Below are 72089 nucleotides of genomic sequence, written 5' to 3'. Positions count from 1 at the left end.
TGATGGATGATTAAACTAAATTAAATTATCCAGATACAAAATGATCCTTAATGCAATTATAATCTGTAACATTCCAAAAATTAGGGGTTAGTATAATCGGGTTTGTGAATCGAGAGAGAGTGGTCGTGCCTTAATTTTTTAAATTTATCAATGCATTTTAAAAAATAAATGAGGTATTGGTTTGTTGGTTAAGTGTTAGTGTAAAGTTTCTTGAAACCCAAGTTCAAATCCCTTCTCTCGCATCATTTTTATTATTTTGCAAATTTTACCTTAAACCCTAGTATGTGACATGTCTTGTTTTTAAAAATAAATATTTCAAATTATATCAAGAATGAGTTATTGGTTTGATGGTTAAACATTAGTGAATTTATCCTTGAGGTCCTAACTTCAATTCCTTTCCCATACAAATAATTTAATTTTTCACTAATAATCAGTCCTTAATCCTCCTCCTCATTGCCATAGCCGTTCCTTTCCTCCTCTCCTTCTCTTTGATTTTATTTTATTTTCCTTTCCTCCATTGTTTCCATCGCTTACACCTAATTTTACCAGCTCTTTCTTTTTCTTTTTCATTTTATTTTTTCCACAATATTTGTTAGCATATTTTCCACCATATTTCTGTAACTTTTCCTCATTAAAATCAGTGGCAAATCTGAAATCTTAAACTCCAAGATCGATCCTGAACATTGCCAAGAAAGTGTCATTACCGTTTCTCTCGACTAGCTTGGGTAAAGTCTCTTATCTCTTCAATTTTTTAATTAATATTGTCCATTAAAAACATAAATTTCCAGATCTATAATTTGGGGGATTTTAAATTATTTCAAAGGTATTTTTCTAGAATTTAATGAGATCTCAAACCTTTTTAAAATTCAGCCCCAATTTTGGCCACCATAGCTGGTGGTGCGTGCGCCTATGTGCAAGAAAAGGGGCTGTTTTGTTTCTTGGTTCTTGCCTATATTTTTTCCAAAATTAATTTGAGTTCTTGAACCCTACTAATCAGCTTTTAAACCTATTTCAATTAGGGAAAAACGTTCTTGATCGATTGGCCATTCGGATCCCACAAATTGCAAAGCGTAAGTTCAATTAAGGGTAGCTAGTTTTTTATTTTGACATAGTTGTTGGGTAAAGTTTATGAATTGATTAAATGAAAGAATTTAACCATTAATTAGATACTTATTTTCTAGTATATTATTGAACTAGGTGCTGACCAAATGCCCCAAATCATCAGTAAAGGCAAAGATTGATTGTACGTAAGGTTTGCATCGATACAGTGTAAGGAATCTAACTAGTTTGGATTCATAAAGTAGTTATAATTTCAAAGATTGGTTTGAAATCATAAGTGGGTGTTTGGGGGCTGGTTTAATTTTAAATTTATTGAATTTATACTAAATTTTGGTTTTGGTTCGTTTAAGGAATTATTAAGGAAAATTGGAAGATATGCTAGTGTGTTGTGTGGTAGTGAAAAATAAGGTGGGGGTCCTAAACTCATAAAATTGTTTCAAAATGTTAAATATAATGTTCTATTTAATAAATTAGCTTGCTGAATGGATTGGCTTAATAGCCAAATTATTGATTTTGTGAATGGCCGAACCATGTATGTTTCGAGCCTTAAAAGATTGACATGTTTTCAAAATTGCTAGTTTGATGGTATGGATGTTTGATTGAGTTTGTAATTGCATATTTGAGTTATGAGATATGAGAATGTTTGACTAAATGATATAATGTGTTGAGATATTAAGCTTATGTATGATTTAAATGCATGAGATATTTGTTATATTGTGTACTGAAAAGGGTGCTATTTATGCACAATGACAATCCGTAAAGTATGTGAAATTGAACGATATTGATTGATACCAACACAATGGTAATTTGAAATATTGGAACACTGTTACCATTTACTGAAAGTATGTGATTATTGAGGACATGTTGAGCTTGTCAAATGAATGTGAAAAGTACTAAGATATGATTATGTATGAGATTGTATGACATATTGCATATGCATTGGGTTTGGATTTTGTGGTTGACGGAGGAGTTCCGTGGAGTACCAATGGCATATTAAGTCCGCATTATTCGTAGTCAGTGCACTGTACCTCGAGTACTGAAGGGATTGGTGATTTTATCGCATATTATATTTTATTGGCGATTGTATCGTACTATTTGATATCTGACAGATTTTTTGCATTATTGATTATTCGGTGGTTTTACTACATCGAGCTATGCTCATAATGTTTTGAAGTTTGACAGACGGGTTCTGGGGAACTCGTGGTGTGTAGCAGATGGTATGGGTAGGAACCTTTTTGCATTACATCATGTGCACGACATATTCAAATGTAATTGATTTATGCTACACATTGTATTTTGTTGAATTGAATGATATTAAAATTAAATATTGTTCCTCGAATGAATGATGACTTATGCTCATACACCGTTTGATATCAATTTGATAATGGCTATGTAATGACATGAAATTCCTATGATCCTATGATGGTTCTGTTTTCTTCTGTTGATGCTAATATGTTTCACTATATTTGATGTTTTTGCCCGTTTAAATAATTATTTGACTCACACTGAGCTTTCCATAAGCTCACCCCCCAATAGTGTTTAACTTTTCAGGTAAACCTCAAAATTAGGACCGGACTCAGCATTAGAGAATCAACTTGGACCTCGGATTATTATTATTTAATTAAGTATTATTAAGTCTTTATTGGTTTTGGCTTATAATTTTAAATTATTTTTGGTCTGTGGCTTGGTAAGTTTTTCTTTTGGGGATTTTTGCATGCATGGATTACTCAAGCATAATAACCGAATAATCCATGATATCGGGCTTAACTAAAATTTGATATTGTTCCCTAGTTTCCACAACATTGCAAAGGAACTATTTTTGAAAAACAAATCGATAAGACAACTAATTTTCCAAAATGACTTGAAAAATGGTTTTTTCGTTGAATTAGTTTAACTTCGAGTTTTTTTTTAAAGAAAGGTGACAAGAAAACGGTCTTTCTAAAACAACACTGTCAACAATAAAATGAATCCTAAGCATACATGACCTAATGAATGAATACTTTTAAGCTAACTCAAAGTACAACTCGATTTTCTCTAAAATGAGTTTATTTAAAGTCTTAAAAAGTAACGTAAGTTAGCTTAGCCATTTCGGTGGCTAATGTAGCCTTCTCAATCTAGTAATAACGTCTAGGCCGGGTTTGGGAGGTTACATAATCTAAGTAGCAACAACACAAACTTCAAAAATCAATAACATGAATAGGCTAGAATAATTATATCATTCGACTTAATTCATTTTTCTCATGTTTAACAGTGTTCAAAAAATATTTCATGGCAACTTGATCTTTCATGAGTTTGAAACCAAAGTAAGTCCTTTTCGAATATTTTACTTAGTAAAAAACACATTTTATTGATCATATTAAACTAAGGGTTTCTTAGAATTCAGGTGAAGTAACAGGGATGAGTTAGGTTTGAAACAATTTAATCACATGAACCTCAAAACTGTGCAAGATAATAGAGCTTGTTAAAGTTATTATAAACCTTTAATTTAGTCGGGTTAGGATCTAAATTAAGCATGCATTTTTCAACTATTGTGTTCAGCCGCCATCTGGTTAGGACCACTCAACTAATTCCAATGCATCCAATCACATATGAATGGAATACATGCTTGAGTATAATTGAAAACATGAATGACTGAGGCACAAACACTATAAACATGATTTAAACAAACTTCACTGAATTTATGCAATCATCCTAGCTAAATAGATTTAAACTACCATTGCTGATGACTAGATAACAAAGCACATTGCAAACATGATTAAAATCAAAGTAACAAGTAAAGGAAGAATAAACTCTGTTCAATTCAGCAACCTTGCGAACTCCAATTGAAAAAGTTTCCTTCCGTCCTCGTATTGCTCCTTTGCTAAAGGCTCCTCAAGGTGGTTGGTGAAGAGATGTTCTTATCAAGGTTTTGCCGGCTAAGAACGAAACGGAATATGGGATGCTATGCGTGGCACTAAAGAGAGGGAATAATAGAATGGAAGAGAAATGTTAAATAAAGAATGAATGAGGGATGATTGAAATGTGAGATGGAGTGGGTATTTATACTTGAAGTTTGTGGAGGGTTTTACTAAATATGGCATCAAAGATCCCTTAGATTTCTCCGACATTTGGCCAACCATTATATGTGGAAAGGAGGGTGAGTTCATTACTTGATTCAAGCATAAAATCATGCTTGAATCAAGCAAGGGGTGGATGGTTTCTTGAACAAACATAGTGTGCTGATTTTCAATGATTTTCCAAGTGTAGGGGCCTCCAAATAATTATCCTAAAAGCTAATTTTTGGCTGCCCAAATATCCTTGCCGAATTGGGCTTCTCTTCTCCTTGTTTGGACGATTTTATGACACATTTAATAGTCAGACTTGTCCACCATGTAGCACCATTTTTTACTGGGTCAAAGTAACATCTTCATGACCCAATTTGCATGTTTTTGCCCTCCATGTAGGGTAGAATTGCTCATGTCCATGCAAAAATTGTAAATAAGCTCTTTATTAAATAAACTTCATGGTCCCAGTAAATAATTAAATATAGCACATTAATAAATAACATGAAACAATTAATTTATGCAAAACAAAGTAACACAATAAAGGAAAAATTTGCATATTTTATAAATTCATGTCCATTGTCAGGATATAAGCAAAATTCACTTAATTAATTAACAAATACTCGAGATTAGTATTATTTTTAAGTAAAAAGGTGGTAAAAACTACTAGAAAAAACCTATATAATTTAGAGTTTACACTTTCACTAGCATTCCAGTTAATGACAAAGGATAGAAAAGCTTCACAACCTTGATTAGGAGCTTATGAGCTCGAACTCCTGAAATAATACGAGTTGAACCACACGTTCGGAAACCATTCACCTCAATCAAGTTATTGTCAGTACTTTGGACTACAAACTTCTTTTTACGACAGTCCAAAACCACCCCATGTTCAGTGACTCAATCCATACCCAAAATCAAATCAAAATTGTCGAATGGCCTAATCAACAAATCAAAAAGAAAAGATATGTTCTGAATTTCTAACAAACACCGCCTATATAATTCATCAACCAACACTGACAGCCCAAAAGGACATGATGCAACCATGGATACTTTAGATGTCCCAGATTTTAAACTTTCTGATTTAACCAATTCAACATTTATGTAAGAGTGTGACGATCCAGGGTCTATCAAAGCATAAACAGGCACAGAGAATAATAAAAAAATACCAACTACAACATCGGTAGCATCACCCTCTTCAGGAGTCTGTACGATGTATGCACGAGCCGACGCTTTAGCCTCTGACTGATAACAACAGCTTCACTCCCATTTTCGCACCACCTTTAGAAACAAAACCACCATGACTCATTCCATGATCCCTAGCCGCAAGAGCAGACCTTTGAGTAGAGACATGAGTAGAATTATCAAATCTCGGGCACTCTCATGTGAAATGCTCCAAAGATGCAAAATGAAAATAGGCTCGCGACAATTTCCAGTATTCACCTCGATGCTTCTTTCCACAATGCTCGCAATTGGGTATCTCAACATTTAGGGCTGGACCTCGCACAATACCCATTGAAATAATTGGTTGTCGATCTCAATCTCTATCAGATCTATCTCACTTAATGGTCAATCTCCAATTACAACGAGAATCCCTAGTTCACTTTAGTTGCGAATGCGAACTAACAATTCCTAACCATTTCCCAGCAGCTTGTGTAGTCTCAGTCTTCTTGTCGAGATCCAAAGATTGCTCAACCATTTTCACTCTCTTGACTAAATCAACAAACTCTAAATTTCGATGCGATACAAGCTGTACTTTAAGTTCATCGTGTAAGCCACAAAGGAAATGTTTGCAACTTTCAGCTCCGGATGACACAAACTCTGAAGCATATTTACTGAGTCATAGAAACTCGTGTTCATAATCAGCCATTGACATTTTGTTCTGTTTCAATAGAAAAAATTCTTATTTCTGATCCTCAATATACAATTTTCTGACATACTTTTTCTATAACTCATTTTGAAAGAACTCCCAATCGGCTCACTCAGTAGGTACATGACGTGTTACTGTCTGCCACCACGTATACAATTCTCCTTTCAGTAGAGAAATGACACAAATCACACATTTATGCGGGGTACATTTGAGTTGTTGCAAAATATGTTTAGTTGATTCTAACCAAACTTCAGCAACTGACGGATCAACCTCTTTCAAACCCAAAAACTTAGTAACACTATATCTCCGTAATTCTTTAACCGAAGCCCGTCGAGCAACAGGCACAAGCACCATAGCAGGAGTAGCTCCCGCCACTCACTGGAGAGAATCAATAATAGCTCGAAGAAGCGTCGAATCACCTTGCCCCTAATTTCTATCTCTATCGACCCCAGATGGTTGAGCACAAACTAAATCCCTGCTTACTGCCACTGATTCAATCCTAATCTCATTTTCTATGAAGTGACTTCTACTATGAATAAACTGATTTACTTCATTTCTAGATTCTCTCAACATCATTCAACTATAAAACAAGAACAATATAATCAGCATCCAAATCCTGACTCAGACTCAAGTAAACTTCATCATGTATCTCTAGACTCGATTCTAAGATTAATTTAGTCTGAGAATCGGCTAAACCTATAACTCTGATTCCAATAAATTTAATACCCTTACTTGATCTAGTTGTCAAACCCGAGTAATAGGATGCTACAACCATTTTCAAAAATTATAAACAATTTATATAGATTCCATTCACATTTTATGCAACGTAATAATTTAAAAAACTACAATGACTTAATTGCGAAATTCAGGCATGAAATAGGATTGAATTCTAAATCTCCAAAATTTTAAATCTTAAATTTGGTATCGATATTTAATTGTTGGGTATCAATCTTGTATTAAATATCAATATCAATTCATGATTTTGTTTGTTATGAAAAAATAAGCGTATCGGTATTTATTATAAGGTATCGATATTTTATAAAATATTATCGATAATCAAATAAATATCGATACCATTTTGACATTCTATTTGTTTAAAACTGTTAATATGGTCAAGTATCGATACCAAATGCCAAAATATCGATACTTGAGTTCAGAAATTGTAAAATTCTATTTTCAAATTGTCTATTTCATGCCAAAATCACCTAAACTTCAAATGGTACCTGTTAAACACAATTATAACATAAAAATAAAAAATAAGGACTTCTCTATTCATTTCCAACATATCAAAAATTCACTTTAACAATCAACCTAATAATATAACCAATATGCCACAATAGGCACCTCAACAATTTCAACTATTTGACCGCCTCCAGATGTACTAACATCCAGACTGTGAATACTGCTACAAAATATATGGAATTGAGGCGACTTCTACAAGTATACGGGTTAGGTTGTAATATAGTTTGTTTACAATGAAACACCTTGTAAGTATTTCGAGGATCGTACCTAAAAAATTAAAGTTTGGGGAAAACTATTATCAAGCCAATTACGGGAAATAATCACTAATCTACTTGAATCATGAATTAGTAGTGTTAATCAAGAAGCAAGTTGATTGTAATAATAAGAAACTAAATAAACTTAACTAAACCTAAATCTACTCCTAGGTTCTTGTATCGGCTTTTCCTATTCCTTGTTTTGACTACGCGAGTTCCTTTTAGCCTAGATCCAATTATTTTACCTAATTAATTATTGATGTAGGGTTCTAATCAATCGACTAATCGATACCCTAGCATAATCTTCTGATCTTCCACTAAAAGAACGAGTCAACAAGGACTACTTATCTTCTGATCTCACAGTCCAAACCAGTTCGGGGTTAAGGTGTTCACTGATAGGTCAAACCAATATTGGGTTAATTCCCACCTAAATGACTTCCTAAGGTTGTCAAGCCTAGGGTTTAAGTGCTTTCTCTCCCAAACAACTGATCTACTAAGAAACTCTATCATCCAATCAATTAATTAAGTTAAAGCAATTGAAACATGCAAAATATGTAGAAGGCATAAATTGATTCTAATTTTTACACAAACATTCATCTAACAATGTTAAAGAAAGAAATATAAATAAGAGAATAAAGAAAAGATATGCTCATGGATTTATCGATGCAAGCATGGATTCAGAACAATCTCCCCTTGCGAAAGTCTCATTTCAGAATAGGATCTTCCGATTACAAGAACATAAAATAACTTAAGTGAAAACTAGAAAGGAAAGAAAAACCTAAGAATCAAACCCTTAAAATTGTGTGTTTAAACTGATTACAATAGTCTTTATATAAGCTAAACTCGAACTATTAAAGTGCCTAAATTATCCTTGAAGTCTTTAGAGTTCGACAGGGACAAATACACTTAATTTCCCTACAAAACAAAATTAAAACATGCAAGAGTTTTTGGGCTACGTAGAGGGTTCATTACAACACAGGCCTGTAATGTTGCAACATCAAAGTCTTATGTCACGACATCGAAGGTAGTTTTGCTCTAGAACTTGTTTTTAGCTTCTATCTTCGATGTTTAGACATCAGTATCTTGGTGTCGCAACATAGGCATCAGTTTTAGCCCAAATAAGCATCTTTAGCTCCCGAGTTGACTTAGAAGACCATGTAACCTTATTTAGATGCATAAAACATAATAAAAACTACTAGAAAGTATAAATTACTACTTTAAGTATCAGAACCTAAATATATACTAAAATGCTTTGATTTACTATTAAACAAGCTATAATTATGTGTAAAAAGGGATGTAAATAATAGTATGATTTATGGCAAATCAAACTCCCCCACACTTGACTTATTTCTTGTCCTTAGCGACCAAAACACATATATTGGAAAAAGAAAATAAAAAAAATTAATCTGAAAATGACTTAAGTTCTTTCTTTAAACAAATCTAGACACATAACATGCAATAATAAAAGCGTCCATTGGATTTTATTATTACTAAGAACATGATTGTCAAATATTAAAGGTATAAAAATTCTTATCGCACATATAACTTAATCTTGATAGTTCGATGCTTAGGATTTGTTTACAAAGTTACATTACTAAAAAATTAGAAATAATTCCCATGACCAAATGTTTAACAATATCACCATTAACATAAATCAAACAAATATGTAGGAGACGCAATCATGTGAATCAAAAACATTCGTTAAATAAAATTGTTAGCAATTCCGGAAGATTATGCACAGAGAATGCTTAAGTCACATTGGTCTTCTAGGCTTGTAACATTCTGAGGTTTAAGGCGGTATGAGTACAAAGAAAAATATGGCTCAAAATGGTTCAAACACTAGAAATAGTTAGGCACATGAAATTGTTCCATCTCTTCCCCCTTAATGTCCCATCCAAGCTCATTGCCTTTTGTCTCCCTCTCTCACCTACCTTATCTCTCCATGTAGGAAGATACAATATAATACTAGCAACTATGGTCAGCTTAACGAGTTTTGGTGCACTGATGATGAGTTTTCTTACTTTTGTGACTCATTGTTTTGTCACTTTGACTTTTTACCCTCTTCTCAATCACAGTGCTTTTATTTTTGTTCTGTACTTTTTCTTCTCGTTTTTACTTTTGACTTTTTCTCAATTTTTCTTTGTCACACATTTTTGCCTAACCTATAATCATTGTATCACATTGTTTCTTCCTTTTTCACTTGTTTTTTAAACCACCATAATGTATCTAATTAAACCCTCAATATCTATGGCCTGGCGTCTACTTTGTAATATATTAAAGGACCAAGGATAGGGAAAAGTTCAAGTTTTCAATTTATGTGTGGTCTTTGGGTTTCAATTTTTTTAGGTTCATCAAAAAGGAGTTATCAGGCTTAAAAGAGGAGACTAGGGGTTCATAGTAACTAGGTATAGTCATTTAAGAACTAGTTATTCAAACAATGCCTTAGGTCATCCTTAAGCATCCCACCATACACAATTTCTTTCATGCATCGAATTAAATAGAATGAATAATAATCAATTCAAGCATTCATGTCTCTACAACTATCTAAAAGACTTATATCTCATATGACATCATCAAACATTCTTACTTAGGTACTTCTAATCTATTAAGCAATTTAACTAAGTAACCTAATCAATTTTCCTAAAAATAATCAAATTATTTTATATCGATTAAAACTTTCATGCTTGACAAAAATCTTTACATGCTTCATTATTTTCAACCACTATTCATAGTATTAATATAATACAAGCACCATGCAACAATAATATATATTTTTTCAATAAATAATCAAAGTAAACACATAAACAAAATCATACACAAACTAATCCTAAGTATTTCCCCCCACACTTTAAAACATACATTTCCCTTAGTGTGAAATAATTAAAGTGAAAAAACAAGAAAACTTCCCTGAATCGGTCGAATCCTTGTTGTTATGATAATCTCGGGTTGTGTGTGCTCCAAGTGGACAAAAAGTACCTAAAAAATACTTATGAAAAAAAATATGAAACATAATGTAATAAAAAGAATAAGAGGAAAAATAATAAGTGTCGATAATAGATGATAGAACGGCTCAGATGAACTTGGCCCTTCAATGTTGCGAGGTTGTGTTCTGTCTAGTTTTTCACGACATTAGGGTGCGATGTCGTAACATTGAGCCCAATTTCTAGCTTCTACGATTTTTTTTGAATCTGTCATTCTATGGTATCTACACCTACTGTGGAAAAAAAACTAAACACAACTAAGATTAATAAAATAAAATAAATGAATAAAAAATAAAAATGAAACAAAATTTAAAACAGGGAATAGAAGTTCTTTAAACACCAGGACGATCCGTTTCGCCACCATAAAAGAACTTCTAGCTGGTTATTGACACTTTGATCCGTCGTTTGTTCCTCTGTCAATGTATATGAACCAACCCCTTTTGTCACTTCCAATGATGTTGCCTTATTTTCGACCGATGCGACATCAACATTACGAGCCGCTTAGTACCAAATCTGAGCCAACCCCAAATCATTTTCTGGGGTATTATTGTCTCAAGCTTCCTTCTCTCCATGTCACGTAAAGTTTTGGTCACTCGAGATTTATTGCCCTTGTTAGATGAGAATAAGTCAGACTTATCGATCTCTTTGGCTGATACCTTTTCTATTATGGCAAGAAGGTGTATTAGCTCTTCTACACCTCCATTTAGAATCGATTTAAGCTCCATGTTAATGGTTACTTCTACTTTTATGTCAGCAGCTACATCTACTGTTATGTCTGATTCAATGTCAATTAGATCGAAAACCGCTTCGAGTATGTGTAGTTCATCAACACAATCCCTAATTCCAAACTATTGTTTATTTCCATCATCTAAGTCCGGACGATTGTTAGTAATACAGTGGTCATCGTGGTCAAAGTTGAGAACATCATGTATGACATTTTCCTGTGGAGGTAATGCCTATGATATCTCTTGGGCCATTGCCATCATTTGTGTCATCTTATCTGACATTCTTGATAAAATATTGGATGTTTCGTTGTCACCTTGGTAGATATGATCACACTCGGATGGATGTTATTTGGCTCACATACGGGTTCCTTTGGATACTTGCTTTATCTTTGTGGTCATAACTCCCATATGCATCGTAAGGTACCTCATCTAGATGTTCGAGCATATTGTATTCATTGTTATCACTTCACCGGTTTGTCAAAGCTCCATTTAACAAAATTTGTCCTTCATTATTGTGCCATTTCTCATACCAAAAGGACGACTTATCTGACTTAGACCCATTATCGTCATCATCAAATTTATCCATGTGTGCGTCTATGCTCTGGGCTAAAGGTTTGTCGAGCTTAATTGTTCCACATGACCATAGCTCTGGTGGATTAGAAAGAAACTCTCTTGGGTATTCAGGCATATCAATTTTTTTATCTTCTAACTCATACATAGGTTTATATGAATACCCTTATTTTCCATATTTTCTATACAAACTCCATTGATCCATCAAATCTCCATCTAACCAACTTGATTCCTTATCATCATATAAATTATCCCACGTCTTGCCTTTATACAAACTTTAATCATCATTAATTGCACTCATGATTAAATTTGCTTAATCAACAAGGGAAATAATAAAATGATAACATTTATGAAAAAAATAAAATTAAGCTACAATAATAAATTAATAAAATTAGCAACTACCTAACTCATTCGTCTTTTAACTAATATTATTTACAAGTAATTGATTCAATCACAATTATCACTTTCATAATCTCCGGCAACGGGGCCTATAACTTAACCGCCTCTGGACGTACTAACGTCCATAGTGTGAATACTGCTACAAAATATATGGAATTGAGGAGGTGTCCACAAGTATAGGGATCAGGTTGTAATATAATTTGTTTACAATGAAACACTTGGTAAGTATTCTAAGGATCGTACCAAAAGAATTGCAGTTTGGGGAAAACTGTTATCAAGCCAATTACGAAAAATAATTACTAATATACTCGAATTACGAATTAGTAGTGTTAATAAAGAAGCAATGTGACAATAATTATAAGAAACTAAATAAATTTAACTAAACCTAAATCTACTCCTAGGTTCCTGTATCTATTTTTCCTATTCCTTGTTTTGACTACGCGAGTTCTTTTTAGCCTAGATCTAATTATTTTACCTAATTAATTATTGATGCAGGGCTCTAATCAATCAACTAGTCGATACCTTAGCAGGATCTTCTAATCTTGCACTAAAATAACGAGTCAGCAATGACTACTTATCTTCCAACCTCACAGTCCAGACTGGTTTGGGGTTAAGGTGTTCATGGATAAGCCATACTAATTTTGGGTTAATTCCCACCTAAATGACTTCTTAGGGTTGTCAAGTCTAGGGTTTAAGCTCTTCCTCTCCTAAATAGCTAATCTGCTAAGAAACTTTATCATTCAATCAATTAATTAAGTTAAAGCAATTGAAACATGCAAAATATGTAGAAAGAAAGAATGTTATCATGGATTTATCGATGAAAGCGTGGCTTCAGAACAATCTCCCCTTGCAGAAGTCTCACTTTGGAATAGGATCTTCTGATTACAAGAACATAAAATAACCTAAGTGAAAACTAGGAAGGAAAGAAAAACCTAAGAATCAAACCCTCAAAGTTGTCTGTTTAAACTGATTGCAATGGCATTTATATAGGCTAAATTCAGAATATTAAAGTTCCTAAATTATCCTTGAAGTCCTTAGAGTTCGACTGGGACAAATGCACCTAATTTTCCTAAAAAACGTAATTAAAACATGCAAGAGTTTTTGGGTTGTGTAAGGGGTTGGTTGCAACAAAAACCTGTAGTGTTGCAACATTAGAGTCCAATGTTGCGACATTGAAGGTAGTTTTGCTCCAAAACTTGTTTTTAGCTTTTGCCTTCAATGTTGAGACATCAGAATCTTGGTGTTGCGACATAGGCATCAGTTTTGGCCCAAATAAGCATCTTTAGCTCCCGACTTGACCTACAAGACCATGTAACTTTATTTAGATATATAAAATGTAATAAAACCTACTAGAAAGCATAAATTGCTACTTTAAGTATGCAATCTAAATATATACTAAAGTGCTTTGATTTACTATTAAACAAGCTATAATTATGTGTAAAAAGGGATGTAAATAATAGTATGATTTATGGCAGATCACTCTTTTGAAATCAATTGAAAGAGTACACACACATATATATCCAATTCAATAAACATTTAATGACACTTCCACAATCATCTAAATCAAACATAAAATGACCATTCAATCTATTTCATGTTTAGACACCAAACTTACTAAATCATTTCAAGCATACTTAATCTTACCAATCATCATTCCATAATCACAAATTAATCAAAGCATATCACATAACATATCATTTTCTCCATCATTAAACATTAAACATATTATCGAAGCTACTTAACAAGATAATAACAACACGACTATTTCCATCACATGCATATACACTTATATAAATAACTTCCAAAATGCCAATTAAAATACTTGATGTTCATTATAATCAATGAACACCCTAGGTACATGCCAAGACCAAAATGAATACATCACCAACACTTGAGTCCGGGATTGCCGCTGGATGCTGAGTATAACCCAATGGTATTTCTATAATTTGAATAATTAAGAAAAATAAATATCATTAAGATACAAAATTTAAATCAAATAATGACATACAATATAACCATTCACAAATGCCAATTTACCTACTCTTTTATCACAACCAATTCAGCATTCTAATATCAATACTTAGAAATTATATTTTATAATATATATGATAACTCAATTCATAAATAGGCATATTCCATTTAACCTTTCAATTTCATATCCATACATTTGATCATCACCACCTTTTAGTCACATTTCGTCCACCATTTGTGGTTTCATTTCACATTTCAATTCATCTCATATCATTTTCCATTTCAATAACATTATCTCAATTTTTACCATTTATTTTCCTATTAACATGACTTGGACTCTGATAGATACGCAAATCCAACCGACACACCAATTTGGCACTCAATGCCTCATTGGATAAATCTGAAGCAAATAATTGTGCCTAACGCTATAAATAAGTTAACACCCAGTGTCCCATCGATTAAATCGAAGTAAATTTGCTCCCAGTGCCCCATCAACTCATAGTCGAAGTAACCCTGAACTCTTTCTATCCTGTGGCATGCCAATTATATCTGAATTTACCCAAACTATAACACCTCAGACTCGGCCTAGAAGTTTGAGCCGAATCTGGCATGTCACATTGAAGTGTTTTTCAAAAACCATGTTTTCATTAAAAACCCTTCTTGCATTTAAAAATTTGTATAAAACCTCAGTTTGCATTTGTTTATTTTTAATCGAGGTTTATTAAAAAGTTATCACCTTCAAAACCTTATTGTTGCGGAAGCTTAATTTAAAGCAAATGATTTACTAAAACGTGATATTTAAAAATTGAGGTGCGGAAATGTAGTGTTAGAAAATAGTTATTGTTTTGGAAAACCGTGTTCTACTTCTGGCATATATAAATCACAATCACATCAAATCACAATTTTAAAATCCAAAAATTATAGAGGCCTTATTACAACCCGAATCAAAATCAAATTGCTTAAGTAAATGAGCAAAACAGAATAAAACAAGTGTCGTTGTGTGGCCCTCTCCGAGTCCTTCGCAGCTCCAAACCGTCTAACGCTGGGGATTACCTGAAAGGTTAAAAACGGGGTGAGTTTACAAAAACTCAGTGTGTAATTCCCCATTGTTAAAGAAACATAATCAGTCTAGGCCTGAGCCCTTCAACAATAACAGTACAGTGTGGCCTTAGCCCAATACAGTAACGGTGGCAATTGGGCCTTAGCCCCTATTAGCCTCGGTAGGACCCGAGCCTATAAAAAATGGCACATATCACATATATCTGGGCCTAAGCCCATCTCAATATTAGAATCAGTATATGCAATGCATAAATACCCATACCAACCCTGCACTCCATCTCCTGTCCAACCCTACAGTCCTGTGGGGATTAAATCGACCCACCATCCCTACACTCCTTAAGTAGCACCGGTTGCGGCACTAACCAATATTGCAGCAGAGCTGCCAATCACATAATCGGCTTAAAGCCATCGGTGGGTCCACAGTCATCTTATGCGACCCTCACATATCAATCACTTCCTCCAATACAAGATCCCAACCCCATGCAGTATGTCGTGTATGCAGTATGCCATGCTCAGAATCAGTCATATCGTTCACAGTTAAGTCAATCAAACTATAACACAAATCAGTTATTTACCCTCGATGGGCAAAATAATCATTTACCTTCCAAGCAAATTACGATCATTTAACAACCTTCCAAGCAAAATAATCATCTACAGTCACCTCGAGCGTCACAAATAACCTAAATGGTCATAACGGTGCAAATAGGCCCAAGGCCCATATTTGGCCCAATTGGGCCCACACAATCGTGTAGCCTATTTAGCCCAAATTCAGTCATGGCTACGCGAACTACATAGCCCAGTCCAGAATTTGCCACTTAACTTGGATTTTATCCGTGTGGGGCCCACGAGCCCTTTGGCCCCACACGACCCACTTCAGCCCTACATGGCCCATAACGGCCTAAGAGCATGAGAACGCTCGTGGTGGTCTCTCCAGTCTAACCCATGTTTCGTGGGCTCGGTTCACCACATGAGCATTCGCACGCCCATGTGGCCTCAATCGTCGTATTCCCAGCTTTTCGGCATTTGACGTGTTACAGTCAAATCAGGGTGTGTACACACCTGTTTGCGAACACTTGCCAAAAACTCTTGAGCACCAACCTACATTCATTCCAACCTTCAGTTAGTTAACTGACGAATCAAGTTAGCCACTTCTTAACATTTAGCCCAAAAATACCACCTTACCTTAATTGAATGATGGTGGCTTAATCCTCTAAGATCGTTAACCCAAAATTGATCACACGCCTTGTCAAGAATCTGAATTATAAACAGATCTTGTTAGCCAAGGTCGATTGAAAATGTGGCTTAAATCCACGAATACCATCTTCTCAACCAAAAGAATATTTGGCTTTTAGAAAAGTTTAACAAAACCATATTTTAATGGAAAGAGGGAATACAACCACTTATCACCTTATCAGAAATACTTGCGGAACCGAAACAGAGAGGGGACAATGTTGAGTTTCGGCTAGAGTAAGAACCACTCGAATAAGAGAAGAATCTGAATCAAAAAGGGAGGGGAGAACTTTCAGTCACAAGCCGAAAAAGAGGAAGAGTCCCAAGGGCTAGGGTGATAGATTTGGCTGAAAGAATCAATAGGCAAGAAGGGATGAAACAAGTAATTCGCCGAACTTGTAAAGAATAGAGAAGAAGAAGAGGTTTCGAAAAATGTTGGTGCAAAAGAGGGGGAGAGGAATGGACTTGAAAACAAAATAGTTTAATTTACCAGAATGGTAGGAGTCGAATACCCAAAATGAACAAATGGGCAGTTGCAAATTCGGCACAAGAGAGCAGAGAAAGAAAAGAGCCTTCACAATTTTAAAAATCAATGACAAACTGAGAGAAAACCCTTCAGCTGAAATTCGTAAGGCCTTAGAGTCCCATTCAGCCACTACTCTCCTCCCTCTTCAAACTCCTTGAAAATCTCCACAAATCCCTTTCCTTATCCCTCCTTGATATTCTCCATAACAACTCCAAGACCAATTCAAACATCACCTTGCAGAGTTTCAGTCTAACTCCACTTCTCATGCTACAGGGAAATAAAATAAATACTCTTTGCATGCCAAGGGATTCAAACCCAAGCTCTTGCATCAACTAATTCACGCCACCACCACTAGGCCATAAGCTCATTTGTGCCACATTTTATCTTCAATTAATTAAAAGGTCTAAAGGCCAAAGTCCAGGTTCCTTTAAAAGAAAAACCAAAATAAATTACAAGAGCCAAGACTTGAACCCAGACTCCCTTGCAACCTTAATGACGCCACAACCACTAGACCACATGTTTCCTTATGTCATTTTTTTAACACAATAATTTAAAAGGCCTACATCCAATCATCTAGGGTTTTATCCACTTAAAACCAAAATTTTTGCTAAATCCCAGGTTTGAACCCAGGACTTTTCCAACTCCTCTCAGGACCATTAAACACTAAAGCAGAGATACTTTTGTGCATAATTTCCTAATCATTCCCTTGCTCAAGGCCCAATACTTCTAGGCCCAATTTCTGGGGCGTTACACGAACAATTAATAGAATTCTCATTTCTTGTTTCATTAACAACAAATATCTCATTTCTCATTTATTTTCATAATACACATAAAAATTTTACATATGGCAACATTCATCATCTCAACAAATGCTCAATTTTCACATTTATATAAATACACACATTTTTCAATTAAACTCAATTTAATCCTCAAAATCATAAATCAATTCATTTCAATCCATTATAGCTTTTCATATTAAAACATCTCACCTTAATTTCTTACCATGCAACACAATTGAAAATGAAGCAATTTACAACTAGTTCAGATTATAAAAACATAAATTGTAAACTCTGAGTTATTCGTCGATGACATTGTCTTTTCTTTTCTTTTTTAGGAATCTGGCTCGACATTAGATATGGATTAAAAACATATAAAATCATCAACAAACAACAATTTTCACATTTAATTGTTATTTTATACAACTTTTGCATTTTATTCAATTTAGACCCAAAACCAGGACTAACATAACTTTCAAATTTAACCCCAAATTTTTTTACCAATTTCACTCTAAGGCTAATTTAACTTCTTATTTCACAGTTTTACCACTAAATTAAAAACGTGTGCATATTAGTCCCTATTGCACAAAATAATTAATTGGCCTTACAATTTAATCATTTTTCAACACTAAACTTAAAATCTATCAAACTAATCCCTAGAACTTCAACTATTCATCCATGAAAACTTTCTTAATCTTTAACAATATCGAAAAATACGATATGGTTGAGCTAGCCCAAGCTACCGAAATTTTGAAAACATAAAAATTACAAGAAAATGACTAAATTACAGTAACCAATTGAAGCATGAAACTTAAAAGAACCCTAGCCGTGTGTTGAGTTCTTCTTCTCCCCCCTTTGGTTAAAATTTTTCATGAAGAAAGATGAATAAAAATTGTTTCTTTCTCCACCAACTTGTTTAATCATATTTTATTTTCATTTTTTTGTTTATAACATAAAACATGCATGTTTTAATTCCTTAACCAACCACTATATACATATTAAGGGTATATTAACTTTATAAGTCTATTACATGAGTTCTAATTAAAGATTCCTTAAGAAATTACACTTTTGACCCTTTTACGTTTTAGTCCTTGTACACTAATTAATCCTTCAACAAATTACTCGACAAAATTTTGATTCAGTTCTACACTAACTCTATAAATATTTAATAAAAATATTTATATTTTTTGTTCACGAAAGCGAGATTCCAAAACCACACTTTCTGTAACAGCCCGTTTTTTAGTGGTGTAGAAAACAGTGGTTCCGGGGCCACAAATTGATAAGTGAGTTTGTAAATATTGTTATTTAATATTTAAAAGTCAAATATAGTATTTTAATAAATTTTAATATTGGAAATTTATGTTATTTGAATGAATAATTAGGTTCAAGTGGTTTGACCTTGAAGTCAAGTGGTTTTAGAAAATGAGTTATCGGGACCTCATTTTTACAAAACGATCCATAAATATTTTATTAAATATTTACGGAGTGTTATTAAGGTTTTATTAAAGTTTCGTTGAGAAATTTTAATGTTTAAATAGTTAATTAATTAAAAATGACTAAATTGTAAAAGATGCAAAAGTTCAATTCTATTAATTAAAGGTGTCTAATAGCTATTAAAAGGTGAATTGTTGGACTTAGTTGGTAATTATACCAATTGAATTATTGGTGGATGGTTTTGGGTAATTAAATGCTTGAATCTTGGTTGATTTTTAAAAGGATAAATTTGTAATTTAAAAATTAAATGAAATTAAAAGAAACAAATGGCTTAAATGCTATCATCTTTTTGGTTTTTCTCAAATAAAATTGAAACCTCCATGGATAGTTGAGGGAAGCTTTCGGCCAAATTGGTTTTGGGTGCATGGTAAGCATTTTTATCCTATTTTTAATGATTTTTATGTTTTTGTTATCGTACTAGCTTAATCTACCTAACCCGAGGACCAATTTGTTAAATTGCTAAATGTTTAGAATTTTACCATGGATGAAATTGAAGTATACCTGAAATTTTATGAGAGATTATTAAGCTTTATTGTTAAATATAAGTATTTTGTTAAGTAATTTTTAATGATTTTAGTGTTTAAGAACTAAAATATGAAATTAGTAAAACTGCAAGGATTTGTTGTGGAATAAAAAAATATATGGGTTATAGTAAGGTTCCAAACAATTCGACTAATCATGAAATTGAATAAAAATGGTTAATTTGCATGTTTTGGGTTTAGGGACTAAATTGCATAAAAGTAAAACATTCCAAAAGGAGTTAATTGCATAAAATGAATTGGTTTTTCTGTTTGAATTAATGAATTGAATGGAATTATTAAATTAGATCAAGAACGAGTGAAAAATCGAGAAGAAAGAGAAAACAGCCCTTGTATTTAGTCATTGCTACAATTTAGCCAGGTAAGTTCGTATGAGCTGTAATCATTTAAATGTTGTTTATATTGAATATTTATTATGTTGTTTGATGTAAATGAATTAAAATATACATGTATCAACGCTACGACGAATTAACGGATATTGAATCCCGGTTGAACCGGAATTCTTAGGATACAAATGACATGTCATTAGGATTTCATGTTTCGGGTGTGGGTCTTGAATGTCCTACCGATCGCTAAGGTCATGCATTTATTGCAGATTCTCCACAATTCGTGTGAGCAGCATCGTGCAGCTTACATTCTGGCCCATAGCTCATGTAAGCAAGCCCATTTCACAGCTCATGTGAGCAATGATGTAAAGGAAAGTCTACGGTTATATGTTTAAGCACACTTTGTGTGAGCTTTCCTGAGCATTCAATGTAATTCTAGAGGGTTCAACGGGTAAGAAAAGGGAATGAAACGGTAAGTTCATGATTGGGATGTAATATGATGTTATAAAAGGATTGATGAGTTAAATGATGTACTTATATATGAGAAATTTACTTATGTGAATTCACTTATATCATGGAGAAATACACTAACTCGTGAATTGATGATGTTGATTAGGCTTATGCTAAGCATTTGGAATGGAATGGTAAGTAAGTAATGGAATGGTTCATAATCTTATGAAAAGGTTGATAATTATGTAATATGTCTTATAAAATCCTAATATGCTATGAATGAAATTATATGTGATTTTAATGAACTTACTCATTTGTGAGTTGAATGGTGTTCAATAGGCTTATACCAAGTTTAAAGTAATGGTGTTGAATCATGCTTAATCTATGTATTATAATATTGAAGTGGTAAGTTATATTTAAAGTTTATACGAGCTTATTAAGCATTCATTGCTTACGTAGTTATTTTCCTTTGCTTTACAGATTATCGGAGGCTCGATTAGTTGGTAGTTCATCGGAGATCTATCACACTATCTAGTAGTCAAATCGGTAGTTTTTGAGTATTATGGTAAAGGTTTATAATGGCATGTATAGGGTGATTTGCAATGGTATTTTGGTGTATGTGTTAATGGAGTTTTGAGACGTATAATCTTTGGAAAGCTATATTGGTTTAGTACACTTTAATGTTTTACCAAGATAGGTTGTTTGGTTGCTTTAAAGTGCTTGTTTATAGGGTTTTCTTGGCATGTTGATGATGGTATGAAATTGGTTACTTGTAACATGTTTTAGTTCATATTTGAACTAGGTTATTATGGATGGAAATGGCATTATTAACATGTATAGGGAACTTATAATGATGTTTAGTTGAATGTTTAATGGCTGATTTGGTATGTATAAGTTGTGCAAGTTGTCTTGGTTGGTACCATTTAATACATTGTTGGTTTGCGTCATTGTGCTATCTCATGTTGCATGTTTTGGAATGACTTATGTGGTATGTTTTGAGGTAGCTTGAATATGGTAAAGTTATGGTATGTTTTGGAAAGGCATGGATCTAGTATTTGAAGAATGAAAAATGGTAAATATGCATGCTTAGGTAAGTGTTGTTGTACATGTTTAAGGTGCCTTTGAATGACATATTGGTTAGTTGAGTTAGGACTTTTGGAATGGCAAATATATGCATGTTTAGGTATGGTTTGATGCCTTGTAGGTGTGCACAAATTGCTCAAATGTTTACGCATGAAATGGAATAGGAAATGGCTTATTTTTAGGAAAATTTATGTCCACACGGCCTAAGACACAGACATGTGACTCAGCCGTGTGTAACAAACGGCCTGGCGACACGGCCGTGTGTCTCCTGAAGGTTTTTTCTCATGTAAGTCAGTGAGTTACATAGCCTGGCACACGGGCATGTAACACGGCCGTGTGTCCCTAGTTCGAAGGTTACACGACCTGAGACACTAGCGTGTGTCTCAGCCGTGTGAGGCACACGGCTTGGCCACACAACCGTGTGACCCTTATGTCTAAAATTTTGTGAACTTTTCTTAAACTTTCCAAATGTTTCCTATTTAGTCCCGAATCGTTTCTAAGATATTTTTTTTAGGGCGTCGAGGGCTCGATTTAGGGATGATATGTATGTGAATGATTGTTTTATAATGTGTTTATGTTAATGTATGAAATGTATGTTTAAATGTTCCATTTGGTCGATAATGCTCCATAACCCTAATCCGGGGACGGATACAGGTTAGGGGTGTTACACCTTCCTACACCACTGACTTTTAGGTCATTACACGAATTATCTTCAATTTTGTCCAATTTCTGATCTATTCAGTAATTGAATTCAATTTCTCAATTCCAAACATCTTATATAATCCTATTATAAGTATATATGAATTTAATTTTATTATCTGAATGCCCTAAACTTTTTCATTTTATTCATTTAGTCTCTTATACCAAAACACACATAACTTACAAAATTCAAACTCCAAATTTTAAATTAATTTCTAATACATGATTTTAAAGCTATCCATTATAAAAAATTATAGAAATTTCAACTCACTTTTATCAATTTTACATTTTAATCCTTATGGACAAAACTAGCTTTCAATCTTTACAATTTAATCCATTTATCAATTCTAAGCTTGTAAGCTATTATTTGAATAACAAAAATTCCACAATTCAACAATGGCAACATCTCTAAAATTTAACAATTTTAAAAACGAAAATAGGGTTTAATTAAACTGAATTTCAAAAATCTCAAAAACATAAAAATTATGAAAAACAGACTTAAGAAATCACACCATGCAAGATCAAATAGTTTGACATCCAACAATGTTTTTTTAACTTTCTTTTGCATGTTCGGTGTGGAAGATGGTTAAAAATGACTGAAAATTCTTTTCATTTTCCTTTTATACCTTAATTAATAATTAATTAACCTTACTTTATTACTTTAAGCATATTTTAATCAATCTTAATAAACTATTAATCAAACCAAGTGGATTCCACCATGAAATCCCACTGACCACTATTAAAACTTAATGTAATTGCTCATTTGTTCCATTGGTTAAGTAAAAATTAATAATGATAAATTTTTACCACTTTTACAATTTAGTCTTTGTATCTTAATTAACCACTAATTCAACAAAATTACCTATCCAAAATTTAATTCACCTATACAATACCTCAAAAAACATTTAATAAAAATATTTTTAGGCTCGTTTCAAGAAAATGAGGTTTTGATACCTCATTTTCCAAAAACCACTGGCTTTTGGTATGAACCACTTGTACCTTGACTAACTGACCAAATGATAAAATCTATAAAATTGAAATTTACAATAACATAATATTTAACTAGTAAAATATTAAATAATAACATTTACGGACTCACTCGTCGAAGTTGTGATCTCGCAACCACTGTTTCTGACACCATTGAAAAACAAGTTGTTACATAATATATATAATATTGGGCTCATATATGATAAAAAATAAGCCTAAAAATCAAGCTCAATATGATTTAAACTCAAATTAAAGCCCAAAACGCGTAACTTCCTGTAATAATCCCGTCTAAAAATTATGTTCACATAGTCTTCAATAAAACGTTCATAACTTGAGCTCCCAAAATCAAAATAGAGTGATTCAAAGTGTGTTTCGAAGCTAAGAGATAGCTCTTCAAACATTATGCAAACATCTTGGTCCAAAACTATTTGGATCATATCCAAATATTTATCCCAAGTTGACTAATCTTTTGAGCTTGAAAATTGGCAGCTTGGTTGAACTGACTTTAATAAATTTCACCCCATCCGTGTATTTATCAACCTTATTCAGGGATTGGTTGGAAGTCGTGTTACACACAGACATATACACTGGAGATTCAATATTTTGTGTACCTACTATTGTGCTTATTGTGTACCTAAAAAGCATTATTTTGTTCGAGAATGGTTGGATATTCGTGTATCCAATTATGAGTCTGATCTCGGTTAATGGGGCTTTAATAATATGTTATTAAGTGACATTGATGCAAATGATTATGATTATTATTTTTTATTCGGATTATGTATATGAAGTTTCAGATATTTTAATACATTTGTCATTTTGAAGCATTATTGTAAATAATGGTGTTTATGTGTAGTGATGTGATCAGTTAAATGTTAATTGGTGTATGTTGACTATAACTGATGTTGATTATTAATCTAATGAAGGATTATATGTTTATTGATGTTTATTTTAACATACAACATATTTGGAAATGTTATGCACCACTAAGCTTTGTGGCTCAACATGTGGTTTGTTACTATGCGCAGGAATGTAAAGTTTTGAATGGTTGCTTTGGGGTCAAGCTACGTTGCTCGAGCTGCTCATTTGTTTAAAATCTGTTATTGTAATGAGTTTTCCTCTTTTTTTAGTTGTTTTGAGTAGGTAATAGGACCTTATGGTGTTGATTGGTTCGATATTGGTATATGGTTGGTTTTGGTATTGTACTTAAGAGTATTTTGGAAACTATGATATGTTGGACATGTGTTTTGGTTGTTAGCTGAACTTGGGTTCTAAATTTCATGTTGAATAGTTGTTGTTAAAAGATAATTTTTACTTAGGGGGTCAAATTTTGATTTAATGTGTCTGGAAGCATGTTACATAGTGTTTGACTTGATTTAGTATGTTAAATGTGTTGAATATGCTTTGGTAAATGTTTGGTAATGATTAGATGTGCTTAGGGGCGTTGGATAGTTTAAAGTAATTTTTCTACAAAATTCTTGGATTTGGTGATGAGGTATCAAAACTTGGTAAGAGGTATCAGTACTTTGCTATGAGATATTGGTACATGGGTGTTTGTGTATCGTAACATGTGGTCTTGTAACTATTTGTTTGAAATTCTAGTATGGGTATCGACACCCAAGGGCTAAGTATCGACATTTGACCCTGTTTTCAATTTTTTGAGTCTCGGATGTTATTTTTAACTTGGTTCTAGCTTTTATTTTGTTTAGTTACAATAAAATATATTTGAATAGTCATAATTCATTTCAGCATAGTTAATAATCATGTCTTTTAATTGTTCCAAATTCCTTGAGGTTGCTTCAGTAGCTTATGTGACATCGTGCATTTTATCGTCTTTTAGGTCAAGTGTAGGGTGTTACACATCTCTACAATTTATGTTAAAACTAGAGACCAACTAGGGGATATCTTTACAAGACCTTTCAGTGGAGCTTGAGTTGATTATATTTGTAACACATTTCTACATGTTATGTTAAAAATGGAGACCAACTAGGGGATATCTTTACAAGACCTTTCAACTATGGGATATTTCTACTCCAACTTGAGGGAGAGTACCACACCTTAAATTTTCAAATTTGCATTTTGGATCGTTGGCCAAGTGAGTGCAATAAGTGAATTGTGAGTGAGCTAGTTTAATTCGCAAGATTAGACTAGTTGTATTATTGGCGCATCTTTTGTAGATTGTTTCGTTGTGTTCCGTCATATTGCAGACTCTTATCCGCACTTAGCGAGCTCTTGAATTTTGGAAAAATCTTGTATTTGACGAGTGCTTCTGTTAGCAGGCTTGCCAATTGTGAGTTCAATTGTTGCAAAATTGTTAGTTCGTTTAAGATGTTCGTTTAAGAACCCACGATAAGTGTCTCAAAGGTGCATGTCAATCTTAGGAAGGGAAACGTGTTATTTTGCATGACACCTAAAGTGTCTCGAAGGTGGTGATTAATTAGTGGAATCGTGTGTGCATGAATAGGGATTAGGGATCCTGCTTAAAGTGGGATCTAGGTTAAATTCTATATAAATAGATCAGAAGTTTAAAAGATGAGAGATTTTATTTCCTTCTTTTTCTCGTTTCATCTTTTTATCTCTGAAGAAATATAAAGGTGTTCTTCATTATTGAAAGAGGAACCAGATAACATAGCTTGTGTAGAAACTACCCTTCTCAAGCCAATTGCTGGTAATTTCTTGAGTCATTTAATTCAATACCAGGAAATGAAAGGGTGGTTGGAATCGTTTATATAGGTTTTCTCAGGAAGTTTTAGAATGAAAGAAACTTCCTTTTGAATCATTGTTGCATGTTGTTGATTCTTATTCTTATGTTAAAGATTCGATTGTTTCTGTATTTAATAGAAATGTTTGATTGTATTTAGCTAAAGAAGCGAGAGAAGGCCCTAGTGTGAAAAGGGAAAGAACCCGTAGAGTAGATAAAGCTTTCCCTGAAGGTTTATGGTGAGTTCCTTTTTACTTTTGTACATAATAAATAAATGAACAAGCTCAACTAGTGTTATCTGTTCAGGTAAAGAAGTTAAACTTCTAAGTGTAGTTAACCCTAAATATTATTTATTTCCAATAGTAGATCAGTCTTGTTGAATGAATGCTATATTGCATGTTAAAAGACTGGTGTGTGATGTTGCATGTGTAATCCCGCGATAGCAAACTAAAGATATGAAACTTAAATGAATGTGCATGTATGATTGAAGTGGATACTCTTTCCTTGGTGCACAAGCTTCGTATTCAGAATGGTGGAAGCGGGAAATGGAGGTAAATCGTTGATGTGTGAATGTGATGGGAGAAGTATACAAAAAATATGAAATGATATGTGATTTGCCTTCGACAGGGCATGTAAATGCAAACCGAAATTGGTGAATGACCCTGAACTTGCGAGAGAGCACGTAAGTGTTTGAATTAACAAGGAGGATTTGCAGAAGTTTGGTTGGATAAATAGAATACTGGCACTATGGAGCAATACTGTGAAATTGGAATTGAAGCTCTTTGAAGCATTGGAATAATCAAAAGCTAGCACAAGGGTCCATGAACTGTCCATGCAAAGTTTGCATGTATTACGTAAAGTTTTGCCTATGACATATAACCACTTGTGATAAGTATCTGCATGTGAACTATCTTTGGTTATGATTTGAAATTTCCTATGAATTGTAATTGGATATAACTAATATTCGCATGTAAATTGAAGTTAATGGTAACCTGGTTTCACGAATGACTTGTACTTAGAAGCGAACAATACCCGCCATTGAACAGTAATTGATTTGCGATATGTATATTCCAATAGATTGTACGCAATTGTAATGTTACATCCACGTGAAAGTTGTTTGATAACATTAAATGTTTTATTGTTTCAGTTTGATTTCGTTCCCTTGAACCCTTGTTCGAATGGCTATCGATTATTTTTTGGAAATCACTAAATTCTTTTTTAACTTACCTAGTTTCCTTATACCTATTGGTAAATGTGCCCATATTGAAGTCAACATGAAATTTTTTTCTATATATTTGAAAAATGAATAAATAAATTTCATATTTTACTGTTATGTCTTTTGTATTTCTATCTTTCATATTTTGTATGGATAGAAAAATTATGACAAGGAAATATTAGCTCATTGATTGTCTAAGTTCAAACTGATGATAAGTGGCACTGTAAGAACGTTCACATTACGAGAAAGACAACTTACTTCAGTAGATAATCTAAATGAGTTTGTAATCTCGTAAAAGAATCAAAGTGAGCATTTGATTCAAATACTGAGAATGATTATTATGTCGTCTACAATTCCAATTAAGGAGATGGCTAGTCTTGGCTATCGGAGTAGTTGGCTCCATGGGTAGAGACATAGATGTATTTATTGATAGAATGATATATTGGAATAAATCCAAGATGAATTAATTCTAAATTTGTTTTTGAATTAACTCATTTGTGATATTCATTGTGTAATTTACCTAAATCTTGAGTTAGTCACTGACCATGCGTACGTAACTCATGTGCTTTGATATAAGTGAAGGCTTATGCTCTAAAGATGATCGAGGTGATAGCCGATATGTTGGGTACATGACTTGTGTGTGACATGACTTTATTAGCAACAGTGGAATTCATAGCTCAATTAAAAAGTTAATGATATTCTCTCATTAGCATTGTGTAGATTGATAAATATGGAACGTGACCATGTGTTTCTTGTTCTCCAACAAGAAATTTATCACAGTCATTTGTTGATAGTGATCATATTAATCATTAAGAAGACACAATGGTGACAATGAGATAAATGTATTGAGTGAACGAATTTAACTCAAAGGAATCAAGGATATCATATAAGGGTAACACACACATGACGAGGTCATTGGACAAAGCAGTTAGATGAATTACTTTCATAAAGAGTATACAATAAGGAGTTTCAATCATGGTACTTCTTGTGGACTAACTCCATGATTAAGTAATTAAGAATTATCGGAACAATGCTTCTGGGCATAATGCAATTACTAGAGCCTAATTGTATATGTCTAATTAATCCCTCCGCTAGCTCAACAAAAGCTCGACTGAACTGCTTTTGAATTAGAAGAAAATTTGACAACTTCAAAAATAATTTAATTGAGTCAATTTTGTAACTCCCCAAAGCTGGCCTAGACGTTATGGTTGAATCTCGGAAGTCACATTAAAACCGTTGAAAACATTTACTTATTGAAAATAACTAGGTTTCAATTGTTTTTACGAAAACTGTAAAATTTAAATACCAAGTAATTTTGTTTGAAATATACTTATTAAAACAAGAATATTGAAAAGCATCATTATTGCATTGAAATCTTATCTTAAATCATTAAACAAAGCATTTGCAACATTTTAATTATTTCTAAAAAATGATTTTGGTAAAAATCTTCCGCATCAGACTTTTGAAAATACTTAGAAAACTCACAAAGTTTTAAGTTTGTTTAAAAATCAAGTAAAAATCATAAATAATTTAAATAAACTCAAAAATTCAAAATACTTGTAAATCCCAAGCATGCATGCATGACACTCTAGAGTTATGAAGTAAAGGAACAACCCAATAAAAAGTTCAATGTCTAAAGTGCAAAATAACATCCCAAGTAGTTAATAAACATTTATTAAAATCCATCCGAGGGACTCCTCCGTATGCCGAATCCAATTCCTAAGTCCATAAATCACCTGAAAGGTTACGGAACTAAAGGGGTGATCTTTTAAAGCATAGTGTGAGTCTTATAACAAGTTTGATTAAATGCTAAAATTACATGTTTTATGTAATTAAATTAGTTAAATTATGAGAATGCACCACTAACTTTGCCATATTTATTGAATTTTTGTGCAGGAATGCAATTTGGGCTAAATAGAAGAAAAATGAAACAATTGGGCCAAATTAAAGAAAGAAGCAAAGAAGGAGGGCCAAAGTAGAATTTTTCCTATTTTAATTAGCTGAAAATTTTGTTGATTTAGTGGGGGAGATTATTTTGGGATATTTTTGGTCATGGAATATTTTATTTTTCCTTGATTTTCTAGACTAGTTGGCTCCAAAATTAGTAAATCCTCCAAAGATAAATAGAGCATGTATTGTTCATCATTTAATCAATCAATCAATCAAAAATATTTTAGCTTTTGTCTCTCAATTCTCTCTTTCTCGTAGCCTTGGTTGATTCTCTAGTTTGTTTTCCTTCAATTTATTAGTTCCAGAGCCAACAATCTACCTTTACTTTCAACTTTTCACAAGTTTATTTATTGTCTTTAGTTTCTTTAACTTTTAATTTCTAAAACTTCCACTTTTACTACTTTCCATTTACAACACCTATTTCAAATTCCTTTTCAACCACCCCACACTTAATCACATCACCTATCTTTTCACCTTCTCTACCTTATTTAATTTATCAAATACCAACATGTCCCAAACCTTAGCCAACTAAACCCATTTTCACTTTAGGCGAAATTAGCCTCATCAAAACCGTGAGTTATGAACCCGAGCCATTTAACTCCTAAAATTCCAGACTTATTGCTTCTCCGGATTAAGAGTATGATTTTGTCACTCATAAAGTCGATCAACACTAAGTCAAAAAGACGTCGTTTGATTTAGTGTGGTTAGACGTCGATTGGAATTCAAAAGAACGTTTCTAATCGGTTTCTGTGAACACATTGGCGTGCCAAGTGGAGGTCATTGTTTGGTTCCGTCAAGGAAGTAGTAACCGGATTTAAATGTCCCACGCGGTTGAGGGCATTGGTTGAGCTAGGCTCTTCTAGAACGCAAAGTCTGCGGAGTTCTAAATCACGAACGTTTCGTGGTTGTTCGATCGGTAAGAATTAGTTATTGGACGTTCCATAACTAATTTACACAAGGAAGAGTTGGTGTCCGAGGCGTCCTTGGTAGCTATAACTAGCTTATTGGAAAAGAAGAGTTCATCCAATTTCGAGGATCGGTTCAAAGACGAGGAAAATTCGCGCCTAAAGCTGAGCTCATTCTAATTAATTTTTCTTAATATTTATTTCACAGTTATTATTATTTTGTTTTCAACTTTTACTTTTGACATTATTTTTCTGTTAATTTCAGGTTTTCAAATTTTTATCCCCCCAAACGTCTTGGGCACGACAGCTGCCCCGACATAAATCTGGTCAAACGAGCAACAATTTACAGTAAACCAGTCTCTGAGGGATCGACCCTACTCCCTATACTGCATAATTTGCAACTTAAGGCGTAGGTTTATATTGGTGGATTCGACATCCATCAAAGTTAAATAACAATAAGCAAATATGGATCATACAACAGAACCAATTTTATGCACATGATCATGAAAGTGTAATATTTGTAAAACAATTATGCAAATTTTTATGCAAATTTTTATAAAACATCCTACCCATCACCGTACACTCCAAAAAGAGTTCCATATAACTCATCCATCCAATCACTCCAATTTATGTGGACGAAGCCACCAATATTCGCAAACAAGCTGCCAATGAGGTTGTAGATAAACCACCAAGTTTGTAGACAAGCTACCATGTAGGTTGTGGACGAAGCCAGCAATTCTTTCTCTTTACTATGTCCCACCCCATGCATATGATATAGCCACAATGAAAACACATATATATACATACTTTTCGTTTCAAGATATCACTAATCACACTGGGCATGTTGAAACATGGAAATCTAATTTCTTAATATATAATATCATGTAGGGCATTTTTTAACATGCAATTCACGTATTGTTTCAAGATATCAAAATATCACAATTTATTTGTCATGTAAAATCAATTATGCCATAATATCACATAACATGAGAATGAGAATAGTCTACTTTTCAAATAGTGAAAATCATAACCACACAACATACTTTTCATAAGCTACTTGGTTTTGGTCACTGACTTGGTATAATACACATCAATGGGTTTAATCTCCTTTTTTGGAATACTTTAAGTACTCGCATAAAACACAATACAAATAATAATATTTATTTAAATACTAGAATTAATGTATATCTATTTTTATTTAGATTAGACCCACACCTGACGTAGAAGATCCAACGGAACACTAAACTCCTTCGAACATCCACACTTGGATCTAACTAAAACAATCACAAATCTGAGTATATAATGATGATCCATCATTAGAATGTCATGTTAATTATCCCTTTAATAAGAAACAATTTAATCTAGATTTCCAAACCCACACTTATGCTATTACAATTAATTTCGATGTCGTGATTCACTTCCAAAGCAAGGGGTGATCCTGAGTTGATAGCAATTAGTCCTTCAATCATGTAAATATTACGATTTGTTTATATTGAGATTAAAAAAAGTCTAATAACCACTATTATAATCATCCCTTAATAATAAGAATGGGAAAGAAATGATGATTATCCCAAATCATCCCATACTTACGTTATATTACTTATGTCGGGGATATAATTCACTTCCAAAATTTCTAGTGATCCAAAGTGGTCATTTTTGTCCTCCATCAATAAAACGTTGTACAGGGAATTAGATTCAAAAAAAATTCAATAACTTATATGTATATACATTCGGTGAATGAAGGAAAAATGATGGAAGAAATGTGACAAAATCGACTAGTAACACCTTACTTACGCTTGTTCTATCTAAAAATGAGTTGAATCAATCCGATCTAATGAAATCGAGAAAGATGGATGATAGGATGAAATTTTTTTGTTTAGAAACAATAAAATTCCAGTAAGGTTTTTTAAATAAATAATATACATAAATGTGGAGCGCAAATCACTTGATTGAGAAGTAGAGAGAAAAAGATAAGGAAAATTGATCAGGGTGGTGGTGCGACGGTGGTGTGGTTAACTAATGGTGGTGAAAGATGGAATAGAAGTGGATAAAAAGAGGTGTAATGGTGGCTCAAAGAAGAAGAAAATGGAAGAGAAAGGAGGAGTAAGGGAGGAGCAATGGAGGAATCAATCAAGAGATGAGGAGACACCAAAATGAGAGAAAATGAGAGTGGTAGTGTCTTTTGGTGGGATGGATGGTTCAAGCTTGGTAAAAGGGAGAAAATGGAAGTTTTAGGGGACAAAGGCATGAAAAGTGGATTATAGGAAACATGTGAAGTGAAAAGGGGGATAAGGGAGGAAGGTTAAAGGAGGAAAACTCTTTTCTTATATGGAAACTATGAGTGGATGGTTATGGAAGCTTTGACTAAGGTTTTATGAGCAAAAAAAAATTAATAAAAACAATGGAGATGTGGGGAATTAAACATAGGACCTTTAGGAAACTAATTAAACTCTTAATCATTAAACTAACTCACTAGTTGTTAACATTTCAACATCATTTATTTTAAAAAAATGGTGTGACCTTTGCTAAGGTTTGAAACAAAATTGCACCACATAGAAAATAATGTGAGGGAAGAGATTCGAACACAGATCATCAAGGACACACCACTACTTGATCACTAGACTTGATAATTATTTATTATCAAATGAGCAAAATATCATCTAAAAAAAATTAAAGCATGACCACTCTCGGTTCATTAATTCAATTTCTACTAACCCAGTTTTTGGGATGTGACAGATTTATTTGATGTGGAATTAAATTAGGCGATCGTAAGAATTGTTCAACTAGAGAATTTGATTAAAGAATTTTCTTGAAAAATTAATTTGAAAAATCTAAGTTATTTTTGGGAAAATTAATTTTGATCAAGTAAAATTAAATTAATCAAATTAATTAAAATTAATATGACATTTTTGGAAATTATTTTTCAAGTCAAACAATTGGCTTAATGGGTAATTGAACTTGAAAATTAGACCTGAGATCGTAAATTGGGCCCGGGAGCCCAAAACCGAGAGCAAGACCCAGAAACTGGTTGAACCGGGCTTGATATGTGAAATTGGGCCAACGGTCCAACCGATGGCTAGACCGGACTAGTTGGGTCATCACTAGCTCGGATCGAACCGGTAGAAATTGAACCAGCTCGGGGTGCCGACAGCTGTGACGGCGACATTCTTGTGGCCAAAAAATAATCGGCGGCGGTGAGTCTTCGGTGGTTGAGCAGTGGAAGAATTTCACTCCTACTAGGACTCTACTAGATAATTTGATTTCAGATTAACTATTACAAAAATAATATTATTTTAATAGATTTAATATTTTATTTAATTTAATATTTATCTTAATAGTATTTTATTAATTTAATATTAAAGTGGTTATCTTAATATTTAATTTAATTTAATTTTTATCTTGTAGATAAATATTCTATTAATTTAATGTTAAAGTGATTAAGTTGAATCATAGTTGAACTCTCTAAACTCTTCCTATATAAAGCAAACCTTAGGTCATTATTTACACACACTTGAATTTAAGAAAAAGTTATAGAGAGAAAATTCTCTAAAGAAATTATTTCAAAAAATTTCTAGAGATATTTTTTATTTACAATTTGGCCCAAAAGTTTAGAGAAATTGTGAAATTGCCCTACTGGTAATTTTGTGAAAATTTTTCTAATTCGAAACGAGCCCATACTCAATAGACGTGAGCTTAAGGATAGTGGAGAAGACTACTCGGTCAAAATGTTCAACCTAGACAAATCGAAAATGTACAATTTTGATTAAGTATTTATTACTTTAGATATTACAACCAAGTTTTTGTTTTATTTTAAAAAAAAAACTCTAATTTTTTCCTAAATTTATTTTTCTCTGCGTTTTTCAAACCTGATTTTCTTACATTGCAGACTTTTGAAAGGGACTCAGCCAGACTGTGAACTCGATTGTGAGCCATTCATAGTATAGCTTGTAAGATATGTATATTGAGGTGGCCTACAGTTTCAATCTCTTTTGTTTAAACATTGTAAAAAGTGATTTTAAGTTACTTTCATACCGTATTTTGTATAAACTGAATGATGGCACTTTTCCAAATATTCAACTTTCATGTTATGCATGTTTTGGCGTTCTCTTATTTTACCAATGGTATGCTCCCTAAAACCTATAATCCGCCAAGCGGCAATTTAAGTTTGGTTTGCTAATACACATGGAATGGTTTAACTACCGAAACCATTATTTTTACATTATGTGATAATGATTTTTGTTTTCTAGTAATGCCACCATTCGCTGGTCAACCCGTCGAATTGGAGGAATTACAAAGAGTGTTAAAGAATATAGTGTATGGCTGTAAATATAAGTTATAGGTTTTTTATTTTCCTTTTATGTTAAGATGAAATTTGTATAAATATGTGGTTTAGGGTTGACTAGAAAAGTGTGTTTCACCCAAACAAAATCTTCATCTTTAATTTTTAAACTTTAGAATTTCTCTTGCACATACTCTCTGTGACTCAATCGATCTATTAGTGTGTTGTCGTGTAGGTATGGACTATCATGTTCAAGCAATGAATGTATTGTATGAGTGACATGTATTTTATCTATGTCAAGGTGTGTGGTCCACATGGTACATATTTACAAAGTCTTGGATTCGTAAAATTATGAATTTATAAACTTTCAAGGTTTTAACTTCTTTAATAGAAACTCACAAGATGATCCTTTTTAGGCTAGGACATTAACACGCAAAATCAACCAAATGCTAAATGAACTTGCGAGCCGTAGGTCTACCAAATTTATTTTTAACTTCAAATTTTCCACTTTCAAATTTAATTTGATAGTTATAATTTCAAGTTTGACTTAATTAAAATTTTATAACTCAAACAATGGCTTTGAGTTAACTTTGTCAGTTTTACTTGAAATATATTATATTTAAAAATAAAAATTATTACTCATACTTTTATAATTTTTAAAGGATAATGATAAGATTTACTCTTATACTTTAATAAAGTTGGTAATATGGTACTTAATACATTCAATTTGTGGAATTTAATACTTGGATTTTTGTTCTGTCCATCAATATGGTACCTGGTGTTAAATTCTAACCTCACCTGACACGTGGCCCAATCACACTTGCCATGTGGGATTGTGTGTCAGAAAAAAGTTCATCTAATCAAAGCAGGGGACTTTGAAATAATTATTCCCTTTCATATCTCAATAAAAATAAAATTTAACAATAAAACTGCTTTCTGAAATTCCTAAAAGTTACGTTCGGGTTTAAGGAAAGATTTTGTGTGTGATTTTTGAAAGATATTTCTGGATTTTTGTTTTGCAAAGATTAAAATAGAAGAAATTATGGTTGAATGTTTTTGCAAAGATTAAAATAGAAGGAAATAGAATTTTGGTTTTCTCTTTGTTGTTTAAAGATAAACTTGAAGAACAAGAAAGAAAATAAGGGAAAAACGGAGGAATAGGAAAGTAAATAAAATCTCACCTTCTGTATAATTGATAAAACAAACAAGTACTTAAAAATGAAAAAAGAGGAAGAGATTGTAAAGTAGATGGGTATTAATTAATTTTATCATTATTGGTTTTTCCTTTAAAATAAAATTTGGTATAAGGCCCCTTGATTCTGTTGCTTAAATTTTTTTTCCTAACAAATAGTGCCACGTGGCATCATATGATGGAGCACGTGTTAAATGATGTCAGAATTTAACAGCCATATTGATAAGGATAAACTACAAAACTAATTACTTTTATTTGACTTATATTACATTTTAGTCACTTCTGTTTGAAATGTTACGTTTTAGTCACTTACGTTATCGTTTTATTACGAAGTGGTCACTCTGTCGTTAAGCTCCTTTACCTCACTAACGACAATCCTACATGGCAATCCAAATGAGTTTTAAATACCAATTGGGATGAGAATAGGTTTTTTAATTAAATAAATTTAATTAATTGAAAATTTTAAATTATTTATACCTTGAATTGGAAAAGAAAAACCATTCGTCTCCTTTTTCTTTTAGTTTTCTTTTCCGTTTTGAGTGAAAAAACTATTCTTATCCTAGTTGGACATTTAAGTTTATATTTAAAACCCATTTAGACTGCCGCGTAGGATTGTCGTTAAGGAGGTAACAGAGCTTAACGGTAGAGTGAGTATTTCGTAACAAAATAATAACTTAAGTGACTAAAATATAATATTTCAAACATAAGTGACTAAAATATAATCTGAGGCAAATTAAAAGTATACAATTTTGTTAAAGTATAGGTATTTTAGCAAATGGAATAAATACCCAGACATTTTTAGAGTGTTTTTCACTTGTTGAATCCCTCATATTATTAGTTTTTGATTGGATGGATTTAAGCGAGTCAAAGTAAATATATTATTAAAAAATTTTAAAATAAAATAATATTGAAAAGAATTATAAAATTAGTTTAGACTGTTGTTTAAGTTTAATTTATATTTTTATTGAATCGATATTTCCACCAATTTTCCATCCAATCATCAAAAGAATGGTTTCATTGTGTTTTCTGTTGTTGATCATTAGTTCTTCTGGTTGAGACGTTGGGAGACTCTTAGCGATGTTCACCATGCCCTTCATCTATATGTTTTCTGCATTTCACTCTCTTCTCGTGGTAGTAAAGAGCTACTTTTCAAAATAATAATAATTATTATTATTATTATTATAATTTAGCCTCATATTTAGAAAGCATGTTTTTATTTTCAACAAAATAAAAACATATATTTATTAATTGTTAATTACAATTAGGTTTTGCCCCAAAAATTACAATACTTAAGTTTGATATTTCATGTGGCACTCAGGTTATTTTTGGTCTAATTAATGTATACGTACTTGATAAAAGTTTTTTTTTTGACTCGACGTACTTGATAAAAGTTATGTATTGTAATAGTGTTAATTTTTAATGTTTGATTTAGGATTATATTTGACAAATTAACACAAAATTAAATAAATACACAATTAACACTAAATATATTATATTTACAAAATTATGAAAAATTCAAATCTAATAATATTAGAAATTAACTTTCATTGAATCCACCATGATACATGAATTAATTAAACACTAAAAAGTTAATATTGTTTCCTTGGGTACTAAAATTTATAACTTTTGTCAAACACGTATATCATATTGGACTAGAAAATTACATAGATATCAAATTAGAAAAATGTATCAAAATCGGATATATAATTAACATTAAACCTAGTGTTTGAATATGAAATAGTCGAAATATGTTGAATTTTAGGTTTAATATTTGTTAATAACTTTAGAAATTTTATTAAAACTTCCATCTAATCATATAATCAAACTATTAACATCGAAAATTAAATTTCAAAAAGATAGGGGGAGCGGACACAAATAAATAAAAACTACTGGTTCCTCGTCGTCAAGAAAAGAAATTAGATTCCAATCAATGAAAGGTTACCACGTCTCCTTCCAATGATTTTTGTAAAGTTGTTTCACGAAGGCGCTTAAAGCAGTGTTATAAAACACATTGATTGACAGACCGCAAGACACATATTTGACTGTTTGGCCACTCTCTTCTGAATTTTTCTCTCTTCGTTTCTTGCAAATTTTCTCGAGAAAAATCTTTCCTTTCTCTTTGCTGGGAAAAAACGCATTGCATATTTTCCTGGTTTGTATTTCCTTTTCCTTGGGTATGTTTGGTTGACAAGAAACTTTAAGTCAACCTCAATTTGTTTTCTAGTTTCTATCCCATCCATGCACACACCTTACTTTGAAAAGTTGTGTTAGGAATATAGAAGTCGTTAAAGAAAGGCAGTTAGTTGTTAGTCAGTTAATGAGCAGCTAATAACTGCTCCTCATGTATTTCTTATAAAATACCTCAGTGTATATTTCTTGATGATATGGAAATGAGTATTATCTCAATATGGTATCAAGAGCCATAGTATCTCTGGCATAATTTTTTTTTCTCTTCTTTTCTCAGTGAGCTGGGCTCATGGCTACAGATGGTGTTCCAGCAAGTGATACGCCTCGTCACTCCAGTGACTCCGATGCTGCGATACTTTCACCCGATTCTGGAGGTTCTAGTTTGACAACCGTTCAATATTTTGCTAAACATGACACAATTAAGCTCACCAATCAAAATTTCTTGCTCTGGAAACATCAATTGCTGTTGATTCTTGAAGGATATGGCCTGGAAGGGTTTGTACAAGGCACTACACGTTCCCCGCCTGCGCTGATTTCGGGGTCTGATGGTCAGCTTGTGGCGAATCCAGCATTTCTTGTTCATCACAAACAAGATAAGTTCTTGGCAGCATGGCTTTTATCTACGGTTTCTGATGATATTTTGATTCATTTAACCAAAGCCAAAACTAGTTTCGATATTTGGACTACCATTGACAGAAGATTTGGTGCTAAGTCCAACGTTAGGCTATCCAGTATGAGGCATGCTCTTTATTCGATCAAAAAAGCGGGTCTTTCAGTTAAGGAGTATCTTTCCAAGGTCAAAACTCTATGTGATAATCTGACTACTGCTGGGAGTCCAGTTTCTGAACAAGAACAAATCAGTGTTGTTCTGGCCGGTCTTCCTATTGAATTTGAGTCCATCCGGGTTCTTGCTGCAGCTACGTCTTTGAGTCTTGATCTCATTACTGAAATGCTCCTCGACTGTGAAGAACATCAGTTAAGTCAGTTATCTGAGGCACCTTTGCAAGCCAATTTGGTCTCTAATACGCAGCAAGGCACGTCTGACAACTTGAAGTCCAACTCAGATTCTAATCGTGACTCCTCTCGTGGACAGAGAGGCTCCGGTCGTGGATGGTCTCGTGGTCGTGCTCGTGGCTCGGGTCGAGGATGGTCTAGGTCTCGGCCACAATGTCAATTATGTGGTAAAGTTGGACATTTGGTGCAAACTTATTATCATCGATTTGATGAAAATTTTTCTGGTACTGATTCGAGTTCCTCGGTGGCTGTTAACTATCATCAATTTCATTATGCTCCTACAAGTTGTTGTCTCTCCCAAAACAATTGCCATTCATGTCCGTCTTCTACATCTACGTGTCACTCTACAGTGCCTAGCCAGATGTGGTATCCTGACTCTGGTGCGACAAATCTTATCACCCCGAGTGTAACTGGCCTACAGAATACTTCGACCTACACAGGTACCAACAAGGTCTCTATGGGTAATGGTGAGTTAGTTTCCATTGCTAATGTTGGTTCTTCAACCTTTGTCACTGGTTCTCGGCTGTTGCATCTAAAGAACGTTCTGCATGTTCCCTTAGTTTGTAAAAATTTAATTTCTGTAGGACAATTTGCAAGAGAAAATGCAGTTTACTTTGAGTTTCATCCTTTTCTCTGCTTTGTGAAGGACATACAAACAGGGACGATCTTACTGGAGGGCCACATGCATAATGGCTTGTACAGGTTTGATGTTTCTTCTTCTTCTTCACCACGGCTTCTCTATGTCCAAGGACTAAAGTCTCCTAGTGTGAGCAACGTCCAGACAACCCCCTCTGTTGAAGTTTGGCATGACAGACTAGGACATCCATGTCCCAATGTTCTTGCTCGAGTCTTGAAATATTGTGAAGTTCCATTCAAGCATAACAAGTTACACTCTGTATGCTCAGCTTGTCAGATAAGCAAGGCTCATAAACTGCCATTTAGTGCTTCTAGAACTGTATATTCAGCCCTGTTTGAATTAGTTGTTTCTGATGTTTGCGGACCTTCCCATGTATCTTCAAATGGCTTCACTTACTATGTGTTGTTTGTGGATGTGTACAGTCGGTTTTCTTGGTTGTATTTTCTTAAGTCAAAGAATGAAGTGTTCAAATGTTTTCTTCTGTTTCACAAGATGATTCAAGTACAGTTTGGCACACACATCAAAATGTTGCAGACAGATGGAGGAGGTGAATACAGGTCTTTGTCTAACACTCTGGCTAGTTTGGGAGTTCAACATCGGCTAACATACCCACACACGTCCGAACAAAATGGGATAGCAGAACGCAGGCACCGTCATATAGTTGATATGGGACTAGCGTTACTAGCCCGTGCTTCAATGCCTCTGAAGTATTGGACGTCTGCTTTCTCTCAAGCAGTTCATCTTATCAACAGGTTACCATCTCCTGTCTTGGAACACGAAACCCCCTATGAAAATTTGTTTAAAGCCAGACCAGATTATTCTCGATTGAAGGTATTTGGGAGCGCTTGTTTTCCATGTCTACGTCCTTTTCAGAAACACAAGCTTCAATTCCGGTCTCAACAATGCGTTTTTCTTGGCGAAAGTTCCAACCAGAAAGGGTATAGGTGTTTGTCTCCAGATGGCAGGGTTTATGTCTCACGACATGTTGTTTTCAATGAACTGCTGTTTCCGTTTCAAAACGGGTTCCCTTCATCACAAACCGACACTAGTGTCAGGTTTTGTCACCAACAGAATGCTATTCCAGTAGTTCGCCCGACTGGTCAGTCAACTTCACGACCATCGTATGCTAGTTCATCCCCTTCTGATCACATACATGCTCACTCTTCAGGGTCTAGTTCATCCACCGGTTCCAGCGTGGCACCCAGTAATTTGGACAGTGCAGTCAATTTACCTACACACTGCAGTCCAGAACCATCCTCACAAGTGTCTCCACCTGTTGCACAGGTCGCTCCTATTGTTAACAGACACCCTATGTGTACTCGGTCAAAGAGTGGCGTGTTTAAGCCAAGAGTGTTCTCTACCATTCAAGAGGAGACGGAACCAATCACTATTGCTGAAGCTTTCAAAAGCACTGCCTGGACTGAAGCTGCACAGGCTGAGTATCAAGCTTTGTTAGCAAACAGAACGTGGGATCTTGTCCCATTACCTACAGGGCGTCGAGCAGTGGGATGCAAATGGATCTTTCAGATAAAACGACACGCTGATGGAACAGTGGCTCGTTACAAGGGCCGATTAGTTGTTAAAGGCTACTTACAGGAAGCAGGTGTTGATTTTTTTGAAACCTTTAGTCTAGTGATCAAGCCAACAACGATTAGGGTGATCTTGTCTCTTGCAGTCTCTCGTGGATGGCCTCTCCGACAAGTAGATGTCAACAACACGTTCTTAAATGGGGACCTGAATGAAGAGATTTACATGGCTCAACCACTAGGTTTTGAACAATACTCAGCCAATGGTCAGCCACTTGTTTGCAAATTGCGGAAAGCTCTCTACGGTTTGAAGCAGGCTCCTCGTGCGTGGTTTCATAAACTTCGAGAGTTCTTAGGGGCGGAAAATTTTGTTGCATCTAAGGCCGACAGTTCACTATTCATTCAACGAGACCAGTCTCAAAGCCTGTATGTCCTCGTCTACGTTGATGATATAATCATTACTGGCAACAATTCTCAGGCTATTGATGAATTTGTAAAAGGCCTTAATGATAAGTTTTCTCTGAAAGATTTAGGTCCCTTGACCTATTTTCTTGGAATCGAAGTAACATACACTTCGAATGGTTTATTTCTCAACCAAAAGAAGTATATTCTGGACCTACTTCGACGAGCGTCCATGGAGATGTCCAAACCCTTACCTACCCTGATGATCACTACATGTAAGCTGTCTACTCAAGAAGGTAATCCTATAGAAGATGAAGGTCTGTTTCAGAGTGTTGTAGGAGCTCTTCAATACGTGGTCATAACAAGACCAGACATTGCATTTGCTGTCAATAAGGTATGCCAATACATGCACAAACCTCTCGATACACACTTCAAAGCTGTTAAAAGAATTATACGGTATCTACAAGGAACATTGGAGTTTGGATTACAGTTCACTCAACACTCCAAACTCATTCTCGAAGGTTATTCCGATGCTAGTTGGGGGTCTGATATTGATGACCGACGGTCAACATCGGGGTTTTGTGTTTTCTTTGGTGGAAATCCCGTCTCTTGGAGCTCCAAGAAGCAACGTGTTGTATCAAGATCCACGGTAGAGGCTGAGTATCGTAGTCTTGCACATGTCACTGCAGAGATAGAATGGATTCGATCATTGCTGATAGAACTTGGAGTGGAGGTGTGCAGTAAGACGCTGGTTTGGTGTGACAGTTCTGCTGCCATTGCAGTAGCTAACAACCCAGTCATGCATTCCAAATTCAAACACGTGGAGTTAGACCTATTTTTTGTAAGAGAAAAGGTGGTGAACGGGTCGCTGCAAGTAGGTCACGTATTTGGACAAGAGCAAGTAGCTGATGTTTTGACTAAACCATTGTCAGCAGAATGGTTTGACAAGTTCAGACGAAAACTTAGGGTGGTTCTGTGGAAAGAAATGTTGTTACAAAAGTAGGGCGAGTATCGTCAGGAACGTAGGCAGTCAAGATGCATGGGCCATGTTAGGAATATAGAAGTAGTTAAAGAAAGGCAGTTAGTTGTTAGTCAGTTAATGAGCAGCTAATAACTGCTCCTCATGTATTTCTTATAAAATACCTCAGTGTATATTTCTTGATGATATGGAAATGAGTATTATCTCAATAAGTTGCAACTGTTTGGTTCCCAAGAAACTGGAAAAATATTTCCTTCGATGCTTTGGGCTCTTTACAAAGTTAGAAAACAATGCTCTTCTCGTCTATTTTAATATGGAGTCGTTTACTAACCCACCCACAAGTTTAGGGTTTCTCCTTTCCCTTTGCATGTTTTTGTAACCCACCAACAATTCCTCTCTCTCTATCTCTAGTCTTATTATATACGTTTTTTCTTTTGGGGTTTGTTTGGTTTCTAAGAAATTTAATTGGGTGGGTGTGGGGGGTGAAAGTAAGAGAGATTATCTTAGGGAGTTTAATATTAGGAAAAAAAAGGAGATGAGCTCAAATAAGGTTGATTCATGTGAAAGAATGTTGAAGTTGGTTTTCATGCAGCATAAGAAGTAGCACAAGGAGCAGATCAAGTTGCTCGAGCCATGCAAATTGCAGCTAGAGCACATGTTGTCATTTTGTTACTTTTCAGCTTATTTTTTGTTGCTTAGTTAGATTTGAACCAAGTTTGTAATGAGTTTGTTGCAAGTTGGTGCTGATAAGATTTGATAAATCAGCACAACAAGATGTACAAGCAATGTTTTATTAGTTTCAAGGCAATGTTAGTGGAGTTAGGTGTGTTTAGGTAAATATTTGCTGTAATCAACTTCAGAATCACTTGATATATGAAACGTTTGCATTTTCAAACATGAATGAATCAATTTTCATCAAATTCTCTCTTAGTTCTCTGCTTAAAATTTTGCTTTCTTTTGTTCTTCAAGCCCGATTTTTCTTGTTTGCTCAGCAAGTCATTGAGCCTTCTAGCTCAAGTCTTTGTTAACTTCATTCATCTTGCATTCTTAGTTCTAACAATTGGTATCTAGAGCTCATCTTCTTATTGGACCTGTCATTTTTCAATCTTAAAACCATGTCTTCATCTGGATTCTCTCCAGCTCCACCATCAGTGTTCAATGGAGAAGGCTACCACATTTGAGTAGTAAAAATAAAGACCTACCTGCAGGTATTTGACCTATGGGAGGTTGTTAATTCAGATGTTGAACCAGCACCTATAAGAGCCAATCCTACTACGGCTTAGATCAGGCAGCACACAGATGAAAGAACCAAAAGACACAAGGCCATGTCATGCATCAAAAACAGTGTGTCTGTGATTTTCATAAGGATCATGGCTTATGAGTCTCCAAAACAAGCCTGGGATAGGCTGAAGAAGGAGTTTCAAGGGACTGAAAGAATGAGACAACAACAACTATTGAATTTGAGAAGGAACTTTAAAATTTTGAAGATGAAGGAAGAAAAAACAGTGAAGCAATATTCAGACAGAATCATGGTTGTTGTGAACAGCATCAAATTGCTTAGGGATCAGTTTAGTGAAGGAAGATTTGTAGAGAAGGTTATCTCAACCTTGCCTGAGAGATATGAAGCCAAGATTTCTTCCCTGGAAGATTCAAGAGATCTGTCAAGCATCTCCTTGACTGAGCTGATCAATGCTCTCTATGCTCAGGAACAGAGAAAAGCTAGCAGGTAGGAGGAGCATCAAGAAAGTGCCTTCCAAGCCAAGAGCAGACCTACCTCGAGCTCCTCTGGCCACAAAGGGAAGAAGACCTGGTCAGACAAGCCTAGAAGAGATGGAGCAAGAAAAAGGTATCCACCTTGCCCACATTGCAAAAGGCTCAGTCATCCAGAAGCAAATTGTTGGTTCAGGCCTGATCTGCAGTGCAAAGTCTGCAAAAGGATGGGCCATTCTGATAAGGTTTGCAGAAACAAAGGCAAGCTAAAGCAAAATTAGCCTCAACAGCCTAGAGTTAAAGCTCAAGTGGCAGAAGAAGGTAATGATCAAGAAGAGCAAGTCCTTGTTGTCTCATGCTCAGCTACCAAAAGAAAAGCCACAAAATGATGGTTGATTGACAGTGGCTGGACAAACCACATGACCCTAATGCTGCTATCTTCAAGAACATAGATAGAAGCTTTAAAACAAGGGTAAAAGTTGGCAATGGACACTTCATCAAAGTAAAAGGCAAGAGAGATGTGCTGATTGACACTCCTACAGGTACCAAACTTGTTTCTAATATCTTGTTTATGCCTGAAATTGATAGAAATCTGCTTAGTATTGCTCAGTTGCTTGAAAAAGGATACTCGGTTGTATTCAAAGGCAAAGAACGCCAAATTAGAGATCTAAGTGGATCCAAACTCATGTCAATGACCATGGCTGACAGAAGTTTTGTAGTGGATTGGAACAATAGTTCAGATAGTGCTTACACAGTTGTCTTAGATAAGTCTAAGTTATGGCACAAAAGGCTAGGTCATGACAACTACAAGTCACTAGTTCAACTGACAAAAGGGGACTTGGTTGAAAACTTCTCCAAATCAGTCGAGAAAGAAGATGTTTGTGAAGTGTGTCAGTTATGAAAGTAAGCTAGACTACCATTTCCTTTGAACAAGGCCTGGAAAGCCTCTGAAAAGCTGCAACTACTCCACACTAATGTGTACAACCCTATGAAGATACAGTCTTTGAATGGCAGCAGGTATTTTATCATTTTCATTGATGATTACTCTAGGTTTTGTTGGGTTTACTTTTTAAAGCACAAATCAGAAGTGGCCTTAGCATTTTGGAAGTTTAAGGCTGCAGTAGAAACAAAAACAGGTTGCAAGTTAAATATATTAAGGTCAGATAATGGGACAGAGTATACTTCAGCTATGTTTCAGGGTTTTTGTGATGAAGCAAGCATCAAGCACTAGCTCACCAACACCTATACACCTCAGCAGAATGGTGTAAGTGAGAGAAAGAATAGAAGCTTAATGGTTATGGCAAGATGTTTATTGTTTGAGAGAAATTTGCCCAAGACCTTATGGGCTGAGGCAGTTAACACTGCTATATATCTTCAAAACAGGCTACCAACCAAAGTATTGGTTCAAAAAACTCCATTCGAGGTCTGGTTTGGGTTCAAACCATCACTTGCTCACCTGAAGGTCTTTGGATGCATATGTTATGAACATATTCCTGCAGTAAAAAAGGACAAGTTAGCCAAGAAGGCTTAACCTGGCATCTTGATGGGCTACAACAGTGTGAAGAAAAGGTATAGGATTTTGGATCCTTTAACCAACAAAGTCTTTGTGAGCAGAGATGTTGTGTTTGATGAGAAGTCAGGCTAGAACTGGGATAAAAATGAACCAGAGACTGTTGCTGAAGGTCTAGTGTCAAATCAGATTGAAGCTGATCAAAATGATCCTGAAATGAACATTAATGATGTGTTAGTTAGGGGAACAAGACCATTGGCTGAAATATATGAGAGGACTGATGTGGCTGCTGTTGAACCAAGTTGTTTTGAAGAGGCTGAAGCTCAATAATGATGGAAACAGGCTATGCTCAATGAAATGAGCATGATTGACAAGAATCAGACCAGGGAGCTAGTTGCAAGACCAGCCAACAGAAAGGTCATAGGAGTAAAGTAGGTGTTTCGAGCCAAGCATAATACTGATGGAACTTTGAACAAGCTGAAGGCAAGGCTGGTAGTGAAGGGATTTAATCAGAAGTATGGCATTGACTACTTTGAGATGTTTGCACCAGTGGTTAGACTTGACACAATCAGGCTGTTGGTTGTACAGAAGCAATGGAAGATATATCAACTAGATGTAAAGTCTTTCTTCCTCAATGGTTTTCTTGATAAGGAGATTTGTGTTGAGCAGCCTGATGGTTTCAAAGTTGTTGGTGAAGAGGATAAATTGTATAAGCTGAAAAAGACCTTGTATGGCTTGAAACAAGCACCAAGAGCCTGGTATGACAGAATCGATAGCTATCTAGCTAGCTTGGGGTTCGAGAGAAGCATCAGTGAGCCAACCTTGTATGTGAAGAAGGAAGGTGATGAAACACAGCTCATAGCCTCCTTGTTTGTGGATGACCTGCTGGTGACAGGAGGAAACAATGCCATATTGGCTAATTTCAAAGGCAAAATGGAAAACATGTTCGAGATGTCAGGCTTGGGATAAATGACTTACTTCCTTGGCATGGAAATGTCACAGAATCAGCAAGGCATTTTTCTTAAGCCAAAAGGCTTTTACCTTGAAGATTCTAAACAAATTCTCTTTGGAAAATTGCAAGGCTAGAAGCACACCAATTGCTGTTGGAGAAAATTTGACCAGCTAAGGTGATTTTGATAAAGTAGTTGAGTCAACCTACAGGAGTTTGGTTGGATGTTTGCTTTATTTGACAGCCACGAGACCAGACATCATGTTTGCTATAAGTCTGCTAACTAGATTCATGCATTACTGCAATGTGAAGCATTTCCAAGCTGCCAAAAGAGTTATTAGGTACATCAAAGGTACACTAAACTTTGGAATGATGTTTACCAAAGTTGATAGCATGAAGCTACTTGGTTATGCTGATAGTGATTGGGCTGGATCGATAGATGATATGAAGAGCACCTCAAGGTATTTGTATACCCTTGGTTCAGCCATTTTTTGTTGGAGTTCGAAGAAGCAAAATGTTGTTGCTCAATCAAATGCTGAAGCAGAATATGTGGCAGCTGCAGGAGCTATTAACCAAGCTGTTTGGTTAAGAAAAATCATGGTTGATTTGAATCTACACCAAAGGGAAGCAATAGAGATTAAATGTGACAACAAATCTACTGTTGCAATTGCAAAAAATCTAGTATTCCATGGGAGAACAAAGCATTTCAAGATAAAGTTTCATTTTTTTAGAGAAATGGAACAATCTCAAGAAGTTAGATTGATTCATTGCAGTTCTGAAGATCAGCTTGCTGATATCTTGACAAAACCTCTTTGTGTATTAAGATTCAAAGTTTTAAGAGCTAAATTGGGAGTATGCAACATACAAGCCAATGAGGAGTGTTGAAGTTGGCTTTCATAAAGCACAAGAAGTAGCACAAGGAGCAGATCAAGCTGCCCGAGCCATGCAAATTGCAGCTAGAGCACATGTTGCCATTTTGTTACTTTTCAGCTTATGTTTTGTTGCTTATTTAGATTTGAACCAAGTTTGTAATAGTTTGTTATAAGTTAGTGTTGATAAGATTTGATAAATCAGCACAACAAGATGTACAAGCAATGTTTTATTAGTTTCAAGGCAATGTTAGTGGAGTTAGGTGTGTTTAGGTAAATTTTTGCTATAATCAACTTCACAATCACTTGATATATGTAACGTTTACATTTTCAAACATGAATGAATCAATTTTCATCAAATTCTCTCTTAGTTCTCTGCTTAAAATTCTGCTTTCTTTTGTTCTTCAAGCCTGATTCTGCTTGTTTTCTTAGCAAGTCATTGAGCCTTCTAGCTCAAGTCTCTATTAACTTCCTTCATCTTGCATTCTTAGTTCCAACAAAGAAGAAAGCGAGGGAAGAGTTTCGAAACAAATCTCTCTTCCAACCATAGGATTATTGAAAAATACAAGTTGAGTAAGGAGCTCCTATGGGTTGATCAAATTCCTCAATGTCCCGTCTTTCGTCCATTAATCGAGGACTTCAAAGACCCCTTTGTCTTTCTCCACACCATCGCTCCACAAGCTTCCAAATATGGTATATATATAAATTCTACTTCATTCTACATTGTTGTTATTTTGAGACTTTGTTACTTGAAAACTGGGGAACTTGTAATATGTTATACAGGAATGTGCAAGATTGTATCCACATGGAAGGCTTCAGTTCCAGCTTCTGATGTACTGATGAAGGAGCAAAGAGGGTTTGAATTTAAATCTTACATTCAACATTTGCGGCTTCATGAATGGAATGTGAGTGACATGCCAAACTTCCTCATCACTCAAAGGTAACCTATTTTTTGCACTATCCATAAAAGGTCCTGTTTGATGAGTTAAGAAATTCATTTTAATACTTGTATATATGTCAGTACATATAACTACCAAAGTTTTGAGAAGACGGCGAATGAGGCATTTGCTAAAAGATTTGGTGCTGATGAGACTACTAGTACTACCGCTCTCTCTCCTGTTTATTTGGAAAAGTAATATTGGGGTGAAATGGCTCGTGGAACTGCAACAGTCGAGTATGGTGTCAATATTGATGGCTCTGCCTTTTTTTCTCATCCCAATGATCCGCTTGGCCAAAGCAATGGCAATTTGAAGGTTTTCTTTTTTAACCCAACCCCCCTCACGTTTTTAAATTTATTATGTATCTAACTCATCTCTCAAATCCTTTTTTTTATTTTCTTTTCAAATCCCAGACTTTCCCTCAGTTGCCCAGCTGTAGTTTGCAGTTGCTAGATTATCAAATACCGGTACGACTTATCATACTTTCTCCTGAATTTGTCTTTAATTTCTAATAAAAATGCTAATTCATTATATCTTAATTTACTTCCAACTCAGGGAATAACGTTTCCCATGCTACACATTGGCATGCTATTTAGTACATTTGCATGGCATGTTGAAGATCACTTTTTATACAGGTAAACTTACACCTTAATTCCATTTATTTTTTTGTGTTATGCTTTTTATGTTGGTCTCTCTTAATATATGATATATGTACTTTTGGTTTCCAGCATCAACTATCATCATTCTGGTGCACCCAAGACTTGGTATGGTGTTCCTGGTCATGTAGCTTCTCAGTTCGACAAGGTGGCTCGGGATTATGTTTATGACCCCAACATCTTGTCGCATATTGGCAAAGTCGGTGCTTCTGCACTGCTAGCAGAGAACACAACAATGTTTCCTCCAAACATTTTGTTGCAACATAATGTTCCTGTGCACAAGGCTGTGCAGATGGCAAGAGAGTATGTTATCACCTTTCCTAGAGCATACCATGCCGGATTCAGTCAAGGCATTCGAATCCTATACATTTTCAATTAAAGGTGGCCGCATAAACCTTCTTCGATCGATATCTTTTGCTCTTTTCCATATGAAAATGATGTAAAGATTCTTTCTCTTGTATAGGCTTCAATTGCGGTGAGGCAGTAAATTTCGCGTTTGGGGACTGGTTTCCATGGGGAGCAGTGGCTGGCCTAGTTAATGTACATAGTTGCTGGACGGTGATCCTTCCCTATGAGGAACTCCTTTGCAAAGAAGCAATTATTTTATCCAAATCTTCAAATTATGGAATTACAGAAACGGCCTCTGAATCCTGTGTTAGGAGTTCATTTGTAACACATATTGAATCTCTTAACATTGTTCTTTGGCGCTTGCATAATTTAGAACCATCAATTACATATTCAGCCGTTTCTCAAGGAACTATTATTTGTCAACTCTGCAAACGAGATTGCTACTTGACCTTCCTTGAATGCAATAGATGCTTCTATCATACATGTATTTTTCATGGTAATTAGTTTCTGAAAGCGCAAAAAGAATTTTCAAGTTGTTTGATCCCTGGAATAATAAACTAATTGGTTTCTTGTTTCTGCTTCATGCATACAGTGGTTAATTCACTTCAGTGCTGATGTTCGGGGAAGCTAATTGTTTTTATACAAGAGGACATGTGGAAAATGGTAGATGCATATCAAGTACTCGGAGAAGGTTCAGAGAATGGAATTGAACAAGAATTATCCTTGTATCCATTGTCAAATATATCCTCTTGCATTAAACACGGAATGACTCGATTTCATCGCAAGGTAAAAAATTATGTTTTTATTCCCTTACTATTTCTGCATTTCTTTCATTTTGTTAATGGAATTGGGTCAATGAGCGAGAGTTGAACCATCATTGTGAAGAAAGTGCCAAAGTGGAGCCAAAAGTTGCCAAGAAGAATCATAATAAGATAGCCTACCATGAAACAATCCTATCATATCCATCATTTAATGAGGGCAACGACGGCTTTTTTTTGCTAACATAGGGCATTTTTTACAACAGGCTAACTACCGGGATTTTGTTTCTTTTTTATTCAACCTCTGCATAATGGGTCTAGGAATATTTTATTTTGGTCACAATAATGTATAGACATTGGATGTAGATTTTGTTACACAACTGCTAATAAAAGATGGTACCAATTCTGTCATCTCAGTATTTTTACTCCAGTGAAAAACTGAGCAAGAAAATGTGATCTATTTTTATGTCCAAAAGTATTGCATGTGATTCTATCATATCTAAATGAAGCCACATGAGCAGAAAGAAGAAACAAAGACAGAAATGATATCCTACCACCAATTGTAAGTCCTCCTCGGCTCATCATTGCCTAAATTGCTGAATCTTGATGCAGAGAATCTATGAAAATTCTTTGGTTTAGACGATTGAGAACCTAATATATGACCATTGTAACATCCCTGATTAGATGGTGTCGAGGGAGAATTCCAATGGTTCCTTGTGGACTTCCTATAGGAGAAATCACCAGGATCCTCTGTAATCCAACCACCTCTTTTCTTTTCTTTTCGTGGTGTATTGAAGCCTTTTTCTTCAAACTGGATTTTTTTCCTTTTGCAGCGGCTCTTGCCATTATCATGAGGTGCAGACTTGTATCCCAAGAGATCTTTATTTTCTAAACGAGATCTTAGATTTGGAGTAGATGACTCACGATTTCTTTTACCAACCTGTTTTGCAATGACGTAGTGTTTGTTGATAATATATCAAGCGGAACTATTGTTCTGCATATTAAAAAGAGTACATAAATAAACAATGGGATGACAATTGATTCTGAGAACTAGAATAGACTGAAATTTACCATAGCGGAACTGCATTCATGAGCAAAGTGTTCTCCTTCTCCACACTTGTAGCATAAGCTAGATGCTGCAGTACCAGTGGTGCATTGTCGTGCAAAGTGTCCTCCTCCACACTTGTAGTATAAACTAGATGATGCAGTACCAGTAGTGCATTCATGTGCAAAGTGCCCTCCTTCACCACACTTGTAGCACAAGCTAGGTGACCGATTGTCAGTGGTTTCCTTGGTTTCTCCAAGTGACCCACCACATGACTACATAAAAATGCTATTCCGCACCAAAATGCTCATCGATGATGTTAGCAAATAGGTAAATTTCAAAGTAATACTCAATCCAACTAGATTGTGAAGAGAAACGGATTCGTATGAATGAACAGAGGTAAAAGAGATTTTTAAACCTTTTGGAAACTAAAAGGAATCACACGAACACTGAACCAAATCGTTGAAAAAAAATAATGGAAATGATAAATAACTGAACAAATGAAGCAATAGATCAGATAATATTTCTTTTTTTTAAAAAAAAAAAAGGACAACAGGAAAATATCAGAGGACATTAAGAATCAAACACCACAATGCTGAAAATAAGTTCACTGACATAAAACAACCTTTCCAGCTAGAACCGATACGTCCTATTAATTCTAATAATAAAATATGAGCATATCGTGTGAAACTCACCAAACCAGTATGACCAAGTTGGCCACATCTGTAACAGGAAACTTCTCTTGGACTGGTATCAACAAAGTTAATACAACATATATGGCCAAAACTCTTGCAGATATAACACTGTATTTCCTGATTTGGGAGGAAAAACATAAGTAATACAGTTAAGAGAACAAAAACCATAACAGAGCTTAAAGCAACAGCAATGGAAAAGACAATAATTAAGAATACTAGGGAACATGAAGAAACCTTGATATCATCCTGAGAATAGTCATTCCTGCATGAAAACATGTCATACCCAGAAACTCCACATCTTAAACAAATATTACCAGGGTTAGAGCTACTCTTGTATTTGTCTGGACAATCTTTGACGTGGTGACCACATTTTTTGCAGATGAAGCAATTCTATAAAGAAATTAAAGTTATAAGCATGTAAAAATAATAATAACACAAGTTAAATTCTTTCTAAAAATGCTATTAACAATCACTAGTAGGATTACTTTCCAACTTCTATGTGAAAGTGAAATAAATAGAGGAAAACCACAAATATGTAATAGGTAAATGACATGTCTGTTTATCATTAGAATTAAAGCCTACCTGACACCAAGAGAGACTTATCAATCCTCTCAAACACCAAAAGGTATTATCATTATATCAACAGTGGTTCAAGAATCTATTTATACAAAGGCAACAAAAATTACTTTCAAATAAGTAATAAAGATGCATGGCTAACCCTTTTTCAGTATGGTAACTTTTAATATATGCATTTGCCTCCTATGAGAAAAAAGCCTACCCATTTCCAACCCCGAAAAGGGCACAGAACAATTCAAAAAAGTCATTGACTTCAAGATAAGAAAGAAAGCCATTTAGTTTTGCATCAGTGCTTGTTTCATACCTTTGAGCACTGTCTAGCACCATGATCCAAACTCCCACACACAAAGCATGGTTTCTTCCAGTTCAAAGCGGATTTCCAGTTCACTGCCATATGCCCTTCTTCACCACAATTATAGCATGTTTCCCAACCACCGTCTGGAGGATCAAAGTACCTCGGACCCGCTGATAGAATAAATATCAAAGAGGTACTAAAAACCATGCCATTATAGTTTTCTTCTAAACCACAGTTCAAAACAAAACTTACAAGAAGCTTTCAGAACACAAGATTGTCAGATATGTCTACAGTATTTGGGTCAAGAGATTCGATAGCTTCTGCTGCCTTAGCCATCATAGCCTCCTCAACTTTCTGAGCTTTCTCTATCATCTCAGCTTTTTCTCCATTCTCTGTAATGGCGATCTGGTGCAATAACCAAAAAAAAAAATTCTCATAAGTTGCAGATTTCAAATTAAAAAATACCCATACTACATGCTGCAAGACTGAATCCATTTCAACAAGAACAACACATAATCAGCTCTAATGAAAACTATTACAGCAATGAAAGTAGTGTCAATAGCTAATAAGCCAAGCCAATTTTACCAACCAAACTTCATACCAACATACCAAAGTAGCATTTTGGAATTATAAAGTTCAACAAAATTATGATTCTTTTTCCACGAGTTAGTCAGAAAATTAAACAATTATGCCCTTAAATTACCTACGATAGTATTAATATGGTGCCCTATATTAATGGTGAATGGTCTCTAAGAAGGTAAGATCTCTCCCTCTCTCTACTCTTCTTTCATTCTCTCATTTTACTTGATATCTCTACCATCTATCAGATATTGACTTGAGTGTTGGAAAGAGCATTGGAGCACCAATGCGAGTGCCCTTGACCTTGCCTTGCAGGTCCTTCAACATGAATTTCCACAAAATATTTGGACATCACCCCCCCCCCCTCTTCCAGAAAAAAAGGAAGAGATGTAATAGCAGGCATTCTATCAAAAACAATAAAAAACTTAAAAAACAAAAAGCCAGTTTCTACTAGAAGTTTGCAGGAAAGAAGGGATAAATAATAAAATTATGCATGAACTTTGATTCAATATGCAATGTGAACATGAACTTTGATTTTGTTTAATGGGATACTTGAAATCATTTTACTTTGCTTATATCTGTTTTCCTGTATGTGCATGATTAGATCATAATCAAAGTTTAAAATTAAAGTTTGATGTGTGCAATTGCATAAAATCAAAGTTCACATGTTACCTTGCAAATTGGATCAAAATTTATGTGTGATTTTGAGATTTATCCGAAAGAAAAAAGTCAAGTTTTATTGTGAAAGAATGCCCTGAACTATGAACCAAAGAAGGAGACAAAAAGAAAAGACTTATTAATCTAGCAAACAGAAAACAATATACGCAATAACATTAGTACAACGATTCATTTAATATCATACTTTTGAACAAAGAACAGAATGGGAGCAGCTGGATTCAAAACGTCATAGCAAAGCCAACAATGACGACCCCTCACAGTCTTAAGTTGCAAGTTGAAACTGTTATCATAAGCCATCTTAATTACTAATCTAATTCACATAATCTCGAAGTATATGATAAGTTCAACAAAATTATGATTCTTTACCTCCATCATCTCACCAACTATTTGCAGTAAGAATTTTTCTTTCAAATTAATTTCAGCTACTAATTTTAAAAGCAGGACACTCGATTAAAAATTAGAAATAAGAATAACAAAATTTTAACCTTTTCAATTTTCGTTTTCTTCTGTTTCCTTTTAACAATCTTCTTACTTTCCAAATCCAAAGCCGCCTCTTCGCCGCCACTGGTACCAGCTACAATGGATCCCCCATGAGAAGACGAGGACGCCAAATCTACAGCAGAGACGACGTCTCGATCGACTGAAACGGAATCGATTCATTGAATTTAAACATCGCCGCTTTCATTAACAGTTCCTTCTTGACAATCTTCAAGCTTAGGTCTTGTTTGGCTTCCTCGTTGTCTCTCCTGCTTAAAAGTATTGTTGACACCATTTTTTGGATGGAAAGCAGAATTGACTTGAGTTTGAAAAATGAAAGCAGCGGAGGGGCCACCGTCTTTTTGAAAGTGATTATTTTAATAAAGGTTTGATTTTATTAAAACAACAAGTTTGGTCCACGAAATTCAAAAATAACGGGTTAAAGTCGATTACGCTAAGGAAGGATTAGCACCTCGTCGCCCAAAATTGGTACCTAGTTGATTACTTAATGTCTTAGTGTCGAAGATTAAAAACTTTAAAGAAATTTAAAATACGATCCTTAAAAAAAACTTGAATGGCATGGATTTAAATTCAATAGTATATTTGGCAATTTGGTTAAACGAGAAATCGAAACCCAGCACCTTAGGGCATGTTCCTCGAATTTCCAGACGCAACACATTGCCTTATTTTGAAATTTTTAAGAATGATATTAAGCCATTTGGTTGAATGAAAAAAATCGACACCCAGCACCTTAGGGCATGTTTTCTCGAATTTCCAAAGGCTAAATATTACCTCAATTAGAAATTTTTGAAAGGATATTTAGCTATTTGGTTGAACGAGAAAAATCGACACCCAGCACCTTAGGGCATGTTTTCTCGAATTTTCAAACGCAAAATATTACCTCAATTTAAAAAAAAATTCCTTTTTTGAAATATGATATTTATATGCATAATGGAATAATAAACATGACAATGTGAATAAAAATGAACAAAAATGAATAATAAAATAAATCAATCATGCATATACCATAGCAAATAAATAAATTAATTAAAGCATAAAAAGGGCATATAAATAAATACATAAATGAACATAAAAAACAATAAAGGAAATAGATGAAAATTATAACATATGGATATGTGTATGTACATATAAAGAAATATATATGTATGTATATATAAAAAATATATATATATATGTATGAAAATTATTAAATATAGAAGTTTATATAAGTATGTATATACATGTATATGTATATAAAAGTTATAAAAATTTAAGTATATATATGTATATTCGTGAGAAAAGAAAAGAAAAGTATGTATACATATACGTGCACACATTTTATAACTTTATCTATATATATATGCATTTATACATACTTATATTTTATATTTATAATTTATCTATACATACTTATATTTTATATTTATAATTTATCTATACATCTATATATATACCTATATACATACTTTTCTTTTCTTTTCTCACGAATATACATATATATACTTAAATTTTTATAACTTTTATATACATATACATGTATATACATACTTATATAAACTTCTATATTTAATAATTTTCATACATATATATACATATTTTTTATATATACATACATATATATTCCCTTATATGTACATACACATATCCATATGTTATAATTTTCATCTATTTCCTTTATTGTTTTTTTATGTTCATTTATGTATTTATTTATATGCCCTTTTTATGCTTTAATTTATTTATTTATTTGCTATGGTATATGCATGATTGATTTATTTTATTATTCATTTTTGTTCATTTTTATTCACATTGTCATGTTTATTATTCCATTATGCATATAAATATCATATTTCAAAAAAGGAATTTTTTTTTTTAAAATTGAGGTAATATTTTGCGTTTGAAAATTCGAGAAAACATGCCCTAAGGTGCTGGGTGTCGATTTTTCTCGTTCAACCAAATGGCTTAATATCATTCTTAAAAATTTCAAAATAAGGCAATGTTTTGCGTCTGGAAATTCGAGGAACATGCCCTAAGGTGCTGGGTTTCGATTTCGCTTAACCAAATTGCCAAATATCCTATTGAATTTAAATCCATGCCATTCAAGTTTTTTTAAGGATCGATTTAAATTTCTTTAAAGTTTTCAATCTTCGACACTAAGACATTAAGTAATCAACTAGGTACCAATTTTGGGCGACGAGGGTGCTAATCCTTCCTCGTATGTAACCGACTCTCAACCCGCTTTTTTTCAATTTCATGGATTAAACTTGTTGTTTTAATAAAATCAAACATTTTATTAAAAACAACCACTTTTCGGGTGATCCAATCACACCTTATCAAAAAAGATTGGTGGCGACTCCCGTTTTCGTTTTCATTTTTCAAAACCCAAGTCGACCCCGTTTTCCATCCAAAAAATGGTGTCAACAGCTTGGCGACTCCACTGGGGATGTTAAATAAGAGAGTCAAGCCACGAGTTGATTATTTCTTGTCTTTTTGTCGAAAGTTGAAAATTTGATTTAAATATACGATCCTCTCATTGCATTTCATTTGTTTTGAGTTATAGTTTTCATCATGTTTTGTATTTTAAATTTTTATATCTTTCCGCATTGCATTGCATGACCGCTGGTCACACCTTTTAAGTGGGAGTGAGAAGCTACTCCTTCGTGAGGTTTTCACCTCCGTGCAGGATAGTGGATCACTTTCGGGATACATCCGTACCTATGTCTTCGTGAGATTTTCATCTCCGTGCAGCCATAGGGAAATGTATTCCCCTGAACCGAACTTGGTCCGTATGAGCCTATAATGGGTGAGGATCGAGGAATCTGCTGGTCCGGGTACCCTTACTTTAGAACTAAACCTCATGTAGTGGACTTAGGAACTTAACCTAGATAGAGCCACTCCAAACCCCTAGTAGTCACCCGATTAGATACTTTCTGTTTTCCTTGTTTGTTTTTGTACTAACCCTTTTTATTATGCTTTGACTATGATTGCATCGCATTTGCATCTTAGGAAAGAGATATTGATTTAAGTCCGATTACTAAATTAGAAAGCTTGTCATGGAATACGGATTCCTTGATAAAGTGGAAAACAATACGACTTCCCAAATATATTCCGAGAAACACAAGAAGGGTGATGGAAGAGTTCGTGACCCTACTTCGTGGCCTGAGGATTCAAGGCAATTGTCTAAGAGCCTTCAACATTCCAACCCCTTAAAGAGGCGGACGAGCCTTATGAGGACGGGCAGGTGATGGATTACAATCAAGATCAAGAGAAGGAGCTAGCAATGGCATCTATTGGCGAGATTACCTCAAGCATGCAGATGAAGAAAAAGACCGATGTTGTTTCTTGGAATATGAGGGTGAGGTCGTACATGTATCCGTTTTGTGTAAGGGAATTTGCTTTCTAGAAAAGTTTCCTAAATGTAATTGAATCAGAATCAACGTCTCTTTAGGCATTCATTTCATGCATTTGCATTACATTGCATCATATGCATTAGATTTTCACGAAGTGACCCGAATTAGGTAAAATTATTTCAGAAAGTTTGGAAAACCAACATTTTTGCGGTACCCGAATAGAAACTAAGGAATGGACCAAAGGTTGGAGAGATTAGAGCGAATGCAGATACAGATGCTAGAGCAATTGGCCAAATTTCAACAAGATGTGAAGGATCAGATGCTAGGAGTCCAGAGAAATCTGATGAGCTAGTTAACACAGTTATTGGATATGAGGTTGGAGAAAGGAAAAAACCCCGTGGTCCACTTTGGGAATGATAATGAAGGTCCTGCATATCTTCCAAACTTTACTCCAACCGACATCCAAGCACAACCAAACACATATCCACAAAGGGTAACTGTCAACATCCAAACCAATACCTCGACACCGGTGAATTTCGCGACAGGTTCAGGTTCCAATCTGAGGGGCAATCTAACTAATTCTGCTGTCCTTGATGATCTAGCGGGAACAAAACAGGCAAGGGTAGAGTTCTCAAAACAATTCGAAGATCATTACAAACAGAAAGGGCAAGAATGGAACTCCCAAAGCAATACTTCAAAGGTCTCGAGGAAGAGGAAAAATGAGGTGAGCAATGCGGGTAGGCATAATGAGGGTTATTCAAAGCCGTTTACCGCAGGTCAGCAAAGGTCGGTTGTTACTGGCCATCAGATATCCCCAAGACATGAATCTGGCACTAAGCAAAGCATTAAGAAGTCTCAATTTACACCAAAACCCAAGTCGACCCCGATTTTCATCAAAAAATGGTGTCAACAAGCATCAATGATTTTGAATCTAATGGTCCCGAATCCCGAGTCGTGCTCTTTCATCTCAAGTTTGGCGTTTCTGCCATATCTCTGTTTGTCATGACAATTATTAGGGAATGCAAAACAATTAAAATTATTGGTTACTCGCAAGTAAAAAGTACACGAAACATGGTATACTAAAACTGGATTATACTTTTTCCTTTCAACTTAACAAAACAATTAAAATTGGATAAATTAACCTAAAAGCAATTTCTTAATTAAAATTATAAAATTTAATAATAAATTTAGTCTTTAATTATTACATATTTATTCAATTTAATTTTTAATTTTAATTTTTATTAAAAATAATATTTTTTCAAATTCATAAAATTAAAAGATATAAAACTTTAATAATAAATTTTAAAATTACTTAAACTCTTTCAAAATTTAAAAATTACTTAAAACTCATAAATATTATGAGCAAATAGATGGTATATATATATTGATCTTGTTGATATGCAAATGGGCGCACATGTTATAAAGATTAGAACAAGGTCTAACCAGCAGCAGTGCTTGAATGGAATTTGTATGATCAAAATTGACTAGGACTTTGAAAGAAAAAAAAAAAAAAACAGCTAAGAGTTGTCAGAGTGAGTTTTTCCGAGAAATAAATTTTATTCTAAAATTAAATTCTCATTATTTACAGAATAACGGTACTTAATAATTTGTGTAAATAATAGCTCATTGTATCTATTTACAGAGAAATGTTACAAGAGTTTTGCTTAAACAACAGTTAATTAAATAATAATATCTTAATTGAAAATTTAGGGGTGGCGGCATTTTATTGCCCACCGAACATAGGATGGGCTTTTGAGTCCGTTTTGCATATTGGATACAATTATCTTTTTTCAACACTTATAATTTATTCAACTTAATAATTATTTTTTTATTTTTGAAATATTTAATTATTTAATTAAATTAATTTCTCAATTAATTTTTTTCTCAACCCAATTCTAATTCCATTAAAATAATTATTCCAACTTTATCGTATTAGAATCTATGAGGAAATAAGTTTAATTACCTCATTCAATAAATCTATGATAACTAATTGATTTAATTCTTACTTGAACTTGAATTATTTAATTACAATCAATTAAATAATAATTCAAAAAATTAAATTAAATTATAAGTCATCTTTTGTACTTAGTGAGACAACACATTCATCGGTTAGTAATACAAGTAGTCCATTTATCTTTATTTATCATTTTCATTTATTCCACAATTATCAATTTTACATGCAATTCATTTTGTTATCTCGAGCTAGCGGAAGGATCAATTGAACATATATAATTAAGGCTCAAATAATTTGTAATTAAGTTTCGACTCTTCGCACATTAATTACAATATTATTTAATCATGGAGTCATTCCACTATAATATCATGACTAAACTCTCCTTATTATATACCATTACAAAAACTAAATAAATGCTCTCCAATGAACTTGTCATGAGTGTGCTACTTTCATAGGATACCATTAATTTCTTTGGGATAAAATTAGTTCTCCCAATGTGATCCTATTTTATCTCATGGTATCTATTATCTCTTTTGATATGAAAAATTAATTACTAACATATAGAAATTAAATTCTTTGTCTTATGACAAATGACTCATAGCTACGTTCTTTTTTCAACAATATGTAATGTCAATGAGTGAATATCATTTACCCTTATAAGGCTATGATTCCATTATTGTGGAATGATGCTACATCATGCAGAAGTTGTATACCCAACGTACTAGCTTTTGGTTCCTTATCTATTTTAACTCAAGTTTTTAATACATCAAAGTATATGAGTCACATTTACATAGTCCATTATCTACTTAGAATTAAGGTATACCACACTATAAAAGTCACAAGTGAATAAATCCATAAATGGATTTGAGATAAATTCAACTTGAATACTATCCGATGTATTGTTAGTCCAGACAATCAAATCGATGTATCTATCTTCTTAGAGTCATTTGATCTGATACCCAAGATAAGGTATCTTCCCAATTGGACTTGATAGACGACATAATAGTCTTTCAATCGATTTGTTCAATTTTGATTAGACTACAAACTGTTTAGATTATCTACTAATATAAGTTATCTTATCGCATTATGATCCGACCATATAATGCAACTTAATATTATTTAAACATTAGATAATCAATGAGCCGATATTTGCTTACATTTGTAACACCCCTTACCCGACCTGATCGTCGGTTCCTAGATACAAGATGTCACATTTGTTGCCGAAGCAACTACGATATCATTTTCAAAACAATTAAACATTTATACATACTATTAAGCTCAATACATAATTACAATATGCTATATAATCAAATCTAGAATTTAAGCGAACTTACAAAAGCTTTTTCGATAAATCGAAGTTGTTTGAGGACTAAAATGCAACATTCTCAAAGTTATCATGTTGGCACCAAGACGTTAAGGGTATCATGTCACGACTTTGAGAAATTAGTGAGTGTCATTGCAACATTGGAGATTTGTGGTTACGATGCCACTCCTTGTCGATTTCACCATCGCGATGTTGAAGGCCTGTTACCGCAACATGATATATTGTTTTTACAATAACCTTTAAAATTCAATTCACAACAACCGGATACAATTGACCGATTGCATATCTAATCCATTTAAGCATCCTACATACTTTAAACAATTCATATGTCATCATTCAAAGTAAAATTTACCAACCAAAATACCAATTTGACAATTCACAACTTAAAACCAACTTAACACATATGGCCATTTGCATAACTAAACCATTTAAACCTTATACTATCTACAAGAACACTTTAACAATTCATATACTTAAATTCAAATTGACATCTGCCAATTTAAATATCCAAAACTGACCATTTACATTATAAAACTAACTCGACCTTTGGTACATGTCATATATGAAGAACATAAGAAACTGAACAAACATTGCTGATTCAAGAGCTACGATCTAAATGCTACTTCACTTCTCGAGACTTCGAGATCTGCTGATACCTACGGACAGAATAAACAAATCGTACACTGAGCGATAAAGCTAATTGGTACTTTCATGATTCAAATCAATAAAATGATAATATTAACATGTATATATACAATCGTTACATAATCTAATTTCAACCATTTCATGTCTCACATACTAAATTTATGCACAATCTCATTTGACAATTCATATGAAAATATAATTCTATGCTTCCAAATAACAAGCCTTTTCCACATTCATTTCATAACTTACCAATTGTTCATTCCATTATCTCATTATTTCTCGAATATGTTGATTCATTCATATCCAGATCGACCCTCTAGGCTTGTATAAACTAGTTCACATGGTTTTTCACTTGCTTTCATTTGTCACAATGCATATATATACATAACATATAATTTTAACCCACATTTCATGTCACCAATTCATGTTTTAAAATCCCTATTAATCAAACACAAACTTAAGATCGGATATGTAGAACATCTAACCAACACACCAATCTGACATCCAATGCTTCATTAGAAAATTCGAAGTAAATTTGTGCTCTGTGCCTCATCGGTATAACTGAAGTAAAATATACTTGATTGATTAAATATTGCGCTTTTTCCCTAGGTATTTCAATATTCACAAATTTAATCAATTAAGCCATCACAAATTTAAAAATTTATCATTCATACTAGCATGCTCGTTTCCCTATATTTTCTATGTCATTTGGTATATTCAGTTACTTAATGCTTATTTACAATGTAATATATAGAACTTATTAGTATAAAATTTGACAATTGAAAATCATTCACTATCATGCCAAATTTATAGTAAACACAATTAACCTATATACATGCTCCTAACCAATCACTTGTATTTCTACAAGCTCAAGCACACCTTGACAAGAAAAATAAAAATATAAAAAAAATTCCTATGTTACCCCCCACACTTTAAATAACACATCTTCCCTAATGTGCAACCCTAAATAGATAAGGAAATAAATTACCTGATTGATCGTGAAATTACTGTAGTCTAATGGTGGGTCATTCATTCCTTGTTCGTTAAAAGCTCGTAAGTGTCGTGCTTCCTTCATAGAAAATTTGAAATATATATATAGCTCTATTGTTAATCCTACTTCTAAAGAAATAAAATAAAAATTATCCAAATTAATTATAATCCCAAAATTAAAGTTAAAAGTTTGGTTAATCATCCTCCATCTCTTGAGAATCTAACTCATCCCCTTCTTCTTCACCTTCATCTTCTTCACTATCTTCCCTTTCCTCACTTCCTTACTCTTCTACTTCATGATGGGAATGCATCGAACCAAACATGTCTGGCAGATAGTTTGGTATTCTCATATTGTTCTGTCGTATGAATTCTTGAAGAACTGAGTTCGTTTCATGCATCCATCTTATAATCCATTCTATTTGTGGAATGTTGCTCTCGCCAATTTCTTTTTGAGATGTCAGTTTTACTTTTCATTTGAGCGAAGTCAGGACGTCCATTTTTTTTTACATTTGTTCCAACCTCTTCTTTGCTTTTATTGAAGCTCCGTATATTGCTTATATAATGAATCTCATATAATACTCTTGGATGGTTTCATGAATTGCTAAGTGGTTGTCATTGGAATTCTGACTTTTTTGCACAAAGCCATCACTAAGTGGGGGACGAAAACCTCGACTTTTTGGCCACTAATGCATCGCTTCATATAATGATAAATCCATGTCCCAATGCACACCTATTTCTTTTGTAAAGCAGCATATAACAAGATTGCTCGAAAATTATTGACATTAAAAACATTCAAAGCATGAGCAATTCGAGTGCATAAAAATGGTACCCACCACATGTTTGCAATAGGAAACATAATTGCTTGATTAAAGGACGTGGGGATATCAGTACCAAGTCGATGTTTCCATTCACCTCTACCCTATGTTAAATAGTTTATAACATTATCCATATTAATATCTCTAAAATATTTTAAATCACTTTCTTCCACAAAATTAGATTTATAATATAGAGCATTATAAAATTAACAAATCGCTCTAAAGGTGACAAGTACTTCCTTCCACCGTACTGGTATGGTTTCTCATGCGGCACCCTCTAGCCTACTAGACTCTTGATCCCCAAGTGATGCATAGAATTCTTGTACTACTGGACCACAACAGAGTCTTTAGAGGATACACAAAAGCATTCCCACCTATGGTATTGAACCCATGTCCATATTTCCCTACATAGAATCATCGATAGGTCAAACCCTCATTTTTGTATAAACATCTTTCCCTGAAGTTCTAAAAAGAATTTTTCGACGTTTGGGTTTGGAAAGTTGACGGGTTTGCAACCACCAATGGTTCGGGTTTAGACGTTCTTGATTCTTCATGAAAGCTTTGTTGTAAATTTCTTCTCTAATGTAGAGCTTGTTAACTTGCACAGGATAAAAATCACGAGGAAAGAAAAGAAATTTTGCAGAAAAATAAGGAGAAAAAGGAGCAAGGGTTTTATGGTTTTAGAGGTTTTGAGAGAATATAAGGTTAAGAATAGGATTAAATGTGTTTTAGGGTAAGAAATATTTGTATTTTTAAGTTTAAAAACGAGTTAAGACAAGGTTTTGATTGTCAGGTTGTGCGATGGGTTGGGTTAACCCTATAGAAAATTGTAGTTGGATATAGCTAATAAGGGTGGGATAGTCCACTAGGGGCTATCTATTGTTGGGAATATCTTGTCATATGGTCTGAAGTGGTAAAATGCTATGTGACTATCTTACAAGTACAAGTACGTAAGGGAAAAATGGGTGCTTAACTATCAACGAAACCATATATTCAAGGGACCATAAATAAGGATATCAATAAATGGGTCTTCTTAAAGGGAAGAGTGTACACAAGCTAAGTTGTAAGAAAGAAATTGTCGAAATAATATGGTGTGTCTATATTTTAAGTTTGACGTGGAATGAAGGGTTCAAGATAAGAATCCATCGTTGTGGTGAGATATTTACAATTCTACCAATAGTAGTCGTTAATCTACATGTTTGCATATATGGTTATCTTTTGATGAGTCGAACCAGGAAGGTAAAATGGAAGTCTAAGATGAAGCTAGTCAGGGTCTAGCCTCAAAAAAGGGTTGTTAGAAAGATCTCTATTACAACTAGATCAGCCCGATATTATCCGCCAATGATTCATTCAAGAAGAACGCATGGGCGCCATTTTCACCAGTCAAACTGCAAAACCTCCTATGATATACAAGGAGTTTAATTATATGCATTAGTTATTTATTTCTTGAACTTCAAAGTCATTTGAGAACTTACATGTAATTTACCTTGAATGTAAGATCAAGGGATGACTCAAGGATCGTGTGGAGGGACCAAGCCAGACACCGTCAAGTCAACGCGAATGGCGTCATAGTTGTATCATGCATATAGAAGGGCACCCGTAGAGGCTATGCCTTAGTGTTCAAATAAGAAAAGTTTTAGTAAAGTTTTAAATTCCAATTCATTGTACATATATAAACATATGCATGCTCAATATAGCAAATTGATTGTAAGAACCTTAGTTAATTGTAGAAAGTTTATTTGTAGTTATATTTCAAAAGCTGTTGAAATTTAAAGAACTTAGAGAAAAGTCATATGATAAATATGATTTAATTCTGGCGTTATCTAAGTTGTAAGTAAATTAAGTTAGAATTGTTGTAAGTAACTCAGGCTAATAGTGATACTTGGTACCCAAACTCGGCGATCGGTTCGGGTATAGGGTGTTACAAATTTAAAGACTAGATAGCACATATAATTGACCTAATACATGATGAGGACCAACAAGCTAGATTTAATAGCAAGGGATAGCAAACCCTTGTCCGAGAATAAGGTTGCCACCGCCTCTATGGTATTCTCCTAGTAGGAGTTGTATTTTTTTTATTTAAAAAATTTTATTTGGTTAATACTTGTTTGATTGAAACACTTGTTATTCTCTCATCAATAAAGAGTAAGGGCTAGGTAAAAAAAATACACTTTACATACGTTGATATTCTATCTAAATATAGAAAGATTATTTTCCTAAATAAAATTTATTTTGACAAGAATTTGTGTTTGGTTACTAGCGCCTTTATAGTTTCACTATATAGTTTTCATTGATTTACGTATAGAGCTCACACTCTAGCAAACCAAGTCAAGGATAATGGAGAAGATCAAGTGGTTGAAAGTTGGGATCGGTTTAACTCACCTCGTATGAAACACAAGTACAGTCCAAGTAAATAGTATTTTTAAGTAGAATAAAATATTTAAATTGAATAAACCTTGAGGTACCAAATTATGTCAAAAACTAAAATATAAATATTAAATCTTAAATTTGAATATAACATTGGGACTGAAATTAAAATTTGACCATTTTTATATAATTAAAAAAATAGATCGAAATTTAACCAAAATTGTTAATAACGTTGCCAGGTGTGAAAGAAGCTTTTATATGGTAGTATAGATAGATTATTCTTTTACAATTTTAGGTTATAAATAAATAATAAAAAAATGGAATAGAATGACATGGAGCAATGGAGTGATTATAGTGGAGATGGATAAAGCAATCTCCACCCAACTAGCACCATTGCTATCCCTGTATAAAACAATATGTGGACAAACTATCCTACATTCAACTATGTCCAGATGACAAGCCATCCATGCTTCCCATGTTGCTATTTACGGTCTTTGTAAATGAAAGGATTAAATAATGTGCTGATTAGGGCTTGGAAGATTGCTCTCCTACAGCAGGGTAACTTTGATAGATTCAGCTTCTTTAATCTCTGCATTCCCCTCTGGTTTCTGAGCTTGTTGCTCACCCACAACTTTATCTTGTGTAGATGGGGGATTGGAAGGTTGCTTGCCACCTTCAGCAGGCTCAGCAGCTTTGACAGATTCAGCTTCATTAACCTGTGCATTTCCCTCTGGATTCTTCGCTTGTTCCTCGGCCAAAACTTTTTCTCTCGTCTTCTGCCCCACATCGCCCGCAGCCTTAGCAACCTTGTTGAAAGCACCCATAGCCCAAGTGGCTCCAGTTAAAACATACTGATTCTTCATGAGAGCAGAACTGGCATTGCTCACCGTTTGCTCAGCAGCTGTCAAGGCCGACTTGGTCTTCTCGGACACCTGATACTTCTGGTCCATTTCCCTCACTTTTTCATTCATAATGGTTGTGCCAACATTGATTTTCTCAGTGAAACCAATCTTCTCGTCCAGAGAAGCAACCGTGGCAGTAGCAGTTGATGTCAGCCCATGCTTCTCATCAAAGGTCTTTGCTTTGTTCAATGCATCTTTGCCAAGAATAAATCCTCTGGCAAGCATGTCACTTACAACATCTTCTGCTTTCTGGACAGCAGATTCAGCATTGGCAGAACCTTTGTTCTCTGTTGCCTGAGGTTATCAAACAATTCATTCAAGTTAAAATTATAATTTACGAAATCAAAGCAGAGAAGCATAGGTTATGACATTACAAGTGTTGCAGAGGCGGGTGGCTTGTAATCAGGAGCTAATTCTATGGTAACAGACTGATCAACAATTGTTGCCCCCTGAAGAAAACCATGTAAGCTGAACTTGTAAGAATTATATTAAAAAAACAATCTACACAATCAATCAGCGAGAACCTTCAATGGAAAAGGCTCTTTCATGAAAAATCCAAACTTCGAAGCTTCAACAATTAACAATAATATGACCATCAGAATCATATGAAAAAGAGTAAGAGGCAACATGAGTAAAACAATTTGATCTATAAAAATCAAGTCGAATTAATCTTTGCTAAGAAAGATAACGATTCTAACCAACAAAAAGGAAAAGGGAAACAAAAATAAGTACATCTTGGAACCATGATATTAACCTAAAACACAAAGTTGAGCATTGAAGAACTAAATGCAAACTATATCAGAATAAATGCTTTTGTACCACATATTCCAATGGCCAACATGACTGTTGTTCTGCGAAATCAAATAAACAGTTCACAAGTCGGAAAAACACGTGCAAACTGAAACTTCTGCCACAAAGGTTTTAAGCACCATTGAGAAGTGGAACGAGATTTGATCAGTTCCCTTGAATCAATTATCATAAAAGAAGCATAGTATAAATTCAAGATATAAATACAAATGTACGCAGTCAAATGCATAGAAGGATTTACATATGTTATCAGCAAATCTTCTAGTAACAATGATTGCTATCTTTTAAGTGAGAAATTACTCTAAACAAAATGGGCATTGGTAATGTGATCCACCGACAATGCATCAAGCATTCGCTCTTGAAAGCACATCACACGTGAGATACCACTAAAGACCAACATTTAATTCCGATATCTATTAGACTGATAATTTTCATTCTACCAAAAGCACGAACTCTAATATCGTGATGCATGAGGAAGAGTTGGTGACAACAATTAACATAATAAGGAAAAACTCAAGATGCATACCGAAAGAAGAACAGCAGTCTCTGCCCCCTTTGAGTCCTTGAAAGTAATATATGCAACTTGAGATTGCTCATTATCACTGAACAAAATAGATACAGGAACATAACAAACTTAGACCAGACAGCATTTTCGAAATTTCAGACATTAATATAATGGTAAAATTACATGTGCCAGAAGACAGAAGAATTAGTTTCAATTTTCTTTGTATCCCATACCAAATTGGGTGTGAATGTTGGAAATGGACATTATGTCTAACACAGGTATGTTCATTTTTTAAAGCCTTTTCTTAGAGGGTCAGTTGGAAGGTCATATATATGCCAACACATCCAGCTATGAATCAGCTATAGTTCTTGAATACAGATAGCTCATGAAAAATGAAGGGTCGGAGCAATACTAACCCATTCATTTCAACATATGCAATTTCACCGGAGAAGGAAAAGAACTCCTTGAGATCTTTCTCAGATGCACCCAAGGAAACGTTTCCCACTTTCACAGATTGGGTCTGTCAAAAAATAAAAAAGACGGAAAAAGTTACAAATAAACCCCTAAAAGGCTAAAACTGATAAATCATCTTCAATCCCCCATTGCATTTAAGGAGAAAATATCCCATATATCTTTTTAGTCTAACGTCAAAACAAAATTTCCATTAGGTTTCAACCTCGTAGGAAGTTAATAACTCAGATAATAAAAAATCAGGGAAGGTCTAATGCATTTACATTAGAGCGAGCTAAACTCTGCATTTTTTTTCAAAAATTGAAGAAAGCATTAATTAAGCAATTTTTTACACCCTAATTAATGTGTACCAGCTTTCAAAATTGTTATGTATGCAACGAAGTGAAATCAAACAGATCAATGTATAGTTTACATACAAATCCAAAATAATAAAGAAATCTTTATTAGTAAAGTCCAAAAATATTTACAAACAAACAAATGGAAAATATATTATAAATTGCTAAGAATCGGAAAAAAAAAAACAATCGCATTATGTAACGAAATAAGGAAAAAATCAAATGCATAGAAGTTGCAAAATACAAAACTTAAATTACATTATATCGTTAGATAATTGAAACCTTAAAAGTTAAAATAATTACAAATTCTCTTTTCATTTTCAGATGAAATTGAAAAGAAAATCAAATGTATAACAATTGCAGAATACTAAAATTAAATTAGATTCTATATGAAACCTTAAACAATTAAAAAGAATTACAAATTGTCTTTCATTTCCCGATGGAATTAATCGAAAAGGAGAAAAAAATATTACAAACTCAATTAACGATATTTAAATCAAAACAAGAATAACATTAGATCTTGAAGTTGAATCCGAATTGTTAAAAAGTATAAATTGTTTTAGTCAACGAAACAAGATATGAGAAAACGAAAGAAAAAAGAAGCACTAACCGCCATGTAGTTCCGTTTAAAGGCGGAAGAGATCGAATTTTTTATTAAGCGGAGAATAAAATTTTATTTCTCTATTCTTTTCAACAAAACACAGAAAATGGAAGTTTTCCCGAGGGGTAGAAATTAAATGGTGTGAAATGTGAATGAAATTACGAGGTGGACAATAAATAACTATAAATGACAGTTCCAAACAGTATTGAGGGTATGTTCGGGATATTGATGCAAAATGAGAAGCGTAGCTATTCTACTTTCGAGTAGAATTGGTTATAGGTGATTTGAAGTGCTGGGGCGCATAAGATCAATCAAACAACTTTCAATTTTTTTATTATAGGAAATGATATTTTTCTTTTTACAATTTTTCTTTCATTTTTAGTTTCTTGCGACCAAAATAGTTAGCATTGAACGGGGAAAGAATTGTTTTGTAAAAACATATATCCGGTCTCTTTCAATTTTAATATTGAGCAAATTAGTTCTTTTAAAAAATTAAAATAATTTAATCTTTATTAATTTTGAAAGTGAGCAACTAAGGAAAATTAATCACAATGTCAATATTTTCTGTCAATTGTGCATAATTTTGATTGATATAATAATAAATTTACTATTGATGTTTATATATTCAATGTAAACATTGACAAAATGTGTAAATGTTTGGGGGTTACATTTATTAAATTAGGACCAAATTGACAAAATATGTAAATATCACAAAGTTAAATTTGTTAAATCAAGACCAAACTGACAGAATGTCTAAAATTTAAGGGCTAAATTTGTTATTATGTGAATAATAAGATGTACAATTGACAAAAAAAAACATTAACATTGGATAAAAACATTAATATTGGATTAATTGTCCTTAGTTGCTCACTTTCGAAAGTGGTAGAGATTAAATTGCTCTATTTTTTTTAAAATGACCAATTTGTTCAATGTTAAAATTGAGAGAGACCATAGAGATCTTTTTACCAATTGTTTTCTATTTGAGTAGGTGTGGTTTTGATGACGGACTAGTGTTGTCTCTCATGCTTCCTCGTGAATATTGGAATCTATATCTTTAAAGGAATTTTAGTCGTTCTACCTTAAAAAATATTTTTGAATATTAAATTAACAGATAAGAAATATTTTAATGAAATTAAATATGGATCATTGGATTAAAAGATATGTGATTAAATTTTAACCATTGATTTTATATATAAATAAACATGGCTCCAAAAATGAATTTTTGTAAAATTTCAAAAATGTCATGGAAATACCAAAAACGTCACAAAAAAGTAAGTTTTGACCTTTCGTGACATTTTTGGCAAAAAGTAAGAATGCGTCACAGATGTAATGTAACTAAAAGTCGTGATACTTAAAAAATGTGAAAGGTATCTTTTCTGTTTTGTTACTTTTTAAAGCACCACATTGACCAATCAAAAGCGTCACAAATTAATTTCCTCTCTTGCGATGTTTAAAGATGTCACGAAAAAGTCGATCCAAAACGTTGAATTGTTTTCTTATTTTGTGACATATAGAAATTGTCAAGAATAATAATTTTAAAAACATAAAAAAAGACACTTTAGTCACTTTTATTTTTTTAACTAAAAGGTAACGAAAGAATAAAAACATCACAAAAGGGATACTTTTAGTTACTTTTATTTTTTTGACTAAAAGGTAACGGAATGAATAAAAACGTCGCAAAAAATAAGCAATGAAAAATTATCAAAAGTCATAATTTAAATAAAGCAACAAAATGAGTGCAAATACATAAAGTTGACGAAACAAAAACTTAAATACAACTACTAAGGTTCAAACAGTAAAACACAAAGCCACAAAAAAAAAAAAAAGACATAATGCAAGTTGTAGTTGAAAGTAACGTATAGTCATACATGGTATGATGGACTAAATGGTATGATTACGAAGGCTGGTGACAGGACTGCATCTTGGAGTCGAATTAGTAGCTTTAAAATTAGATTTATGGGAGGAATGATTATCAATTGCTTGTGACAGTAGATGCATGACTGCTCGTGGTTGAACTTGTACAATTAGCTACTAAACCTTGGCTTGGAGATCACGAACCATTTGCCACAAAACTAGTGGAGAGGTCATATCAGTGAGGTCTTTGATAGAAAATCATGAACACCTTGGAAAGATGAAGTTTCACCTTCTGTATGTTTGGAGGAAGATGTTGCTGTGTTAACCACTTTTCCCCATCCTTTTTTATATCGAGGATGAGAATCCAAAACACGTTCCATAATTTATAAATCCATTAGATTGCTTGTTTTCTCTAGATCAAACGGATGTTACTTGTGCATACTATTGGATCTAGTGCCCTAAGTATAATATATTCGTTTGTAAACTTGTAATTTTTTCGAACAGATTCGTTAATAAAATTATTCATAGATTGCATTAATATCCTTTGTTTATTGTCCTCACATGGTTTTGCATGTAAAGCAAAAAGAAGCAAATATTAGCTTATTGGTTGTCTAATGTTGAACTAAAACTAAATGGTATTACGTTGCCGGATCATAATACGAAAATACAACTTATATTAGTAGACGAACCTAAACATGTGCTTAGTATAATCAGGAATGAGTAAACTGATTGAAAGACTAATATGTCATCTATCAAGTCTAATTGGGGAGATGTTTTGTCTTGGGCACTAGAGCGGATGACTCCCAAAATATAGAGACATATATGT

General features: G+C 33.8%; 2 protein-coding genes and 2 pseudogenes across 2 annotated transcripts; 2 read left to right on the top strand and 2 right to left on the bottom strand.

The window, feature by feature from the left end:
• The first annotated feature begins 43633 nt into the window (after positions 1-43633).
• On the top strand, positions 43634-45813 carry LOC128036159 (uncharacterized). Its single transcript, XM_052627053.1, has 6 exons — positions 43634-43923; positions 43970-44234; positions 44377-44859; positions 44908-44990; positions 45473-45542; positions 45673-45813. Exons 1-6 carry the CDS (start codon positions 43634-43636, stop codon positions 45811-45813), a joined length of 1332 nt encoding a protein of 443 aa, XP_052483013.1.
• Positions 45814-46723: 910 nt separating this feature from the next.
• Positions 46724-49874, top strand: LOC105773545 (lysine-specific demethylase JMJ13-like; annotated as a pseudogene).
• Positions 49875-50395: 521 nt separating this feature from the next.
• Positions 50396-54649, bottom strand: LOC105771906 (uncharacterized; annotated as a pseudogene).
• Positions 54650-66030: 11381 nt separating this feature from the next.
• LOC105774438 (binding partner of ACD11 1) lies at positions 66031-69576 on the bottom strand. Its single transcript, XM_012596936.2, has 5 exons — positions 69419-69576; positions 68419-68522; positions 68024-68099; positions 67065-67139; positions 66031-66984 (listed from the first exon to the last, which is right to left on the bottom strand). The coding sequence occupies exons 1-5, from the start codon at positions 69422-69424 to the stop codon at positions 66337-66339; spliced, it is 909 nt and encodes a 302-aa protein (XP_012452390.1). The 5' UTR covers positions 69425-69576; the 3' UTR covers positions 66031-66336.
• Positions 69577-72089: the final 2513 nt, after the last annotated feature.

Source organism: Gossypium raimondii, chromosome 13 (genome assembly GCF_025698545.1).
Source record: "Gossypium raimondii isolate GPD5lz chromosome 13, ASM2569854v1, whole genome shotgun sequence".
Classification (NCBI taxonomy): Eukaryota; Viridiplantae; Streptophyta; class Magnoliopsida; order Malvales; family Malvaceae; genus Gossypium; species Gossypium raimondii.
Note: the sequence above shows the minus strand (reverse complement) of the source record. Positions and strands in the feature narration are given on the sequence as shown.

Bases quoted from the DNA above. Each gene is read 5' to 3' on its own strand.
- LOC128036159 (XM_052627053.1), top strand. From the start codon at position 43,634: ATGGCTTATGAGTCTCCAAAACAAGCCTGGGATAGGCTGAAGAAGGAG. The intron at 43,924-43,969 runs GTCAAGCATCTC...CTCTATGCTCAG, and splicing joins CTGGAAGATTCAAGAGATCT to GAACAGAGAAAAGCTAGCAG. The intron at 44,991-45,472 runs GTATTTTATCAT...ATATTCCTGCAG, and splicing joins CAGTCTTTGAATGGCAGCAG to TAAAAAAGGACAAGTTAGCC.
- LOC105774438 (XM_012596936.2), bottom strand. The intron at 68,100-68,418 runs GTTAGTATTGCT...TATTTTGTTCAG, and splicing joins GCATATGTTGAAATGAATGG to TGATAATGAGCAATCTCAAG. The intron at 66,985-67,064 runs GTAATGTCATAA...TGATAACCTCAG, and splicing joins CACCCGCCTCTGCAACACTT to GCAACAGAGAACAAAGGTTC.